The sequence below is a fragment of the Diabrotica undecimpunctata genome, chromosome 9 (genome assembly GCF_040954645.1).
Source record: "Diabrotica undecimpunctata isolate CICGRU chromosome 9, icDiaUnde3, whole genome shotgun sequence".
Taxonomy (NCBI): Eukaryota; Metazoa; Arthropoda; class Insecta; order Coleoptera; family Chrysomelidae; genus Diabrotica; species Diabrotica undecimpunctata.
This window is the reverse complement of record NC_092811.1, coordinates 68,657,211-68,729,299: the sequence shown is the minus strand read 5'-3', so window position 1 is coordinate 68,729,299 and position 72,089 is coordinate 68,657,211. Positions and strand designations below refer to the sequence as shown.

Sequence of the window (72,089 nt, the reverse complement as noted above, 5' to 3'; positions counted from 1 at the left end):
AATTATTATCAAATGAAACAGTTGATAATATGAAAAGTATAATGAAAAGATAATATTTTGTGTTAATTAAACAAAACATATGCAAAACACTGTTCAAAAACTACATAAACAGAAGAAACCAGCATTTAAAATATTTGAATTCGATTTCTGGAAAACACTATTATTTGACTTATACTCTTACCACTTATCACCTTAGACATGTTTCCATATTGTCCAATTTTACCATTAAAATGAACACTGGTTTCAAAACTTACGCTAATATTCTACACAATTTTTTGTGACAGTCTAAAATGTTCAAAGAAAACTGTTTCTGAATATTGTGGCACAATTTCATCTAAAATTAAAACTTTTTCGTTTTTAATCAATTTCATACATGTGCCAACTAACTTACCTAAATAATTTTGGTTTTTTATTCTAGGTTCTTTCAAAAGCGGTAGTTCTAACTCGTCATCACTACTTTCAAAGTCAGATAAGTCACTATCTCTTTCATCAGACATGTTTATAGTGTTATTAAAAATTATAACAACAATCAACAAATAATAAGTATGTATACAAGTTACAGCTGAAAAACTTAATCTCACTTATACAGATTGAACGAATTTAAAACGGAACATACGAAATCAATGTATTTCGGCTCAACTCCGCTCTAGGTGGTTGGCCAACAAAAGGTTGTCAAATAATTATATTATAAAAATCCAATACTTCAGCGGGCTGCTGGATTCTGAATTCATTCAAGAACAAGTCAAAACTCCACCCAAATAGGTTGCCTAGAATCACTGTGAAAACTAGACTAAACAAGCAGTTATTACGCTGTCAAACCACCTATGGCTTCCTTATAGTCCAAGAGATAGAGCCGAAATTTAGAACTGATCAGTAATATGACATTTCTCTATTGGAATATATTCATTGTAACTGGGTTAAGACTTTGCCTTACAGGCGGACGCCCCTCGTGGTACAGGGGGTGGCTATACAGGGATGAAGTTGTAATTTTTTTCGGAAAAATTAACGATCGATAATATGGCTGAAAATTTGCCCAGAGTAAGATCTTGGTATAACTAGACGAAATCCCAAAGGGCGGACGCGAGAGTGGATACATAAGGGGTGGCGGACAGGGGTGAAGTTGCAATTTTTTGGGGAAAAATTAACGATAAGTAATATGTCCGCCATTTTCATGGCTCATTATTTAGCCCCTAAAAACTCTAAATCCAAAAGAGCGGACAGCTGGGTTGGTACAGAGAGCCATCAAACGTCGATAACAATTTTCAAACTGATTTTATTATGATATTTTTATGCCGATTGATTTGAAAATTTGTATGCTCACTTCTGTTACTATTCTGAAAAGCGTCAAGTAGAGTTTTCCTCAAAATTTTCCAAAAAAATTTCCGTAAATGAAAATTTTCGTAATTTTTGAAGTAAAATCTAATTTGTAGAATCCTTTTGATTTTCTGTAAGTTATACCATGATTTTTTTTCAAAAATTTTCAAACGATTTTTCCGATAAGAAAAAAAATTTAGAAAAACTTTAAAAGTTTCGTCATTTTTCTCACTCTCATTGATGTTATCACATTCATCATCTTCGTCACTTTCACTTTCAATAATATCACATTCATTATCTGCTTCATTTTCAATCACTACTTCTCGAACTGATTCTGGCATCTGAGGTCCACTAAACCATTTGAATTTATATGTTTCATCTTCAAGCTCCCAACCATGTTCTTCAACAATCAATTCTGTTGGTACTTTTTTATGAGCATTTGTCCAAATCTTTGAAATATAATGAGCTCGCAGTAGATGTTGGTGTAATTCATCTTGACATGGTGGTAAGCTTGAAGCATCGAAATTTTTTAGTTTTTTTTTTTAAAGGCAATCACATCATGCAACTTATACTGCCGGTTAAATAGTGAAAATCTGACATCGTTTACTTTTCTTTTTGGAATTGTTCTCGTCAATCCTGTTCCATGTAAGTGACATATGAAAGTTTCTAAGGTTTCAAAAACTTCATTACAATCGAAGTCAGTTTCACCAAGTTGGATAAAAGCATCTTGATACTTATTACATTTAGCGCATACGTCTAGAATTACTGATCTAAATGGAACGCGCATTGTTCAATCACAAATTAACCCCTTAATTTGTAATCTCACATTATTCTTAACTTCTTAATCTATTATAGTTTCACCGTGTATAAGTGACATTGTAAAACCACTTCGTATAATATTTTAATAATTAGTTCATTTACCTACAACTAAATAAATTGCTGAATAATATATTTTCTAATTGAACTTCCTGCGAAGTGTCGCAATTAAGGCGTAGATTAAATTGTAGTGTAAGCAAAGTTTATTGGTATGGTATGATAGGAAGCATTAACCGCGATGCTTAGGTATGAAATATTTGTGAGATTATAAATTGGGGATTTGAGTTCATTTGAGGACAGTCAATCATAAGTAGTTACCTAACGAACATCATATTGTGTAATTACCAGTAGCTGTCAATAAATCAACACTTTTACTCCACGACTTCAATTTTATTAAACCTATTATCGTCGAACGACAAGAAGCGGACAAAGGGGCATTTACAAACAGATTCGAACCTCAAATCCAAGTTCGAAACTTTCCACGCATCATTATTATTTTAATATTTTAAAATAATAATGATGCAAAATTAATGTCCAATCAGAATTTTTTAAATTATAATTAACTAATGAAAAAAAAAAAATTCAATCAATCTGAAAGTTAAAAAAAAATATTGAAAATATCTACAAAGTAAATTTCAAAACTTAAAAAATTGATAATTCCACTATTAAATTGATTTTTATTAATAATTATTTGTAAAATGTTAAAGGAATTCTACAAATTGAATTTTACCTATTGATAAATAGAAATAATATATTTTGTATTTGATTATTAATGTAATAATAAATCAAATTTTTTTATATCAACCATTATTTATGCAATATAAATTTAAAAACCTTTTTATTGTAACAAAAAATAAGTAAAATTACTATTTGTTATACCGAAAATATTCAATAGTTAACATTATAAAATTACTTTAATTGATTATTATATTGAAAATATTTTTTTTTGTTTTTCATTCTAATATCAAACATTTATTCAATTAAAAATTAATTAGTAAAATATTTATATTTAAGAAAAAAATGTGATTTGTAAAGTAAATATGACTAGTTTGAAAACAAAAACATTATCATAATATCATTTTAAAACTACAAAATATTCTATAAAAGATTCAGACGATGACGTAGAGTTTTATCAAATGTTTTAGAAACATTGTTTTATTACTGATCAGTTTAAAATTTCGGCTCTATCTCTCCGACTATTAGGCAAGCTCCTCTTTCCTTTATCTAAGCCTAAGCAGTGAGATGGATATTTTGAGCGGTGTTGCCAATCTCATTCCTCTAAATGTTTACCAAATAAGGTGTTAACCATAAAATATTTACAGGAAAGAAAGAAAATAACTACAAACCATTAAGTTTATTTTTGTTATTAGTCTGTTGTAGTAGATTGGTAAATACAATGAAAAATATAGACAAATATCCGATTTATTTAAAGATACGAAGAAGATATAACTCTCAAAAAGATCCGCAAATCGGATTATTACACGGCGATTGGCAACATTGACTTTGGGCGGCGCTATAGAATATGTCGTGCGTCCTAAAAGGAGACAGATAGTTGAACGATATTTTATACAATGTCTATCACCGGGTATGTATTTATTTTTGTCCAAGTTTTATATTGGTCCACTATTTCAAATGCAGTTCAAACAGACATATAATAAATTGTATGTTCCGTTTTAAATTCGTTCAATCTGTATAAAACGATCACCTGAACTAAAACGTAAATTTTTGGCGGTACCCCTTAATAAAACTACTTTTATGAAAATGAAGTTATTTCTTTGCAATAATCATCTCAGTTTAGAACTAAGACAAAGAATGGTTAAGTGCTATGTTTGGTCCGTACTTTTTTATAGTGCAGAAGTGTGGACGCTAAAAGTATCGATCATGAACAAAATTGAAGCATTAAAAATGTGGATTCGTAGACGAATGCTGAAGATACCTTGGACAGCAAGGAAAACTAATGAAGAAGTACTAAGAAGCATCAACAAAGATAGAGAACTGCTAGAAACTGTTAAACATAGAAAAATGTCTTATCTGGGACAGATAGTAAGGGGAAGTCGATATAAAATATTACAACCGATCCTTAAAGGCAAAATAGAGGGCCATAGAGGCTCGGATATCAAATGCGGGTTAATTATTCCATATTGCAGAAGATCGAGAAGCCTTCGCAATGGTGATCGCCAACGTCGGATAATTCTGATATGGCACGCGAAGAAGAGAAGAAAACCGCTTAATGCACAAGACAGTCCAAACAGTAATAGATTTTGTCCTCGTACTGAACGACGGTTTCATAACCGTACATTGAACAATCCCAAGTTGAGTTGGAACGCCAAGGGGACGGTAAAATGAACCGTCCATTTTCAGTTGGAAAGCATTTTATCTATTGTGCAGAAGCGTTAACGTACATTGTACGGTTTCTGGGCGAGTTGCAACAGACCATATATAATATTTAGAATCTAGTAAATATTTTATATCTTTTTTTTATTTTCCTGTAGACGAAGATGCTTCATCGTCAAATGTATTGGCACTACTAAATACTTTACGTAAAAATGACCAAAATCGTTCTTTTATAAGTCGTTTTAGAAGTTGTAGTTCCTCCAGCAGCAGTTCTAGTTGTAGTTCCTGTAGCAGATCCTCTTCAGAAGGTACAGTTTTTTTCTAACGTGAATGGAAATTCCATAAAAACTATTAACTCCTTTGATTCGAACGTATTGTCTAATGTTGTCTCTTTTTTACGATATTTACTATATAAATGTTTTCAATTTTTTTTACGACTTCCACTCAAATACGGCCGATTGGTTTGTATGGGATGAGTCTAGTGGAAATAGGTGTGAATGATTTAGGTACCTGCGTTTTTAAAATATTTGCAAGCAAAGTCAGTGAAAGAAAATGACATAGATGTTATTTTCTACAAGGACAACTGCGCCGGACAACAAAAGAACAAATTTATGTTGCTTGTTTACTTATACTGTTTACAAAAATTTCCTAATATCAGATCCATAACGCATAAGTACTTAATTAAGGGTCACACTCAAAACGAGGGTGACTTTGCACATAGAAAGGCAGGTGAAGACAATTAAAAAGTGGTCCCATGCACACCAGATTCATTCATTGCGGCAATCAAATCGGCAAGAAAAAATGGACAGCTATATCATGTACATGAAATGTCATTTGAAGATTTTTTTGACTGGAAGGACGTTTGCACACAAATGGGACTGAATGTAACTAAAAATGATAACAACGAGTCAGTAAAATTTTTAGATATCAAAATTTTGAAACTTGAAAAATCTTCCCCACAGGTTTTATACTACAAACATTATTATAACGAGATAAAGATTTTAAAAAGGCCATAAAAATGAAAAGGAAAAAAATTCAGAAATCGTGGTCAAAAAAGCTTATGACCACAAGTCAGGAATTTCTGTAAGAAAAAAAAAACCGATTTGCTTGACTTAGACCTTAAATTAAACAAAAATGTTACACCGAAATACTATGCACCATTTTTAACTCATTATAAATATTTATATATATATATATATATATATATATATATATATATATATATATATATATTTTGGTTAAAAATGTTCGATCTTCTTGTTCAGTTGTATCATTAGCATAAGCATCGAAATGATTTTTTTTGTAAAAGTGTAAAAGTGTAAGTGTAAAAATGTATCTTTTTTTAATAAAAATGTTTACATGAATGATCTTCCATAGCCTTTCATTTAAAAATTAATGCATACTTCAAGAATCATTGCAGTAAGATAGACATAACATCAAATATTGACTGTTTTTCTTAAAAAAAGGACTTATCAACAATAACGTCATTTTTCAAAATAATACCAAAACAGATCCAATGTTTTTTAGAAAGAACGACATAAAGTTATTTATTTTTTTTTAGACAAAATAATGCGAAATAAATTACGGAAAACATTAGGTCTTGTTGAATTAAGATATCCGTATATATACTAACTAATAATATATATATTGTTATGATGTATTGTTTGTTTGAATGATGAGCAATGAGTATTTTTAATAATATAATATATAGGGTTTTTATCGCGGTTCTCAAAGAATTAGTTTGTAAGTACTTTTTTAAATTATCTTTATTATAACTACTATGAAACACACATATATATCTAACCTAGCCAATGTAAATTTAAAATAAACTATCTTTAAATTGATATTCTTATAAAACTAATTAAATTCTATAGACAATGTAAAATTTAAACAAACTATCTTCAAAATTGAAATTGTTATGACACTAACTAAATTATATTAACAAAATTTTGTACCTTTCTTTCACTGAATGCCTAAATGAACTGTTTTCCACTATATAGATTCTAATCACCACTGAATGTCTTCGTACTTCGGTTATCCTTGTTTTTGTGAAATTACTTTTTCCAATTATCAGCTTCTACCAATTTAAGATATATTTTTCTTCACCAGCATTTATAAACCACCAAGCAAACCAGCAAAACAGCATTTATATTTATTCTTCTTTTCAATATACCAATATCCAATTATTATAAGTTGATTTATACTAATCTCCAATCATAATATAATTTTAATTCCTTCCAATATCCATCCAATATTCTTCTAATATACTTTTATAATCTTCAATAATTATTTGTGTATAATTATAAATGTGCATTAAAATATATGCATAATTTTTAATCTTCATTTAACTCACTATATTAAACAATTGGACTATTTGTAACTGATTAACTGACTCCAACTAACTTTCATATTTCTTACTAAACTTTCTGACTGCTTGACTTAAACTTTCTGACTGACTGACTGACTAAAACTGTCATCTTGAATCCAAATCACGGGTATTTATATCTTTTTGGATGTTCCAGAACCATCTGGTAAGAGATCATGTTCGATTTAGTTCTATTTCTTCTATATGGATGTTCTCGAAAAAAGTATCTGTTCGATCCACCGACAGAATCATTATTCCAGAATGTTCCAACATAAACAAAGGTCAAATTCTGCATTCTGGAGAATTCGTTAATGTTCTATTGATAATTTTGTTGATATTTAGGCTTTTCAGATCAGAATAAACACTTAAATCAGTAAATATATATAAATTAAACATTTTAAACTAACATTATTATTATAACCCCACTTAAATTCGTAAAAATGATTAATTTCTGTCTGTCACTTACTGTATAGTTGGTTGCCTATGCACATGGCTCACTTAAATATATTTACAACATTAAAATACAACTTTTTACAATTATTATATGCTAATTTCTTAAAAATGCCCTCACATAAATAATTTTTATAAATTCTCTAGTATATAACTTCTTAAAATAACCAAATACTTGTTATATCTAATATTATGTAGTATATAACTTATAAATTATTTTCTATAAACCCCAATCGTATCAATATATATATATATATATATATATATATATATATATATATATATATATATATATATATATATATATATATATATATATATTGATATGATATAGGAGAAAGAAAAATAGTGCTTAAAAATAATTTACAAGTTATATATTAGATATTAAAAGTAGTTGGTTATTTTAATAAGTTATATACTAGAAAATTTTATAAAAATATATTTATGTGAGGGCATTTTTAAGAAATTAGCATATAATAATTGTAAAAAGTTGTAGTTTAATGTTGTAAATATATTTAAGTGAGCCATGTGCATAGGCAACCAACTATACATACTCTCCAAGTGTCATTTTAAGAATTTTTACGAATATAAGTGGGGTTATAGTTGTTTAAAATGTGTAGTTTATTAAATTAGAATGTTAAGTTACTAATTTAATTATATATTCTGATCTGAAAAGCCTAAATGTAAACAAAATTATCAATAGAACATTAACGAATTCTCCAGAATGCAGAATTTGACCATTGTTTACGGTCGAACATTCTCGAAATAATGGTTATGTCTGTGGAACGAACATATATTTTTTTTCGAGAACATCCATATAGAAGTAATAGAACAAATGGAACATGATCTCTTACCAGATGATTCTAGAACATCCAAAAAGATATAAATACCCGTGATTTGGATTCAAGATGGCCAGTTTATTATGAAAGTTAGTAGAAGATAGACTCATTAAGTTAGTGAAGTCAATTGTTAAGAATTTTCAAGATAGTGCAGTCAGAAAAGTTTTTAGTAAGAAGTCAGGCAGTTTTAGTAAGTCAGTCAGTCAGAAAGTTTTTAGTCAGGCAGTTTAGTAAGAAATATGAAAGTTAGTTGGAGTCAGTGAATCAGTTACAAATAGTCCAATTGTTTAATATAATTAAAAAAGTATGTTAGAAGAATATTGGTTGGATATTGGAAGAAATTAAAATTATATTATGATTGGAGATTAGTATAAATCAACTTATAATAATTGGATATTGGTATATTAAAAAGAAGAATAAATATAAATGCTGTTTGCTGGTTTGCTTGGTGGTTTATAAATGCTGGTGAAGAAAAATATATCTTAAATTGGTAGAAGCTGATAATTGGAAAAAGTAATTTCACAAAAAACAAGGATAACCAAAGTACGAAGACATTCAGTAGTGATTAGAATCTATATAGTGGAAAACAGTTCATTTAGGCATTCAGTGAAAGAAAGGTACAAAATTTTGTTAATATAATTTAGTTAGTGTCATAACAGTTTCAATTTTGAAGATAGTTTGTTTAAATTTTACATTGTCTATAGAATTTAATTAGTTTTATAAGAATATCAATTTAAAGATAGTTTATTTTAAATTTACATTGACTAGGTTAGATATATATATATATATATATATATATATATATATATATATATATATATATATATATATATATATATATATATATATATATATATATATATGTGTGTTTCATAATAGTTATAAAGATAATTTAAAAAAGTACTTACAAACTAATTCTTTGAGAACCGCGATAAAAACCCTATATTATTAAAAATACTCATTGCTCATCATTCAAACAAACAATACATCATAACAATTTGGCACCCAACGCGGTGGCTCTCTATTTAAAAGAATTAGTTTGGAAGATAAGTGCTTTCATATAATTAAATTAATTATCAGTAGAAAGAAAAAAGTATAGATTTTAATTTTAATTATATTTGAACAAGTAAAGTCTCAAAATGTCTCAAGGAAAGAAAGGTACAAGAAGCAAAAAGAATGAAGAAGATGTGGAAGTAGAAACACAACCTATACAAGAGGAGAGTTTAGTTCAAGTTCCACAAGATACTGCAGAAATGAATCCAGAAAGAGAGGAAAATGTCAATATGGCAGCTTTGATGTCATTAATGATGCAGATGAACAAGACAATGGAAGAGAATTCAAAAGAAATCAAAGAAGACATGAAAAAAATGGAACAGAAAATGGAAGAGAATACGAAAAAAATGGAAGAGAATTTAAAAGAAATCAAAGAAGACATAAAAAAATTGGAAGAGAATTCAAAAGAAGTCAAAGAAGACATGAAAAAAATGGAACAGAAATTGGAAGAGAATTATAGAAAATTAGAAAAGAAAATAGAAGATAATAATAATAAAATTGTAAAACAAATGGATAAAAAACTTGAAGCTGCAGAGAAAAAAGTAGCAAATGAAATAAAAAGTATACGGAATGACTACAAGAAAAGGATAGACAATGAGAGGACAGAAGTAAAGAGGATTATTCAAGATAATAAGATAGATATAGAACAGAAAATAGAGTTGCAGAAATGTAACTTAGAAGTAAAAATTAATGAAGACAGGAGAAACACAGAAGAAAAATTAGACGATATACAACAAAATATCCAAATAAATTGTAATCAAATAAGAAATGTGGAACAGAGAATAGATGATATTTCACAAATGAGAGACATAGGGAGACCTTACTTGAATTTAACAAATGAGACTGGGATTAAATTCTCTGGTAATATAAAAAATTTGCATCCTAGAGTATACATAAATAGTTTAAAACATAAATTAAGATTTGTGAATAATATTAATGATATTAAAGATTATATTAGAGTGACATTAAATGACAATGCAGCAACTTGATTTGCTAGTATTGAAAATGATTTAGATAATTTTCAAACATTTGAAAATACATTTTTAAATTATTATTGGGGTGAATTAGAGCAAGCCAAGTTTAGAGAAATTCTATATTTTGGAAAGTATAATCAAAATTTAAAATCAAATATGGTAGATTATGCATTGAAACTGATAACAGTTGCAAAATATTTAGAACCACCACTTAGAGAGGATGAAACAGTCTTAAATGTATCTAGACATTTTGATGCTGATGTTGTGCAAACCGTAACTGTACAAAATATTCAAACAATAGATAGTTTTATTAATTTTATTCAAAGAATACAAAGAGGCAATATGACAAGTAATAATAACAACAGAAAAAACAATAATAACTTTCAATATAATAAAAATGATAATCAACAATATAGACAATCATATAATAATTATAGATATGGTAATAATTTACAAAATTTTAATAATAATAACAGTAATTATAATAGACAACATTTTAATAACAGTACTAATAATAATAGACAATATTTTAATAATCGAAGAAATACAGAACGACCTAACTATAACAGACAGGTGAATTGTGTACAAAGGAATAGGAGCTGCGAAGACAGGGAACGAAATAGTACAAGGCAAGAAAATGTGAGTAGAAGTCATAGTAGGGAAAGACATAGGACATCAGATCCAAGTGGTCAGATACAATCTGACAATTCTAATAATCAAAATTTTGTTCAGTAAACTTTCTGAATTACAAGTTAGGCCATTGCTATTATGAAAAACCTTCTGAATTTATTTCTTTAGATGAAGATAAAATTATTGAATCTATTAATTTAATTTATATAAATGCTTTGGCCAAAAATAAAATGATTAAAATTATGATAGATACTGGTTCAGAAAGTACTTTAGTCTCGGAGAATTTTATTTTTAATACATTAAAACTATCAGATATAATAAAGATTCCAAAAATTAAAATTATTGGTGCAAATAATAAGAAGTTGGGTGAAATTGATAAACTAGCCAATTTTAAAATTAATATTCTTAATAAAGAAATTAATATGCAAGGATTTATTGTCAAGGATTTATGTGTTGATATATTAATGGGAAATGATGAATTGGAAAAGAAGAAAGTAAAGATAGATTTTGAAGAAAAAATGGTAACTTTGGAAGGGCAAATAATTAAATTTATGCAGAAAGATGAGGTGGAAGAAGGAATAAGAGTTGATAGGATATTATTAAAAGGAAATAATGATATTTATGAAGAAGAAATGTATTTTGATGATAGGGAAATGTTCCAAAAGAATGTAAAGAATAATTATTGTAGTGAATATTTAAGGAATGGAAATTTTAAGCAGATGGATGCCTACGAGGTGGAGTGCGTAAAATTGGAAGCAAGGAATAATGAGTACATAATGAAGAATAATGTTATTTGTAAAGAAGAAGATATGATGAAAGTTTTAAATTGCCCTGAAGAATATAAATCAATAGTCATTTCCATATTGCAGCAACACAAGGGACTTGTCAATAAAGAAAATAGAATTGCACAAAATTATGTCCATAGTATAAAAGTTAAAGAAGAAAAAGATTTTAAAACAAAATCATACCCAATACCATATAAATACAAAGAAGAAGTAAACAAAACAATTAATAATATGTTAGAAGATGGAATCATTGAGAAGGCAGACACACGTTTTATAAATCCTATAGTAGTAGTACCTAAAAGATCAGGTGAAATCAGGTTATGTTTGGATGCAAGGAATATTAACAAGATTACTGAAAAGCAATTTGAAGCACCAATGAGTATAGATGGAATACTAGGAAGAATTACAGGAATGTCATTTTTCACTAAAATCGATTTACAGCATAGTTTTTGGTTAATACCTCTAGAAAGAAAAAGTAGACAGTATACAGGATTTCAGATAGATGGAGTAGTATATCAATTCAAAGTAGTACCATTTGGACTTCAATCATCTTGCAGTGCTCTATGTAGATGTCTTCATGATATTTTGGATCAATATGAACATTTTGTAATTCACTACATTGATGATATATTAATTTTTTCTAAAACTGCTGAAGATCATGAGAAACACCTAAAAATTATAATAAATAGATTAGACAAAGTTGGACTAAAAATAAATCAAGAAAAATGTACAATTTTTCAAAAAGTAGTGATATATCTAGGTTATAAACTTAACACTAACAGCTTACTGATATATCCATTTTATTCAATAGACTTGATTTGTTAAATAGATGGTAGATTTCATTATTTCGAATCAATTTGACATCATATTTATTGTCTGATACATATGGAAATTATTTTGAACCCTAAAAATCATAATTTGGGGTTAGATACAAAATTGATTCTATAAATAAATGTCTTTCTAATATAATAAAGTATAAAACTTACCAATTCATATGGATGAAAGCCTGTTGAATTGAAGGAATTCCTAGATTTTGTCTATAAATAAACTTAAAACAATATGGACACTTAGATTATCTTTATTCATTGTAATTGTAAAATATAAACACAGAAACTTCTATTTGACATGACAGTTTGACCATAGAATAGCCGAACTGTGCTCCGTTGTTCTCTGCTTTGACATAGACAGCGAACAGGGATGTATTTAACACATTTTAAATAAAAAAAATTGATTTATTAAATTTAATAAGGTATGAGAAAATTAATATTTAAAAAAATAATAAGTAAATTATTTATTTTAAATATTATTTTGGGGTATTGATATGATATAGGAGAAAGAAAAATAGTGATTAAAAATAATTTACAAGTTATATATTAGATATTAAAAGTAGTTGGTTATTTTAATAAGTTATATACTAGAAAATTTTATAAAAATATATTTATGTGAGGGCATTTTTAAGAAATTAGCATATAATAATTGTAAAAAGTTGTAGTTTAATGTTGTAAATATATTTAAGTGAGCCATGTGCATAGGCAACCAACTATACATACTCTCCAAGTGTCATTTTAAGAATTTTTACGAATATAAGTGGGGTTATAGTTGTTTAAAATGTGTAGTTTATTAAATTAGAATGCTAAGTTACTAATTTAATTATATATTCTGATCTGAAAAGCCTAAATGTAAACAAAATTATCAATAGAACATTAACGAATTCTCCAGAATGCAGAATTTGACCATTGTTTACGGTCGAACATTCTCGAAATAATGGTTGTCTGTGGAACGAACATATATTTTTTTTCGAGAACATCCATATAGAAGTAATAGAACAAATGGAACATGATCTCTTACCAGATGATTCTAGAACATCCAAAAAGATATAAATACCCGTGATTTGGATTCAAGATGGCCAGTTTATTATGAAAGTTAGTAGAAGATAGACTCATTAAGTTAGTGAAGTCAATTGTTCAGAATTTTCAAGATAGTGCAGTCAGAAAAGTTTTTAGTAAGAAGTCAGGCAGTTTTAGTAAGTCAGTCAGTCAGAAAGTTTTTAGTCAGGCAGTTTAGTAAGAAATATGAAAGTTAGTTGGAGTCATTGAATCAGTTACAAATAGTCCAATTGTTTAATATAATTAAAAAAGTATGTTAGAAGAATATTGGTTGGATATTGGAAGAAATTAAAATTATATTATGATTGGAGATTAGTATAAATCAACTTATAATAATTGGATATTGGTATATTAAAAAGAAGAATAAATATAAATGCTGTTTGCTGGTTTGCTTGGTGGTTTATAAATGCTGGTGAAGAAAAATATATCTTAAATTGGTAGAAGCTGATAATTGGAAAAAGTAATTTCACAAAAAACAAGGATAACCGAAGTACGAAGACATTCAGTGGTGATTAGAATCTATATAGTGGAAAACAGTTCATTTAGGCATTCAGTGAAAGAAAGGTACAAAATTTTGTTAATATAATTTAGTTAGTGTCATAACAGTTTCAATTTTGAAGATAGTTTGTTTAAATTTTACATTGTCTATAGAATTTAATTAGTTTTATAAGAATATCAATTTAAAGATAGTTTATTTTAAATTTACATTGACTAGGTTAGATATATATATATATATATATATATATATGGTTTCAGTTGTTTTCCGGGTTTGACTCCGCGTTAAATATTTTTGGTTTTTAGAAAAACCATTGTTTTGACGACGTTTCGGCAAGGTCACACTTGCCATTGTCAAGTCAGATTCTGCTTCGTCTTGATGTTACAGGCGAACTGATTTCTCGGTCGCTGCACGCTGAGTTTAAATATCTTGTTGCGCTTCTTGTCATTGGTCCTGTGCGCAGAGTGGGCGTGGTCTTCTTCGCTATTTTAATTTTTACGTTTTTCTGCAGAATTGTTTTCCACGTATTTGGGAGTCTTTGGGCATCATCTCTGGTGTTTAAATTTTTCGGATGTTTTTCGATCTCTATGGCTTCTCTGATTACACGTTTGGCCTTATTTTCGATGTTGGCTAGCATTGTTGTTCCATTTAAGTCTATTTTATGTCCTGTGTTTATGACATGTTGTGCTAGGGATGAAGTTTTTTCTTTTCTTTCGATGGCGTTTCGATGTTCTTCGCGTCTAACCTGTATCCTTCGATTTGTTTGTCCGATGTACGATTTATCGCAGTCTTCACACGGGATCCTGTATACGCCTTGATTTTCTAATGCAACTTTTGTTTTTGCTGATGGTAATATGGTTGCTATTTTTCTGTCGGTGTTAAAAATAGTTTCTATTTTGTTTTTTCTTAGAACTCTGCTGATTTTGTCTGTCGTACCCTTTATATAGGGCAGGATAGTTTTACCGACTGGTTTTTCTTCTTTTTCTGGATCTTTGCTGTTGTTTCGGGATTTATGTGCTTTTTCAATCATGAACATGGAGAAACCATTTTTTCTTAGACTTGTTTTGACTTTGTGCATTTCTTCATTCTTATGGTCCTCATCTGCCAGTTTCTCAGATCTTGTTATTAAGGTTTTTATTACCGAATTTAATTGTGCAGGATGATGGTGTGAGTCTGCGTGTAAGTACCTGTCAGTATGGGTTGGTTTTCGGTATACTGTATGTCCTATGCTTCCATCTTCTTTCTTAATAACTAACACATCTAGGAATGGAAGTTGTTGGTTATTCTCCCGTTCCATGGTAAACTGTATTTTTGGATGGATATTGTTAATGTGTTGTAGAAATTTATTAAGTTTCTCTTCTCCGTGCGTCCAGATAATAAATGTGTCGTCAACATACCTAAGCCACAGTTTGGGTTTATGCTCTGCTGTTTCTATTGCTTTTGATTCCATATCTTGCATAAAAAGGTTGGCTATTACGGGGGACAGTGGTGAACCCATCGGTGCTCCTTCGACTTGTTTGTACCTCTGGTCCTTGTAGATGAAGTAGGTGTTGTTTAAGCAATGCCTCGTTAAGTTTAGTGTATCCTGTGGTATTGGATATTTTCTATGTATAATTTCTAATGTTTCTTCTACTGGGACATTGGTGAATAATGAGATTACATCAAAGCTCACTAATAAGTGTTCAGGTTCCAGAATAACGTCCTTGATACGGTCGATAAAGTGGCTTGCGTTCTTGACGTAAGAATCCGCTTCCTCCGCATATGGTTGTAGCTGGTCAGCCAGAAATTTTGCCAGTGATTGTAACGGTGATCCAATAGAGCTGACTATTGGTCGTAATGGTAGCTCTGCCTTATGTACTTTAGGTAAACCGTACAGTTTTGGACATCTTGACGACTTTTCTCGTGGAATAAGCTGGAACTGTTGTTCTTTCTTGATGTTTGACGCTTGTATTTTGGCTTTCGTTGTTTTCTCCAGATACGTTGTTGGGTCTGTTGCGATTTTTTGATATGCACTATCGTTTAGAATGTTTTTTATTTTTGTGTCGTAGTCTTCAATGTTCATTATGACAGTAGCGTTACCCTTGTCAGCTGGAAGAACGATAATGTCTTTGTTTTGTTGTATATTCTTCAAGGCTTTCTTTTCTTCGTAAGTTAGATTCTTTTTCGGAGGCTTGGCTGTTCTTAATATTTGTGATACGTCTTGTCTAATAATCTCGGCTGTTTCTGATGGTAATTTAGTGATAGTCGTTTCCACTTCGCTAATGATGTTTTCGATGGGAATACGTGTCGGTGTAATAGCAAAATTAAACCCTTTGGAAAGGACACTATTTGTAGCTTCATCCAAAGTAAGATTTGAGAAATTGTAGACTAAATTACTGGATTCTGTTGTTGGTAGTTCCTTATTCTTTGGTCGTTGTTGTAGTATCAATTTCTCAAACTTTTTGATTTGTTTTTTCTTGGTGAGATCAGCATCTGTCTCCGATCGAAAGTTTGTGAGTTTGTCGAAGATGTCGTCAAAACAATGGTTTTTCTAAAAACCAAAAATATTTAACGCGGAGTCAAACCCGGAAAACAACTGAAACCACATATAGCTCCCGCGGAAATTTCAAATTCAATATAATTAACCTCTACGGGGAGGAAATTCTACGAGACCTTAGACGATATGAAAAACTACGGTCAAAGCGAGGTAAGTTACTTTGTAACCTAACCTTTTTAGAACGCTGCCGCGATGAAGCCATAATACCCACTTGTATGAAGTTAAGTTTCCACAAAAACAACCATAAAACTAAGAATATTTTAAAAAGGGCAAGTCTAGCACTTACTAGAGAAGCAATTCAAGATTCCAGACGAGACATCGATAAAGTAAATTCAGAGTTGCTAAAGCTATATCTCACACTAAGTAACAAAGTACATCCGATTATGTGGAACATCTTCGACAAACTCACAAACTTTCGATCGGAGACAGATGCTGATCTCACCAAGAAAAAACAAATCAAAAAGTTTGAGAAATTGATACTACAACAACGACCAAAGAATAAGGAACTACCAACAACAGAATCCAGTAATTTAGTCTACAATTTCTCAAATCTTACTTTGGATGAAGCTACAAATAGTGTCCTTTCCAAAGGGTTTAATTTTGCTATTACACCGACACGTATTCCCATCGAAAACATCATTAGCGAAGTGGAAACGACTATCACTAAATTACCATCAGAAACAGCCGAGATTATTAGACAAGACGTATCACAAATATTAAGAACAGCCAAGCCTCCGAAAAAGAATCTAACTTACGAAGAAAAGAAAGCCTTGAAGAATATACAACAAAACAAAGACATTATCGTTCTTCCAGCTGACAAGGGTAACGCTACTGTCATAATGAACATTGAAGACTACGACACAAAAATAAAAAACATTCTAAACGATAGTGCATATCAAAAAATCGCAACAGATCCAACAACGTATCTGGAGAAAACAACGAAAGCCAAAATACAAGCGTCAAACATCAAGAAAGAACAACAGTTCCAGCTTATTCCACGAGAAAAGTCGTCAAGATGTCCAAAACTGTACGGTTTACCTAAAGTACATAAGGCAGAGCTACCATTACGACCAATAGTCAGCTCTATTGGATCACCGTTACAATCACTGGCAAAATTTCTGGCTGACCAGCTACAACCATATGCGGAGGAAGCGGATTCTTACGTCAAGAACGCAAGCCACTTTATCGACCGTATCAAGGACGTTATTCTGGAACCTGAACACTTATTAGTGAGCTTTGATGTAATCTCATTATTCACCAATGTCCCAGTAGAAGAAACATTAGAAATTATACATAGAAAATATCCAATACCACAGGATACACTAAACTTAACGAGGCATTGCTTAAACAACACCTACTTCATCTACAAGGACCAGAGGTACAAACAAGTCGAAGGAGCACCGATGGGTTCACCACTGTCCCCCGTAATAGCCAACCTTTTTATGCAAGATATGGAATCAAAAGCAATAGAAACAGCAGAGCATAAACCCAAACTGTGGCTTAGGTATGTTGACGACACATTTATTATCTGGACGCACGGAGAAGAGAAACTTAATAAATTTCTACAACACATTAACAATATCCATCCAAAAATACAGTTTACCATGGAACGGGAGAATAACCAACAACTTCCATTCCTAGATGTGTTAGTTATTAAGAAAGAAGATGGAAGCATAGGACATACAGTATACCGAAAACCAACCCATACTGACAGGTACTTACACGCAGACTCACACCATCATCCTGCACAATTAAATTCGGTAATAAAAACCTTAATAACAAGATCTGAGAAACTGGCAGATGAGGACCATAAGAATGAAGAAATGCACAAAGTCAAAACAAGTCTAAGAAAAAATGGTTTCTCCATGTTCATGATTGAAAAAGCACATAAATCCCGAAACAACAGCAAAGATCCAGAAAAAGAAGAAAAACCAGTCGGTAAAACTATCCTGCCCTATATAAAGGGTACGACAGACAAAATCAGCAGAGTTCTAAGAAAAAACAAAATAGAAACTATTTTTAACACCGACAGAAAAATAGCAACCATATTACCATCAGCAAAAACAAAAGTTGCATTAGAAAATCAAGGCGTATACAGGATCCCGTGTGAAGACTGCGATAAATCGTACATCGGACAAACAAATCGAAGGATACAGGTTAGACGCGAAGAACATCGAAACGCCATCGAAAGAAAAGAAAAAACTTCATCCCTAGCACAACATGTCATAAACACAGGACATAAAATAGACTTAAATGGAACAACAATGCTAGCCAACATCGAAAATAAGGCCAAACGTGTAATCAGAGAAGCCATAGAGATCGAAAAACATCCGAAAAATTTAAACACCAGAGATGATGCCCAAAGACTCCCAAATACGTGGAAAACAATTCTGCAGAAAAACGTAAAAATTAAAATAGCGAAGAAGACCACGCCCACTCTGCGCACAGGACCAATGACAAGAAGCGCAACAAGATATTTAAACTCAGCGTGCAGCGACCGAGAAATCAGTTCGCCTGTAACATCAAGACGAAGCAGAATCTGACTTGACAATGGCAAGTGTGACCTTGCCGAAACGTCGTCAAAACAATGGTTTTTCTAAAAACCAAAAATATTTAACGCGGAGTCAAACCCGGAAAACAACTGAAACCACATATAGCTCCCGCGGAAATTTCAAATTCAATATATATATATATATATATATATATATATATATATATATATATATATATATATATATATATATATGTGTGTTTCATAATAGTTATAATAAAGATAATTTAAAAAAGTACTTACAAACTAATTCTTTGAGAACCGCGATAAAAACCCTATATTATTAAAAATACTCATTGCTCATCATTCAAACAAACAATCTTCTTCTTCTTCTTCAGCCTTCGTTCATCCATTGTTGGACATAGGCCTCCTCCAATTGTTTCCACGCTTCCCTATCTTTTGCAATTCTTATCCATTGCTTTCCAGCTACAGCTGTTATATCGTCTATCCATCTCTTTTTGGGTCTTCCCACGCTTCTTTTTGTTTCTCGAGGTCTCCAGAATGTCACTTTATGAGACCATCTGTTGGTGTCTTGTCTTGCTACATGTGCTACCCATTGCCATCTCAATGTCGCTATTTTTTCCATGATGTCGGTTACTTTAGTTCTTCGACGTATTTCGGTGTTAGGAATTTTGTCTCTGAGGCTTATATTTAACATGGCCCTCTCCATGGCCCGTTGAGTTATTCTTAATTGTTCTGCCATTTTTCTTGTTATTGCCATAGTTTCCAATCCATAAGTTGCAACTGGTAGTATACAAGTGTCATAGGTTTTTCGTTTTAAGTGTATTGGGATTTTTCTGTCTTTTAAAATGAAGCTCAACTTCCCAAAAGCAGCCCATGATAATTGTGTCCTTCTTTTAATTTCTAGGGTTTGATTTTCCTTTTCGTTTTTAATTGCATGTCCTAGATATATATATATATTGTTCTACCTTTTCTACATTGATGTTATCTATCGTGATGTTTTCTAGGCTGTTGCTTAATATCTTTGTTTTGTCGAGATTCATTTTTAATCCTATTTGATTCGATTTGTGATTTAAATCTTGTAGCATTGATTTTAGTTCATCAATATCTGTGCTTATTAGTACTATGTCGTCTGCGAAACGCAAATGGTTAAGATATACTCCATCTATTTTTAATCCCTTTTCGACCCAATTTAGTTTTTTGAAGACATTTTCTAATGCCAAAGTAAATAACTTGGGTTTGATGGTGTCACCCTGTCTCACGCCTTTGCCAAGGTCTATTTTCATAGTTTCCAGATCATCATCTATTTTTACGTGAAAAGTAGCATCATCGTATATATTCTTAAGGAGGGCAGCATATCTTGAATCTACTCTGGCGTCGTCCAATGCTGTTAAGAAAGCCCATTTCTCGATACTGTCGAATGCTTTGTGATAATCGACAAATGCCAGATGTAGTGGTATGTTGTACTCTATTGTTTTTTCAATAACTGTCCGGATTGTTTGCAAGTGATCGATAGTGCTAAAACCCTTACGAAAGCCTGCTTGCTCCACCGGTTGGTATGCATCTAGCTTAGCTGTCAATCTATTTGTTATTATTCGGGTTAGTAGTTTGTAAAGGTGTGACAACAAGCTTATTGGTCGGTAGTTTTCTATATTTGCGGCGTCTCCTTTTTTATGGAGTAGAATGACTTCCGCATTTTTCCATGCTTTTGGTATTTGTCCTTCCAATAGGCATTTATTCAGTAATGCTCTCATTGCCTCTTCTAATGCAAACAAACAATACATCATAACAATATATATATATATATATATATATATATATATATATATATATATATATATATATATATATATATATATAGCTAATATATTATAATAAGCCGCATAAGCACTGTGAAACTAGGAATGACGGGATAAAATCTTTGTTAACGTTGTCTCAAAAGTTTGTTTTTTTTAATTATGACGTTCTTGTCGCAAATGTGCGATATGACATACTTCAATATATCTTGTCACTACATCATCGTTTGATTACATACATAATTTCTCATGGTTTTCATAAGATTATAAATGGATATGTTCAAGATCCGGAGTTACTAAGTTGAATAAATTTTAATGGTAATACTAGATGAACTCGTAACACTCAGATTTTCAACATTCTGTTTCATGCTACAAACTATGGTCGAAATTAACCATTACAAGAATTAAAGAGTTATTTGAAATATCTACAACCTTTATGAAACCAGTTGAGGTTTTGAGTATGATTTTCTAATAAGCTTCCAATAACTTTCCAATTTAATTTTATTTAATTCTAATTTTGGTTTGGTTGTTTTAACGCAACTTGTGTTTTGTAAAGATTGAGGTTATAAATGGTATATCAGTAAATAAATAAATAAATCTATGTATACAATTTATTATTAATTCATTTATATATATCTATATATATATATATATATATATATATATATATATATATATATATATATATATATATATATTAATATATCTATATATATATATATATATATATATATATATATATATATATATATATATATATATATATATATATATATATATATATATATATATACGTATATTATTAATTATTAATTATTCACAATAGTTTTATACATATCACTTTCTTTAATTTTTAAATAAACTAATTTACGTTATAAATTATTTAAATGCCCTACCCAATTCCATAGAATAACATATTCCATAAGACAAATATTGACATTTTTGGGTGATTTTGATAATACAGCTATAAAATATGTATAAGAAGAGAATGGGAAGAATTGGACCACTATCTTTTGATTTGAGATAATGGTTATTGACTCAATAAACAGCTGAGGCAATCCCTCAATCACCAGCTGAATATTTATTTAATGAGGCATAAATTAGAATTAGAAATCCAATAGAAAGTACATTTGGAATATGGAAACAGCAGTTTCCTGTATTCGTCCTTGCGATTAGGGTAAAGCTAGAATGCATAAAAGAAACTATAATTGCATCAGTGTTGTACAATATTACAATGCTTTTTAATGACCGTTTACCCATTCTACATGAAAAAGAGGAACCAACAATGGCACTAGTAAATGTAGAAAATGAAACTGTTTGATAGAGGAGTAAGATACAACAAGATTTCAATTTATGCATGAATATTTTTCAAATTTATTAAATTAAATGTATATTTTACATTACATGTAACAGTATTAGTATAAACACATACTAATACTGTTATAGTGGAAATAATCCTTCAAGGCAAAGTATTAGGAAAGCTAGCAATTGGGAGAAGAATATCATGTTTAAAAATCCTGAGGAAATGGTTTTCCACAACAACAACTAATCTATTTAATGCATCAGTTAATAAAATAATTATAGCCAGAATGATCGCTAATATTCAAAACGAATAGGCGCCAAAAGAAGAAGAAGAATACTGTTATATAAATGTTATTTAATAATTATAGAACTACTAATTTATATTATGTATATTTAAATGACCTACCCACTACTCTAAAAGACATTATGTGTGGTCAGCTCAAACATTATGTTTGGTCAGTGTAATTATATGGTGTTAGAATGTGGACATTAAATGCACACAAATTGAGCATCTTGAGACATTCAACATGTGCAATTTACTATTTTATTTGGGAAATAAGCCACAATATAAGTTTGAAATTAAATTCCATTTACGTTTTACTGTCGTTGTCATTGTATTGAGAATAACAGTGAATAAGAATTTTTTGTATTTTGATACTGATTTTCGAAGTGAAAGTCTAACCGTCAAACAAATTTAATTTCAAACTTAAATCCAGATTTGGCCATACGGCTCACACTCCCTCTAAGGAGAAAATTCACTCATCCCAAATACCCACGGTATCAAAAGGATTGAGTTCTGGTGGTACTCTTTCCGTGTTATCATGCCCTAGGTGACTTGGTATGATGGAGTATCTCCCAAAAATTTTGGGAGATGCTTCATTACATGGCCTTATAAAGATGTTCATTTAGACCCAGCTGTTTTATGTTCGCTAGGAGGTCTTTGGGAATAACACCAGTAGTAGATAGAATAATAGGTACTGTCTGGGTACTTTTCATTCTCCATTGTGTTCTGATTTGTATTTCTAGATCTCTATACTTGGCGATATTTTCGTTGTATTTAACACGCAAATTATTGGTGTTTGTTATCGCCACATCAATAAGTGTTGTTTGCCTAGTAAGTTTATTAACTAGTATGACATCCGGTCTATTATGTGCCACTGTAAGCTCAGTGCGGTCCCAGTATAGCTTGTAGTTGTCAGTTTCAAGTATTCTAAAAGGGAACTATTTATAGTAAGGAAGATGATCGGTTTGGAGAAGTCACAGTTTGTCAGCTAGTTCTTGATGGATAATTCTTTACTACCGAGTCATGGAGTTATTTATAATCAGTACCAACAAACACCCGGCAGTCCCCATAAGATGTTGGATGTTTTCTTGGGCTTGGCGTTCATATCGGCATTTGTCATTTTGTACTTGAGGATCTTTAACAATATATTTCAGGTAATTTTTAGTTGGTATAACCTGATCCTGAATGGCAAGTAGGAAACCCTCAGTCTCGGGAAACATCTTTCCTAATATCAACCAATAGTTCGACGTTGTACTGTCGACATATTATTGGCTGATTTCATTGATATGTCGTCCATGCAGAGGTTTACTTATACAGGTGCGAATTTTTTCTTCCTTAGTAGTTTAAGCGGCGTTGTATTGTCTACTGTGCAAATTGCTCGATCTAAAGTAGATGTCTCAGCCTGCACCTGAAAATAAGTTCTTAAATTAGCAATTTGTTTATCCAGCTGCTCACCTATTTCCATAAGTCCTCCTCCACCTTGATATCGCGATAATGTTGTTCTCTCTACTGCACTGCGTGGATGGTCGCTGAAGACTCTATATCCGTTTTTGACCACTTTGTAATACTAAATAAGTAGCTCAGCGTGGAACAACCGTATTTAATGCCTTAAACCGGATTTAATGCCATAAACAAATTTTTACTATTAAGATATGACCGATTTAGTTGTCTTACCTTTCGTACGAACTCGGAAGTTAGTTGGATTGTCATTTGTTTATGGTAAATTTACCGCACTTGCTTTACTCCGAGATATTTGTACATATCATTTTCACCCATTGCCTTGATGTTTTAGCGATCTTGCATGTCGAAACCTCCGGGCTGAACCTTTCCTCTAACTATAATTAGTATACGGCACTTGTCTAGTCCAAAATGCATACTGTTATCATTTGAGAAAGTTTCTACAGTTTTTATCATCTGATCTAGGTGTTTTGGAGTGGAAGCTATTAATTTCAAATCATCCATGTACAACAAATAATTAAGTTTCGCCACAACAGTACTGTTATTTTTGATGCTAAATCCTGATTCAGTAGAGTTCAGTAGCAGATATAGTGGGTTCATCGCTAGACAGAACCAAAGTGGGCTCAACGAGTCCCCCTGGAAAAGGCCCCGGTTAATTGGGATATCTTTAGTTTCGATATTGGTTTCGGTATTTTAAGGTGAATTCTAGTCTTCCAGTCTGTCATTATATGCTTCAAAAAGGTCACTAGATTATTATCGATCACTTTATATATTTTCAATATATCTATAAGCCATTCATGCGACATTGTGTCAAAAGCCTTCTTGTAATCAATTAAGGCAGTAAAAAGGTTACTTTTCTTTGTGTACGCCTGGTTAGAAATGTGCGTCCTTTCTGTTGAGGCTCTATGATATTGTTTAGAGCACAGTGTTGGTAGATACGCCGGGCTACACAGGATGTGACCAAGTTGGAAGATAAGTAATTGGCCGGTACATGGCTGGATCTTGTGTGTTATTTTGATCCTTCGGTATTAGGTAAGTGGTTCCCTGTGTAAGAAATGGTGTAAGGACAGAGGGGCGAGCTTCTATTATGCCCAAAAACCAAAGAAATATCCTTATAAAACGAATGCCAATTACATTTACACAATTAAGTACTTATACAAAAATTGTGAAACAATAAATAAATAAAACGGTCCTAAAATAACACAATCCTATAAATAAAATAAAGTGCTATCAAATTTATTTTTAAAGATGTTAACACTAGCTGTTGATACGCTGTATTAATCTCCAAATTGTTCCCATTGATATTAAATATTTTATTTGGCAAGAAGTTTACCCTAGACCTTGCAGTATTTTGTTCCCTCTTTAATTTGTAACGATGGCCTCTTTAATCTTTTTGTCTTGATTTAAAGTGAATATGGTGTTTAGGTTCCCAAAATTATGTTTTAAAATACGGAAGGACAAAATTAGGTCATCTCGAAGACGTCGCTGCTTAAATGTCGTGAGATGAGACTTGGATAGTCTATCCTCATAATTCGATTTTACTCGGCCGTGTGCCAGTCTTGTGGCTTTACGCTGAACATTTTCAAGCAGGATTTTATCGCGACAGATCTGGATTTCACACTACCCCGGCAAACTCAAGAATAGGTGTAACGTATATTGAGTAAAGCTTACTAGCAGAGGTTAGAGATATTCGTGTAAAACATTTACGGATCAAAAACAGTTTCGAGTTTGCACGTTTACACACCAACACTATGTGATCAGATCAATGTTAGTCACTATAAATTATCACTCCGAGATCCTTGTAGGAGGTTACTGAGTTTAAACCATGTTAATGATATTTTCAAGGGATGATAATTCATCAAGTTTGTCATTAAACATATTGTCCTGAGTAAGTATTGTATCCGGAGGTCGGTATATGCAAACTATATTAAATGTGAAAGAGTTATTAGTAATAACTTAGTGGATAATTTCTATACCGGGTACGTCTATTGTTTTATTACTGATGAAAAAAGTATTAGTAATTTTATTTACTAAATAATGCATACTCCTCTTCCTCCAAGATCTCCTCTATCTCTACGAAATATAGTAAAATTATCAATGTTTACAATATCATCGGAGATAGAAGAATTAAGCCACGTTTCTGTTAGGAGAATAGGTAATATGAGGTTTTAAAAGTTGAACAGTACTTATAAATTCATTAAATTTTGACATAAGAGAGTTTAGATTCATATATATATATATATATATATATATATATATATATATATATATATATATATATATATATATATATATATATAAAGACAGTCCGTAAATTTTGGTGCAAGAAAATTATGAACGAAATTTCATTATCTTTGTTACGAAAAATTTTGTTTATTCGAGTGTGGTTTTCAGAACTCATTATCACTTTTATCATGCAAGGATAACGTCCATTTTAATTTATTTAATTTTTGATTTGAATTGTGGCTTATTTTCCGAAGAAAATAATAAAATACATTAGATACCACAAGGAAATAGTTTCAGAACAATATTTAACTTGTGGTTACACACATGCTTCACATCTCATAGATATAATGTGTAAATATAGATGTTAATGCAGATGTCTAATTCTAAGAGACAAATATTTACCACAATAAAGTACAGAAAAATAGCAGATCTCGAGCATTAAAAAAGGAACAAAAATATTGACTTGTTGTTTTCTTCTACTTTTTAAATATGGCTGCCAATAATGCTTTAGTTAGGGTAAAGGGGGGTAAGATGACGAATTCCCGATAGGTTTCCAACATACAACACTGTCTTCAGTTAGGACCGAACAGATATTCCAAGGTTTCTTGGAACTACAAATACGTTAACGGCCAGAGTTTAGTATGATACAAGTGTTGGTACCGATATTCTGTTAGTGCTAACAATATTATTGTTTTCGAAAATAAGGTGTTAAAGGTTTTTAGTAAGTATTGGATATCTGTTGTATTTTTTGTTCGAAACTAATATCTTTTACGAATAAATTACTTACAGAAAATATTCATTATGAATAATAAATTTGACTTTACGATTTTTAGAAAAAAAGATGACACTTGTGGGTAAGATGACGAGTTATTCGTCATCTTACCCTAATTAACTAAAATTAACAGTAAGTCATACCTATTTTCAATTTCAGATTTAAATATGGTCAAAATATACAAAAGAAAGACAGACAGATAATCTTGGTCGAAAGAAAGTATGAAAAGAGCAATGGCTGAAATAACTGCTCAACAGTTAAGTGTCAATGCAGCCTCAAAAGCACATAATATTCCAGAACCTACTCTGAGAAGATATGAGGCGCTCCGAGGAAAAAGGGCGAATACGCCAGTTACAGTTTTTTTTTTAATGCAATGGATAGCCTGATCATTATTCGAAAAATGTACCACCATAACATGGTTTATTCGTCCTTTCTATTCAGAACTATAATAGGTTGACTTAACGGAAGCAAACTGTATGAATCTTAAAAAGTATGGTAAATGTTCCGTGGAACAACGGCGAATACGCCACCGCTACGTCGGTACACAGCTAGCCCTCCCACTTCTGTCTTGCCAAATTTCTGAATAAAATTTCCGTGATTTCCGTCTTATTTTTACCGTTTTAAGCTACAGTGTCGTTTTGCTTGTCAAAACAAGTAGTTTTTATTTTGATTAGTTTGAATAGTTTGAGTTACTTTACTAATAAAGTTAAAATTTTACTGCTACAATGTCAGAAAGCGAGTTTACAGAAGACCAAAACAAAGGCTACACTAGAAAAAGGTCGAAAACTGAAGACACGTGGCAAAATAATGTGAATAAAGTTAAAAGAAACTCAGGTGAAGAATACAGCACCATTAAAAACAGAAAACTTGTGCCTAAGCGGACTGTGGGAAGTCCCTGTTCCTGTGGATGTTTTGAGAAAGTAGGTTTGGAGAAAATTAGTATAATTTTTAAAAACTTTTGGGAATTATCTGAGTATAACCTACAAAACACTTACTTATCTAAAAGAGTGAAATCTGTTTCTGTCAACCGTTGTCGCATTAAAAATCGACCTAGTCGAAAGTTACGTAGTATTGAGTACAGTGTACTTTTTGAAAGCAATGAATTTAAAGTCTGCAGAAAAGCATTCTATGCGATTCATGGTGTCACTGAAAAGAGGGTTCGAACTGTTTTGAATAAAGTATCCACAAGTGGCACTGTAGAATTGGACAGAAGAGGAAATAAAAATCCAGTTAACAAAGTAAGTGTAGAAATGAAAGAAACTGTAATGTTACATGTAAATAGTTTACCCAAATGTTCAAGCCATTACAGCAGAGCAAAAAGCCCTTACCGAAAGTACCTTTCCACAGACTTAAACATAAACAAGTTGTATGACCTGTACTGTGAGTGGATGACAGAAAATCACCCTTTAATTGAACCTGTCAGCTCACGGTTCTATCGTGACACATTTAATAAAAAATTCAATATTGGTTTCAACCCTCCTAAGTCGGATACTTGTAATTTTTGTGACAAAATAGATATGGAACTTTCAAATTGTGATGATTTACAACGAAACCAATTACAAGTTGCCAAGGAACTTCATTTAAGACGAACCAAAGCAGTTCAAAAAATACTTAAAAGTTATAAAAGTAATAATGAAGACTCAGTTTCAGTAATTTGTATAGATCTGCAGCAAACTCTCCCTACCCGTAAACTGACGACATCTGTACAGTATTACAAAAGGAAGCTTTGGACCTACAATTTTGCAGTCCATGATGTTAAATCTGGAAAATGTGTTATGTACATGTAGAATGAAAGTACTGGAGGTCGTGGTTCATGTGAAATAGCAAGCTGCTTGTCCCATTACTTTGATTCTATGGATCATCAAGTCAAAAAAGTTGTGCTATTTAGTGACAATTGTGGCGGCCAGAACAAAAATATGAACATTGTTTTAGCTTGTTTGAAAAAAATTCATGAATTAAAATTTGATTTCATAGAACATTACTTTATGATTCCTGGACATTCATATTTACCTTGTGACAGGGATTTTGGTCACATTGAGTTAAGGCTTCGAAATATTGATGTTTATTCTGAAGACCACTATATTGACTTAATTCGTTCATCAAGGAAGGTCAGACCATTCAAAGTAGTAAAAATGACATCATCAATGTTTTTTGATTTCACTGCTCTTCAGAAGTTAATTACAAAAAGAAAATCAACTGCTAGTTTTAAAGATGGTAAAGTATTTCTTTACTCCAAGTTGTTCAAACAAGGGTTTTCCATACAACCAACGTACCAAAATGTTTTGTCCGAACAAGTTGTTTTGCAGAAAGGAAAAGTAGGAGAATATCAACGCCATTTGTTTGATTTATCTGCCGCAGTTTTGTCTCCTAAATACCAACAGCCTATAAAACTTTCAGAGGAAAAAATAAAAGACATCAAGTCACTTCTTCCATACATACCGCTTCATCATAGGAGTTTCTTTGATGAGCTGATCTCTCTCCAAGAATCACAAACCAATTTGGCAACGCTAACTGGAGAAAGTCAGGATGATGTTATGGATTTTTGCTTGAATTAATAATTTATTGTTTGGTGTTTTTTTAGTTTTTGATTTATCTTAAACAGAACAATTTTTAATTAAAAAATGTTTTTCATATCATATTCTTTGAATAAAACTTTTTTCAATATCCTGAATTATAATTTTGGTTTAGATGGGGTGATCTTATTTGCTTAACAAGCAAAACTTTTTATAAAAAAAATAGTTTTTACCTAACCGCATTACAAAATTTTGATGACGTGTATATTCGCCCTTATTGAATTAAAAACACTTTTTCAACTTTAATCGCGTTTTTCTCAAAATGCCCATTTAGCGTATTCGCCGTTTGTCCACGGAGCGCCTCATATGTTAAAAAATATCCTAATGAGGTAACTTGTGTATCCTAGTTATTTTCATTTTTAAAAGTCAACTTTTATATTTCAGAATTTTCCTGAAAATGCTGGCCGCTTTAAACCAACATTTAATGAAGAACAACTAAATCAAAAAAATATGTGATAAACGGGCATTTGGATTAACCACGGATCAGTTTAGAAAAATTGCCTTCGACTTTGCCGTTCACTGTGGTGTTGCTGATAGATTTAACACTACAAAGAAAATGGTTGGTAAAGACTTGCACAATCCTTTATGAAGAAATTTAATCTATCACTCCGTAAACCAGAAGCAACTTCCGATACTAGATTAATGGCTTTTAATAAAGTAAATGTGGAAATTTTCTTTAAGGTATACAAAGAATTGCATCAAAAATATTCATATTCTGCTAATCAAATTTACAATATTGATGAAACCGGTTTTTCTTCAGTAGCTACCAAGGATCCTAAAATATTAACCCCAAGAGGCAACCGTCGAGTTGTGAAAATTTCTTCGGCAGAAAGAGGAGTTAACGTGACTGCTGTTTGTGGCATGAATGCCGTTGGATATTTTATATCACCGTTTCTAATATTTCCAAGAGTAAAAATGCAACCAGCTCTTAAAAATGGAGCGCCGGAAGGGACCATGGCAGTAGCTTATCCTTCTGGATGGATGACTTCTGAAAATTTTGTTAAATATTTGGAACATTTCATTCAACACGCTTGTCCAAGAGAAAACAAACCTGTGTTAGTATTAATGGATAATCACACCAGTCACGTTTCTTTGGAAGTCATTAAGCTATGCCGGAAAAATCACATTACTCTACTTGGTTTCCCACCGCATACCAGTCATCGTATGCAACCATTGGATGTGTCAATATATGGACCTCTGAAAACAGCATACTCACGAGCTTGCGAAGATTTTTTGATTAGTAATCCGGGTCGTCTTATAACATTGTATGACATTGCAACCCTATTTGGGAAAGCGTACTTAAAAGCAGCAACTGTTTCAAATGCTCTTAGTGGTTTTAGAACCACTGGCATACATCCTGTTGATAGCCAGGTGTTTGATATACTTGATTTTGAGGCATCTTTGAATGTCACCGAGATCTGTTTTAAAAGAAACAATACCTCAAGAATCTGTTCAAATATCTGACGAAATTTCAGATATTTCTATTCCAAATATGCCAGGTCCATCTACATCAGGAATAGCTGGCCAGACACCCCCTCATGTATCAAATCATATATTGAATAATGGTCTACCTTTTTTTTTCGTCTTTATAGAGGGGGGGTCCCTGTTCCTGTGGATGTTTTGAGAAAGTAGGTTTGGAGAAAATTAGTATAATTTTTAAAAACTTTTGGGAATTATCTGAGTATAACCTACAAAACACTTACTTATCTAAAAGAGTGAAATCTGTTTCTGTCAACCGTTGTCGCATTAAAAATCGACCTAGTCGAAAGTTACGTAGTATTGAGTACAGTGTACTTTTTGAAAGCAATGAATTTAAAGTCTGCAGAAAAGCATTCTATGCGATTCATGGTGTCACTGAAAAGAGGGTTCGAACTGTTTTGAATAAAGTATCCACAAGTGGCACTGTAGAATTGGACAGAAGAGGAAATAAAAATCCAGTTAACAAAGTAAGTGTAGAAATGAAAGAAACTGTAATGTTACATGTAAATAGTTTACCCAAATGTTCAAGCCATTACAGCAGAGCAAAAAGCCCTTACCGAAAGTACCTTTCCACAGACTTAAACATAAACAAGTTGTATGACCTGTACTGTGAGTGGATGACAGAAAATCACCCTTTAATTGAACCTGTCAGCTCACGGTTCTATCGTGACACATTTAATAAAAAATTCAATATTGGTTTCAACCCTCCTAAGTCGGATACTTGTAATTTTTGTGACAAAATAGATATGGAACTTTCAAATTGTGATGATTTACAACGAAACCAATTACAAGTTGCCAAGGAACTTCATTTAAGACGAACCAAAGCAGTTCAAAAAATACTTAAAAGTTATAAAAGTAATAATGAAGACTCAGTTTCAGTAATTTGTATAGATCTGCAGCAAACTCTCCCTACCCGTAAACTGACGACATCTGTACAGTATTACAAAAGGAAGCTTTGGACCTACAATTTTGCAGTCCATGATGTTAAATCTGGAAAATGTGTTATGTACATGTAGAATGAAAGTACTGGAGGTCGTGGTTCATGTGAAATAGCAAGCTGCTTGTCCCATTACTTTGATTCTATGGATCATCAAGTCAAAAAAGTTGTGCTATTTAGTGACAATTGTGGCGGCCAGAACAAAAATATGAACATTGTTTTAGCTTGTTTGAAAAAAATTCATGAATTAAAATTTGATTTCATAGAACATTACTTTATGATTCCTGGACATTCATATTTACCTTGTGACAGGGATTTTGGTCACATTGAGTTAAGGCTTCGAAATATTGATGTTTATTCTGAAGACCACTATATTGACTTAATTCGTTCATCAAGGAAGGTCAGACCATTCAAAGTAGTAAAAATGACATCATCAATGTTTTTTGATTTCACTGCTCTTCAGAAGTTAATTACAAAAAGAAAATCAACTGCTAGTTTTAAAGATGGTAAAGTATTTCTTTACTCCAAGTTGTTCAAACAAGGGTTTTCCATACAACCAACGTACCAAAATGTTTTGTCCGAACAAGTTGTTTTGCAGAAAGGAAAAGTAGGAGAATATCAACGCCATTTGTTTGATTTATCTGCCGCAGTTTTGTCTCCTAAATACCAACAGCCTATAAAACTTTCAGAGGAAAAAATAAAAGACATCAAGTCACTTCTTCCATACATACCGCTTCATCATAGGAGTTTCTTTGATGAGCTGATCTCTCTCCAAGAATCACAAACCAATTTGGCAACGCTAACTGGAGAAAGTCAGGATGATGTTATGGATTTTTGCTTGAATTAATAATTTATTGTTTGGTGTTTTTTTAGTTTTTGATTTATCTTAAACAGAACAATTTTTAATTAAAAAATGTTTTTCATATCATATTCTTTGAATAAAACTTTTTTCAATATCCTGAATTATAATTTTGGTTTAGATGGGGTGATCTTATTTGCTTAACAAGCAAAACTTTTTATAAAAAAAATAGTTTTTACCTAACCGCATTACAAAATTTTGATGACGTGTATATTCGCCCTTATTGAATTAAAAACACTTTTTCAACTTTAATCGCGTTTTTCTCAAAATGCCCATTTAGCGTATTCGCCGTTTGTCCACGGAGCGCCTCATATGTTAAAAAATATCCTAATGAGGTAACTTGTGTATCCTAGTTATTTTCATTTTTAAAAGTCAACTTTTATATTTCAGAATTTTCCTGAAAATGCTGGCCGCTTTAAACCAACATTTAATGAAGAACAACTAAATCAAAAAAATATGTGATAAACGGGCATTTGGATTAACCACGGATCAGTTTAGAAAAATTGCCTTCGACTTTGCCGTTCACTGTGGTGTTGCTGATAGATTTAACACTACAAAGAAAATGGTTGGTAAAGACTTGCACAATCCTTTATGAAGAAATTTAATCTATCACTCCGTAAACCAGAAGCAACTTCCGATACTAGATTAATGGCTTTTAATAAAGTAAATGTGGAAATTTTCTTTAAGGTATACAAAGAATTGCATCAAAAATATTCATATTCTGCTAATCAAATTTACAATATTGATGAAACCGGTTTTTCTTCAGTAGCTACCAAGGATCCTAAAATATTAACCCCAAGAGGCAACCGTCGAGTTGTGAAAATTTCTTCGGCAGAAAGAGGAGTTAACGTGACTGCTGTTTGTGGCATGAATGCCGTTGGATATTTTATATCACCGTTTCTAATATTTCCAAGAGTAAAAATGCAACCAGCTCTTAAAAATGGAGCGCCGGAAGGGACCATGGCAGTAGCTTATCCTTCTGGATGGATGACTTCTGAAAATTTTGTTAAATATTTGGAACATTTCATTCAACACGCTTGTCCAAGAGAAAACAAACCTGTGTTAGTATTAATGGATAATCACACCAGTCACGTTTCTTTGGAAGTCATTAAGCTATGCCGGAAAAATCACATTACTCTACTTGGTTTCCCACCGCATACCAGTCATCGTATGCAACCATTGGATGTGTCAATATATGGACCTCTGAAAACAGCATACTCACGAGCTTGCGAAGATTTTTTGATTAGTAATCCGGGTCGTCTTATAACATTGTATGACATTGCAACCCTATTTGGGAAAGCGTACTTAAAAGCAGCAACTGTTTCAAATGCTCTTAGTGGTTTTAGAACCACTGGCATACATCCTGTTGATAGCCAGGTGTTTGATATACTTGATTTTGAGGCATCTTTGAATGTCACCGAGATCTGTTTTAAAAGAAACAATACCTCAAGAATCTGTTCAAATATCTGACGAAATTTCAGATATTTCTATTCCAAATATGCCAGGTCCATCTACATCAGGAATAGCTGGCCAGACACCCCCTCATGTATCAAATCATATATTGAATAATGGTCTACCTTTTTTTTTCGTCTTTATAGAGGGGGGGTCTGAAATCTTCAAAAGACATCTCAGTCCAGGGCACCGCCTGACAACTTTAGTGCAGGATTCGTTCTTCGTACTCCCGGCGATAGTTCCCGAGGTACTTTAAAATGCCCTCTCGTCGCCGAGTCTACGCCGAGTCTACGCCGAACGCCTACCTGCCAAACCAGACCCTCCTCTGTCATCCAGCGATCCGGAAGCGTAATGGCCGCTGTAAGGCCGGCATCACTTCCGAATCACTGCCTTTATTCATTCATTCTCCATTCATACACATCCACACTCTATTCATCAGCAAGGAGGTTCCCTTGTCTCGTTCCAGGTAGCGCGTAGAAGACACTCATCGCTCCTAGTTCGACATTATTTCCAGATGGGCATTTCCTCCTTCCCCACAGTCTGACTCACGCATTCCAACTCACACAGTGTGACCCACTTTTCTAGCTTCACCTTTCAGCATCATTCACTAAAAGAAGAAAGAATAAAAGAATAAAAGAAACAATACCTCAAGAATCTGTTCAAATATCTGACGAAATTTCAGATATTTCTATTCCAAATATGCCAGGTCCATCTACATCAGGAATAGCTGGCCAGACACCCCCTCATGTATCAAATCATATATTGAATAATGGTCTACCTTTTTTTTTCGTCTTTATAGAGGGGGGGTCTGAAATCTTCAAAAGACATCTCAGTCCAGGGCGCCGCCTGACTAACTTTAGTGCAGGATTCGTTCTTCGTACTCCCGGCGATAGTTCCCGAGGTACTTTAAAATGCCCTCTCGTCGCCGAGTCTACGCCGAGTCTACGCCGAACGCCTACCTGCCAAACCAGACCCTCCTCTGTCATCCAGCGATCCGGAAGCGTAATGGCCGCTGTAAGGCCGGCATCACTTCCGAATCACTGCCTTTATTCATTCATTCTCCATTCATACACATCCACACTCTATTCATCAGCAAGGAGGTTCCCTTGTCTCGTTCCAGGTAGCGCGTAGAAGACACTCATCGCTCCTAGTTCGACATTATTTCCAGATGGGCATTTCCTCCTTCCCCACAGTCTGACTCACGCATTCCAACTCACACAGTGTGACCCACTTTTCTAGCTTCACCTTTCAGCATCATTCACTCTTACCTTTAGCGTTGGTTTAGCAGTCTTTCTTCCTCTTCCTTTTTCTTGATCACTGCACGGATATAGCTGTGTATGTTAGTCCAAACTAATTTATTTTCAATCATTTTTTCAATCATTTCTCTCACTGTAACAAAATTCACACCTGTCTCTCTCTCCATTCTGTTCCTTTCCACTATCCATCTGCTGCAATCTAACATCGTATGTGTCACAGTGTCCGAGTATCCACAGTATAGGCATTCATCTGTATCAGCCTTTCCGATCCTATAGAGGTAGGCCCTAAAAGACCCGTGTCCTGTGAGCACCTGCGTCAGGAAATAATCCAGTCGCCTGTGGCCACAGTCCACCAAATCTCTTATGTTCGGGATCAGCATTTTCGTCCACTGTGCCACATCTTCCTTGTTGTTCCACTCTTCTTGCCATCTTTCAACTGACCTATCCCTTTCCTGTGTTTTCTCGGCCACAGTAAGGTTTGGACCTCTTCTCTCATAAAGCTCTTTTCTTTCCACCGCCAAAACATGCAACGGAACACATCCAGTGATGGTCCATAAGGCTGCCGCAGATACAGTCCTGTAGGCGCATGCCACTCGCAACAGACTTGTTCTGTCTACTCGTGTCATAAGACTCCTACAGGCAGTTATCTCTACCGCCTCGCTCCAGACTGGTGCCGCGGAGAGGACGATCGATTGTACAACACCGTGTACAAGACCCTCCTCCTTTCGGATTTGGGTCCTCCAATGTTCGGCATCACCCTCCCCAACGCAGCCGTACTATTCGCAGCCTTCCGGACCACCTCCCGCACGTGCTCTCCCCATTTTCCATTCTGGTGCAATGTCACTCCTAGACACTTTACTTGTTTCTTAGGTGTTAGACATGCTCCCGCACATTTTAATTCAATATTTTGCCCATTCCTTGTCCCCTTCAGAATGATGGCTTCGGTTTTCTCTGTCGCAAGTTTCAGTCCGTACTGCGTCATCCATTTCTTTACGACGCCGCCTGCGTTTCTAACCCGGTATTTGAGATCTGGCTCATCCCGGGCCACTACCAGTACAGCGAGGTCATCCGCGAATGCGAAGGGGGTTGTACCCTCTCCGTATTCACAGTGCATAACCCCGTCATATGCCAGATTCCATAGCGTCGGACCCAAGACAGATCCCTGGGGTACCCCGGCCGTCACGTCCACGATCGTGCCCTTTTCCACCATAATCCTTCTCTCGGACAGATACTCCGGCACCACATTCATCAGGTAACCAGGACATTCTCTCTCCTCCATTGCCTTCATTACCTCGTTCCACTGCAACGTATTGAATGCATTCTTAATATCAAACAACAGCAGAGCCGCCCAGCGATGTTCATCCCCTCTGTTGCGCAATGCTTCGAGTACACTCATGATTGCATCAATCGTGCTTTTCCCTTTACAAAAACCAAATTGCCTCCTTGATAAACCACCTGACCTCTCAATCATGTCGTCTATGCGTACTCGCAGCATCCTTTCATATAGCTTACTGATGCAATAATAATGGTCTACCTAAATTACCTGTTGCTGAAGTGAGAGCAAAACGACCCAGAAAGAAATTACCATCTCTCATTATTTCTAGTACACCAATAGTAAAGATTTTAGAAGAAAAGGAAGCTGCAAAATTAGCAAAAGAGGGGAAAAGGGATATAAAAGAACAGAAGAAAATTGAAAAACAAAATAGAAGCAAAGACTTTAATTTTCAGCAAAAAAATAGGAAATTCACTCTCAATAAAGGCAAAGGAAAAATGACGAAGAGAAAAATAAAATTTGACGACTCGTCTAACTCGTCAGTAGATATGGAATATGCTGACACTGATACCGATTCAGAGGAATAAAGAGATTGCATAATCTGCAATGAAAGAGGAAAAGATGAGCTATGGTATTGCTGCAGCAGGTGTAGGGAATGGGCTCACGCTGAATGCACTGGAATGGATTGTCAAGAAGCAAAGGTAAAACAATGGACTTGTGATTGGTGCTTTTAAAAATGTAGGACCTATTAAAAGTGTTGCATTAGTTACAGAATAAATGCATTTTACTTTAATTTGTTTACTTTCCTGCCTATATATATATATATATATATATATATATATATATATATATATATATATATATATATATAACTGCCTTTTTTTTCTTAGAATAGGCATACCTCGTCATCTTACCCTTCACAATTAGTCATCTTACCCTCCACGAAGGGTACTATGACGAATATGACATAGGTAGATACATTTTAAAATTTTAATTTGAAATATTAACCCTTACGTAATCTAATTTTAATATGTAAAGTACTATTATCAGCCAATTACCTTGTAGTTGCATGCATTCGGTACAAGGAAAAATATCAGTTCTAGGAATTTTTTAAGCTTACTATCGTCATCTTGCCCTCCTTTCCCCTATATATAACGCTAATACAAAGAATACAAGACCATTTTAAAGAAGAACATGTTTGAAGCAATTGTCACAAGAACTCATAAAAAACGTTCAGAGAACTCGCAGTTATTCTCAATATATCGCGAAAATTTTACGAAAGCGTATTCGACTGCAGCAAAATATATCTGAACAAGTAGTGCTCCAACCTAATGTATCTGGACCATCCCGTGGAAGATGTGGAAAGTGTCCAAGGAAAAATGATAATAAAAAATCAGTTAAATGTAGTGAATGCAATACTTTTATTTGTACAGCTCATATAAATAAGATTTTGTGCATTGACTGCTTTTTTTTTAATCTTTTCACCTACATTATCTTTTAGACTAGCATATAATTTATCGATAGAACGTTTCATATTCAAATCATGAATGTGTTGCTTGTGTGAGTCCATTTCAAAAGGTAAAAGAATTATTATTATTTCAGCATTTATTTAACTTTGTATCGTGACCTGAAGGTGCTTTGCATATTGTAGAAAGCGAAACCGGTCGTCTGGATAGTTAAATTAAATTGATTGTGAGTAAGTCTAATTTATTATTTCTTTTACCGTTTCACATTCAGATAATATAATTTATATTACGTTTAACACAAATGGGTCATATTGACATCACGGGACTAATTATGTGTTTTTTCGTGACGCGACTAGTTAAGGGTTAACATGTAAGTATAACCCGGTTATATTTATTTGAGAAAAATGCGATAAGCAGCACTATGACCGGTGAAGAACAGGATAGTATCGACCTACATGAAACATAATATGGTTTATTTTATAAGAAATTGGTTGGAAATATTTCCTAGATAGAAGCAAGCAAATCTGCGGAATGGATAAAAGCAATAAAAACAGACAATGTATGAATTGGTGGAGTAATGAAATAAAAGAAGAGGTGAAATCCAAGAAGTTAGCTTGGAAGAAATATCTAGGGAACCAGAATGCAGAAAGTAATCAAAAATATAAGCAACAGAGGGTAAAAGTAAGAGACATTGTGATTGAAGTAAAAAAGAAGAACTGGGAGGATTTTGGGAATAAGCTGGAGAAAGACTAACACACTAACCAAAAACTATTTTACAAAACTCTGAGAAGACTGAGAACAGAGAACATACAACAAACACCAAAACAAATTAAAAATAAAGATGGTCACATCCTCTGCGAGAGCGAAAGTATTATGAACAGGTGGAGAGAATATTTCGAAGACCTCCTGACTCAAGAAGACTCTGATAATGAAATAGACAACACTGAAGAAAACCCACATGAGAACCCAAATCAAAATGATATAACAATAGAGGAAATAAGAGAAATAATACTTAGGCTCAAAAGAGGAAAGATATCTGGCTATGATAAGGTAACTGCGGAAATGCTATGGGAGAAAATGGAAATAAAATGCTTAGAAACGCTTGCAAGAAAACATGGAATGAGAGCAAGATCCCAAAAGACTGGGAAGTGGGCGTTATTCTACCCATTTTCAGATTGTTCTACCCATTTTTCGTCTGTCAAAAGTTGACAGACGAGACTGCATCAACTACAGAGGTATAACCCTCCTGAGTATCCCTTCCAAAGTTTACGAACGAGTACTGGAGAAAAAACTACTACAAGAAGTAGACCATAAGCTGGAGCTGTCACAGAGCAGTTTCAGGAAGGGAAGAAGCATCCATGACCATATTTTTATACTCAAGCAGCTAATACAAAATGCACGAAATACAAGCACGGAACTATACCAAGCCTTCATAGACCTCGAAAAAGCATTTGATAGAACCCCGCGAACCGAAATAGACAAAAGCCTCAGAAACAGAGAAGTAGACAGCAAACTCAGAAAACCTATTATGAGCCTATACAAGAACACAAGAAACAGAGTAAGAACAGTTAATATAGAATCAGACTAGTTTAGAGTCAATGATGGCTTACGACAAGGAGGTGTACTAGGACCCATCCTCTTTAATATTGTACTAGATGATGTAATGAAGGAAACAAGAGAAGAAACATCGAGAATATTTATTGGACATAGAAACCTGGAATGATACTGATAGCGGAGTGCGCATTTGCAGATGACCTCGTCGTATTTGGAAGAAACGAGGACGCACTTAAGAGAAACCTCCAAATATGGAGAGATAAACTTGAAAAACGTAATCTGAGAATCAATGAAAGTAAAACCAGGGCCATGGTATCTGGAAAACAGACCAACATACAAACATTAAAATCAATAACGATACTTTAGAACAAGTCGAAACCTTCAAATACTTGGGAATGCAACTAGAGAGTAGGGGTACACAAGAAGCAGAGATAAACAATCGAATAGCAAACGCTTCCCGGATATACCACGCAATTAAGAGCACATTTCTATCAAAAAAAGAAGTATCCCAAAAAGCCAAGCTACAACACAGTTTTTGTACCTATCTTAACATTTGGATGTGAAAGCTGGACGCTCACCACCAGACTAAAAAAAAACTGTAAAGTATTGCAATGAAGTATCTAAGAAGAGTACTAGGAGTGACCAGAATGGACAGGATACAGAACGAAGAAATAGGAGAATGCCTTAGAGTCCAATCAATAGAGAAGAAAATCAAAGAAGCCTAACTGAGATGGTACGGCCACATGGTAAGGATGGATAAAGAAAGACCAGTAAAGTAAGTTTAGGAAGCGAGAAGAATCTTAAAAAGACCGAGGGCAGACCCATGAAGACCTGGGACGATGAAATTGCCTCCATCCTAGACAAGAGAGTAGTCACCAAGGAGAAATGGAGGAAGTTTGTATACGAAACCTAAAAAGAGACTTTCACCAATCACCTTAGGGTTCGAAGGGTTATTGATTACATATATATCGATGGCCTAACTGTAATAACCCGTATCTGAAATAAGTGAATTTTACAGGAGAGATAAAATATGATTTTAAACAAAAAAAATAAATGAACACAAGACTTTTTTCTTGACCTTTAAATGAATAGTTTCATTTTTTAGTAAATAAAAGACGAAAAAGTACATTTTGCAGTATTTTGAGTTTTTTTTTGTGTAGATACGGGGTATTGTCAAAAATGTTGTAACATAAATTTTAGATACGGGTTTTTAGTATTAATTTAACAGGTAGTAAAAACGAAACGAAAGTTACATGGTACGAAAGTCTGGACCTGGCAGAATCGCAACCAACACCTGCGGCTTACTCTGCAGTTTCCCCAGAAGTTGTCGTATTGTTTCTTTGTTATTTGCATTGTAAAAATTATTATTATTCTTGGTCTTGTTCAGTTTAGATGCATTAAAATTGTAGCTTAGAAATAAAAATATTTTTTAAAAACAAATTTCATTTTTTTAAATTTAAATTTGGCGCAGTCAGTAGGATTTGTGCGAGTCGCGAAACTGTGAATTTCGTATCTATCGGAAAGCAGACTTTTTCGGGATTTTGGTGTTTCAACGCCTTAAGTGCAAATCCAAAGAACATTCCGTTTAGTGGAAAGCAGCCCCCATTGGAAAGCAGCCCTTCAGTGACAGCAGTCCTTTATTTGGGTGGACGAATTTGGAGAAGTGGTTGGCAAAGACTATCGAGGTGAGTGCCAAGTTCCTTCTTGCCTTCCTTATTTATTTTTCATAAATTCGGAAGATAGCTTCTTGCTATATCATAGCAAGACATTGTTTATTAGACGATATTTTCATTTTATGATTGACGCTGATTCCTTGGTAGAATCTCTTAAGAATCTAAAGATTAACTTTAAAGGTAGGAAGAATAAAGATAATAAAAATATTAAAATGGCAACTAACCAAACTGTTCAAGCTAATCAAGCGACGGCAACGCCGACGCCGACGTTCGAACGTCGTCCCATTAATTGGGAACTATTTAAGTCAAAAATTTCAAATATTAGACCTTATGATGGAGATACTAATACTTTAAATAAATTTATTTATCTTTGCGATAACTTAATTATTACATATAGAGCATATAATGACCAAGAATTAAATGATCACATTTTTGAATGTATTCAAGGAAAACTTATAGGAAAAGCTGAGCTTATGGTAAGAAATAGGGTAGAATTAAATAATTGGGCACTTTTAAAAGCCGCGCTTATACAATGTTTTTCTGATAAACGTAATTTACAATCCTTAACACAAGAACTTACTAGAACTAGGCCACAAAGAAATGAAAATTTAATAGAATTTGGAAATAGATTACAATTGTTAGTAAGTAATATAGTACAAAGAATTAGCAATGATACTAATCTTGATGTAAATCAAAAGGCTGTTTTCATACAATTTTGCGAAAATACAGCACTAAACACTTTTATTACGGGTTGTACCGGCACATTAAAAAATAATATGCATTTAAAAGTACCAGCTTCTTTAGAACACGCCATAGCTTATGTAAATGAATTTGAGAATTTCGAGAAATTTTATTCAAGTAATAATGACAATAAGTCGCACCAAAATAAAGGCAATTTCAGAAATCAGAATTTCCCTAATCCAAACAGGCAATTTTATAATCCCATGAATAATCAATATTTTCAAACAAATTCTTCTATTCCCCAAAATCCAAACTTTAATACAAATAATAATTATCCCCAAAATTTCCAATGGCCTTGCCAACCTATTAAAGTACAGCCTCAACAGCTACCCCCTAAAAGACTCCCAACTAACTCAGAAGTCTTTGGACCTTCCCGAAATACGAATGTTTTCAGACCAAATCGAACTCCCCAACATCGCGCCCCAAAGCCGGAACCGATGAATATTTCCACAAATTCTAGATTCCCTTCAACGTTCAACAGAAGAACAAATAATTTTAATAGAAACTATTTTCAAAATAATGGACAAAAGCCGAATATTATAGTTGAAGAATTATATAATAATGATTACGATAGACAAGAATGCGAACAGACGCATAGCGACGTCGACGCAGATATCCATTCCGGTAAGCAAGTAGATTTAGATTATTTTCCTCAGAATTTTCAGGAAACCACCTCAGAAAACCAAATAACTTAATCGAATTAAATTTAACCTCTAATAACCCTTTACCTTACATCACTATTTCTAATCCCCCATTAAAATTATTAATTGATACTGGTAGTACGAAATCAATCTTAAAACCCAGTATTGCTGAACAATTTTATTCAGATTGCATATATTCTTCAAACGTTTCAATTTCTACGTCTCTTGGCACGAAAGATATCAAATACCAAGCAGCCATACCGGCGTTCCAAGAATTTAATCGAAACAACCTACTGCACTACATATTATATGACTTTCATGAGTTTTATGATGGCTTGGTCGGGGTTAATGACCTATTATCCATGAAGTTTAACATTGATTTTAATAATAAATGTCTCGTTAGCAGAGACACAATAATCCCTATTAAATTTAGAAAACCATCAGACATAAAGTTTGAAATATCTGTTGGCCCTTATGAGAAGATTAGAAAAGAAGTCCCTGTGACCGTACCGAACGGTGAAATATTAATTGATAAGATAATTTTAGGTGATATGTATGTACCAGAAATGCTAACTGTAGCAAATGATGGTTTAGCTTTAGTAGAATTTGTCAATGAAACTAATAAAAATTTATCTATAACTTTATTAAAACCCATAAACGCTTATCCATACGATTCTAACGTTTATCAATGTTATAAATTTGAATTTTCTAATAGACAAAATAATTATAAAATAGATAAAATGCAAATCCAAAATCTTATTAGAACGGATCATATGAACACGGAAGAAAAATCGGAAATTATTAAATTATGTTCGCAATATAAAGATATATTTTTGAAACCCGGTGACCCAATTACATTTACGTCAAAAGTAAAACATGTTATTAAAACAACCGACGAGGAACCTGTACATGTAAAGTCGTACAGATACCCTTATGTTCACAAGGAAGAAATTAAAAAGCAAATTGACAAAATGTTAGACGACGGAATTATTAGAGCCAGTAATAGTCCCTGGGGCTCCCCACTTTGGATAGTAAAGAAGAAACTCGATTCTTCCAATCAACAAAAATTTCGCTGTGTTATAGATTATAGGAAACTTAATGATAAAACCATTAGTGATCGATATCCGATACCCAATATTACAGAAATATTGGACAAATTAGGACGAGCACAATATTTTACTACTCTTGACTTAGCTAGCGGTTTTCATCAAATCGAGATGAGCCCCTGCTCCATAGAAAAAACAGCATTTAGTGTTAATAATGGACACTACGAATTTTTAAGAATGCCTTTTGGCTTAAAAAAGGCACCATCCATCTTCCAAAGGGTAATGGATGAAATATTAAAGGATTTACACAACAAAATCTGTATGGTATATATGGACGATATAATTATTTTTAGCACAAGCCTCCAAGAGCACATTCAAAACTTAAAATTAGTGTTTGCAAAATTAAAAGATGCACAATTAAAAATACAAATTGATAAATGTGAATTCCTTAGAAAGGAAGTAGAATTTTTAGGGCATATAGTGACCCCAAACGGAGTTAAGCCCAATCCAAAAAAGATTAGAGCGATTAAAAATTTCCCTACCCCTCGTACGCAGAAAGAAATAAAGTCATTCTTAAGGCGCGTACAGACCTACAAACGCATGCGGTGAGCAGCCACGAATACACATACGTGTGCAAATGTGGACGGCGCTTTCGTAACCTCTCGCCGCATGCGTTGCTTCTCGCGAATGACTTGAGCACATATGCTGCGAGCCAGAGTGGTGTCGGTTTTTTCGCACACATCAAAGAAACATACGTGTGCGTTCGCGCTCAGTTTAGACGGATAGCGTGGGGATTTGTTTCATTTTCAAGACAAGTTCGGATTTATTGAGTTTTATTTAAATTATGAGTGGTCAAATGAACAATGTTTGCAATTAATAAAACGCGGCACTAACCATAAGCAGCTCATCAGACATTTTTTCACGAATGGATGGAGCGCCTTGAGCACGCATACATATGCTGTGATTTCTAATTTCAACGAATGCTCTGAGCGCGAATGGTTTGAGTACGCACGCATATGCGTGGCTTCTCACCGCATGCGTGTGCTAGTCTGTACGCGCCTTTAGGTTTGTTAGGATACTATAGAAAATTCATTAAAAACTTTGCAGCTATAACTAAACCTATGACCATGTGTTTAAAAAAGGATCAGAAAGTTATCCACAACAAAGAATTCTTAGACTGTTTTAATATTTGTAAAAATCTTTTGACTTCAGAACCTATTTTAGCTTATCCCGACTTTAACAAAAATTTTCAATTAATAACTGATGCTTCTAATTATGCAGTTGGCAGCGTTCTCATGCAAGATAACCATCCTATATGTTACGCCTCACGTACGTTAAATTCAGCCGAAATTAATTATTCAACCATAGAGAAAGAGTTATTAGCGATTGTATACGGTTGCAAATATTTTCGACCCTACCTCTTCGGTCGCAGATTCCAAATTTTAACTGATCATAAACCCCTTCAGTGGTTATTTTCACTTAAAGAGCCAAACTCTCGCTTAGTACGGTGGAGACTTAAGCTCGAAGAATTTGATTATGATATCCAATATTTAAAAGGGAAAAATAATAAAGTAGCCCACGCGCTTTCTAGAATTAAAATAGATTCCGATTTAAATGCACTCGAAACGGAATCGATGGACGTTAATTTAGGTGACATAAATGAAATAATAGATAATGAACTACGCAACTTTGACGACTTACCGCAACTTTCAGAAGGAGACCTTGACTCCTTACTAAATGATGGATCAACTAGTAAAATAAATATTATTTCGGACATACAAGTTCGACCCCCTCTCGAAAATCCAGAAAGAGATGACTCAGACTTAGAAACCTGTCATACCTCTTTAGAAAATCCCATTCTAGGTATACCCATAACCGAAAAAGCCCTAAATACATATAAAAATCAAATTATATTAACAGGTGGAGAAATAAATAAAATAAAATGCAAAAATGAAAAAATATTTGTTAATAATAGATTTTATGTTACTTTACCCCAAAGAAATATTGAAGAAAGTATTTTTAAATTTGTAAAAGAATATATAGATCCCAAAAAGATTTATGCGTTGTACTTTAAAGAAAATATTCTACCAGAAACATTTGTAGTAATAGTTCAGAATTATTTTAAAAATTCCGCTTTTAAATTTGTACATTCCACAAAATTTTTAACTGACATAATAGATACTCAGGAACAGAAAGAAAAATTAGAGTATTATCACATACACAAAAAAGGACATCGCGGCATAAATGAAGTAAAAATGTCCCTAGGATCACGTTACTATTGGCCAAAAATGGCAGAAGATATCGAACGATTTATAAATAATTGTGAAACTTGTCTTAAAAACAAATACGATAGAAATCCTCCAATTATAAAATTTAGTCTAACTCCCACTGCATCAAAACCCTTTGAACATATTCATGTAGATGTCTTTAAAATTTCTAACAAATCATATTTAACGATTATAGATTCATTTTCGAGATATGCCCAAGCATATCCTTTTATCATCATCATTTTGGCTTTACAACCCTGTGTGGGTCCTAGCCTCCCCAAGAATTTTTCTCCAGTCGTCAATATCCATCGCCTTCCTCCGCCAAGCACGTATTTCCATATTTCTCATGTCTTCATCGATGTTATCTAGGAATCTTGTTCTGGGTCTTCCTCTTCTTCTTTGACCAATAGGTCTATCAAGGAGCGTTTTTCTAGCTGGGTCGATTTGCTCCATCCGCATTACATGGCCTACCCACCTCAGACGTCCTATCTTTATGTGTTTTACGATATCTGGTTCCTGGTATATCCTATAGAGTTCGAAGTTGTATCGTCTTCTCCAGACACCATTTTCATTTACCGCTCCATAGATGCGCCTTAGTATTTTTCGTTCGAAACATCCTAACATGTTCTCATTGCTTTTTGTTAAAGTCCAGGTTTCTGAACCATATGTTAGGACTGGGCGTATTATTGTTTTGTAGAGTTTTACTTTTGTATTTCTTGATATAACTGTAGATTTAAAAAGGAGATTAAGCCCAAAATAGCATCTATTAGCCTATATCATTGACACTAGGTAAAGCATATCCTTTACCTAGTGTCAATGGCACCTCCGTAGTGGAAAATTTACTTCTCTTCGTAAGCCACCACGGTTTACCTTATAAAATTACTGCCGACTGTGGAACAGAATTCAAAAATAATGACCTTAAAGATTTTTGTAAACTTCACCATATAGAACTACATTTCACAACTTCTAAAAATAGTAATTCCAACTCCCCCGTAGAAAGGTTTCATTCTACACTAATAGAATGCTTTCGCTGTCTTAGAGAAGAAAATAAAGAATTAACCCCTAACCAATTAATAAAACATGCTATTCTAAGCTATAATAATTCAATTCATTCCATCACTAAGTTTACCCCATTTGAAATAATAAAAGGACACATTAATAGTCCAGATCCTTTCGACTTGGACGATAACCTTATTTTATCATACTATGTACAAAACCATAAAAAAGCAAGTAAACAGTTATACGAAATAATAAAAAGTAGAAACGAAGAAACAAAAGAAAAAATAATTAATAAATTAAATGAAAATCGAAATGACCCTCCAGATTTCTCTAACCAGGACGTTGCATACGTCAAAACAAAATTGCGCGATAACAAGGCACCAAAATTTAAAAAGAATTAGTCCATGTCCATTAGATGAAGTAGTCCAAGATTGAGGTCTTATCTTACAAACTAATAAAGGAAATTACCATAAAAATATAATCAGAAAACCCAGAGTAAAACAAAAAATATCTTTTCAGGAAAATGGAAATCCGGACAACGTGTTTGCTCCTGATATTCTTGGCACTTCAACGGAGATGTGAAGGAGAAGATGTAAAAATTACTCCTATAACGAATCCTTTGTTACCCATACTATTAGGACCCTGTAAAATTATTTTCACTAAGCATACCTTTATACACTATCTAGATTTAAGAGAAGTAACTAAACAGATAACTAGTTTAACTAACCATTTTTATAGCCTTAAGAATAGTCTAATAGTAAGTAATGCTTCTAACCCTATATCTTTTCATAACTTAGCTGAACAAATGACAAAAAGAACCGAATTCTTAATAAAAATTCTCGAAAGAAAATTTGAAAATTTACATCTACATATTCGCTCTAAAAGAGGTTTAATAGATGGAATAGGCAAAATTAATAAATGGGCTTTTGGAACTTTAGATTCTGACGATGGAGAACGATACGATAAAGCAATTAATATTTTACAATTAAATCAGAAAAATGTAATTAATGAACTTAACCTTCAGTCAACTTTGTACAAAAAGCTTGTTAATCATTATAATCAATCTTTATCAACCTTGTGGCAAAATCAACAAAAATTACAAGACAATATAGAAAAATTTAAATATTCATTAGAAACCAAAATAATCACTTTGGATAATTACATAACTTATCAAAGTATTCTTTACCAGATTAATCTTGATTGCCATAATTTAATAACATTTATTGACAATATTGAAAATTCGATCGTTTTCTCTAAATTAAATACTCTTCATAATTCAATAATATCTACCCAAGAAATCTCAGAAATGATGTCATATTTATCACATATATACAAAGAAGAACAAATCGCAAAATTTAACAATGTGCTAACATACTATCTGTTTCTCAGTACCCAAGTAACCTTTTACGAATCCAAGCTTATATTCGCTATCCATGTTCCTATATTCAAATCAGAAAATTACGATTTTTTCCATGTTTACCCCGTAATACAAAATCATCAAACATATATTCCTTTATATCCCTACTTGGCAAAAGGAGAAAAATCACTATCGATAAAAGAAGAATGTCCCATCCTCGAAACCAGATACTACTGCCAACAGGACTACACCCAAATAGATACCTGCACCTATAAATTAATTGATGGACGTAACCCACAGAAATACTACGCCACTGAAGTAAATCTACAAGAACCCATTATCGAGCACGTCATGGAGAACCAGATCTTAATAATCCCATCCAGTACTGTCAAATTAATCTCAAAATGTGAGTCCAATTCGTTTTTGGAAATAAAAGAACCTTCGTTAATAGAAATCCCACCAAAATGTGAAATAGAAGTTGGAACCTTAAAATTTTCAAACAATCCACGAATCCAATCTGGAAAAATCATAATATTACCAAAACTAGAAAATTTCTCGACTGAAAAGGTAAATTATCAAGTAACCAATTTGAGCAAAATCGATATGGAAGGACTATACGAAATTAACAGAATTACCAGAAATCTTTCACCAGTAGAAGAAATTGGCTTTCCAACTACACCCATTATCAGCACCGGTTCAGTCATCTTATCTATATTAATACTAATCGTTATAATTTACATCATCACCAGATACCGGAAGTATTGCAAAAATAAGAGAGTTCCTGACGAAATTCCATTGGAAGAAAGATGTCCCCAAAATTTGGAATCCAAAAATACCTCCGTTATTTTTTCCTCTTAAGGACGGAGGAGTTACATGCTACGAAAGTCCGGACCTGGCAGAATCGCAACCAACACCTGCGACTTACTCTGCAGTTTCCCCAGAAGTTGTCGTATTGTTTCTTTGTTATTTGCATTGTAAAAATTATTATTATTCTTGGTCTTGTTCAGTTTAGATGCATTAAAATTGTAGCTTAGAAATAAAAATATTTTTTAAAAACAAATTTCATTTTTTGAAATTTAAATTTCGAAAATTAGTACAAAACAAGTTTATTAGAAGTTACAAACATATGTAAAGTAAAACAGTAAAAAAATATGTAACTAAAACTTTAAAGGAAAATTAGTTTTAACAAATATAACTTTCTAAAAACAAATAACTAAACTATTTTTAGATATAATTAGAAACTTTTAAGATATCTACCTAAATCTTGTTATCTTTGGGTAAATTGTTGTAAAACATGTGACAGTCGGTAGGTAAAAGTACCTTAAGGTCTTGCAAATGAGTAAATTTATCACTCTTTATACTTAGTCTTTGATTGTGTAAGTTAGGGTACGACGACATTTCTAGACCTTTGGGATTGACAGCCCGTACAGGTAATGGCTTAAAATCATCTTTGACATTAGTTTTGATCAAAATTTATTTTTTCTCTGGATCGTACATTAATACCCTGAGATCTGTGACGGTCGGATCGTTCTTCATCTTTCCAGGTCGAATACTTTTATACGCAAGTTCGCAGGATGCATAGTTTTTAAAAAATGTATGAGTAAGCATCTGCGAGTTAAATGGAGCTGGTTTTATCCGCGCTTCTTCAGTACATGTTATATAATCGTGTGGAAGAAAAATTTTACGATTTTTAAGTTTTATCTCTATTAGATGATGCACACTATCACACTCCATCTGGGTGTGACCTTTCTCAAGATATTTCTGAATAATAATTTGGCCTTTTTTTATAGAAAGATTTAGAAGCGCGTTGGAAAGTCTAGAGTTTCTGTTCTGGTAACAGCACCCATCAGACCAGAGAATAACAGGTAATTTTCGGTCATTACAGTTTTCTTCAATATGGTGTATAATGATGGAAGCAAAAGTAGATGCACACAGATTTCCTTCTGTTTCATCCCACCAATAATTAGAGGCTTCATGATTTTTTAAGTTATATATAGTGAAGTTGTGAACTGTTAGTTTCTTGTTATAATATATGGCACTTGCGTTTAAGACGGGGCAGCTTTTTACAGCTTGAAGGTCCATTGTAAAAGTGTAATTTTTGTGGTTTATAGCATCTTCTTTATCTTTGTCTTTCTCTTCCCTTGCTAGATTTTTTCTCTCTATGTGTGATGCGTAAGCAAACTGGTCGATATTCTTAACTTCAAATGCGCTATAGGTATCACACCAGTCTTTTTTTGGCTGGTACAAACTTAGGTTTAATTCGCAAAATATTTTGTCAAAAATAGCATACGATAATTTTTCCAAACTGTTATTATCACAGTGCTTTAAATACTCTCTATATAATTGAGCTTTGGTCTGAAAAATTGTCTCTTAATATTTTTTCTTTGTGTCCTTGCGACAATAATGAGAGGCCATCTTAGGTAGCAAGTTAAACCAATCAACCAGACAATTTATTTTTCCTTTATTAAAATTATTTGATCTTCTTTGATCCGCACTTGTGTTTGAGATTTCTTCTCTTATACAAATAAGCCCATGCTCTGTCTTTTTGAACCAATCATGAACCATGTTTTCTTTTAAATCGAACGTATTCAAGAACATTTTCTTCCAGACTCTCTTTTTTCATTAGTTTTGTTCCTTAAATAATAGTAATAGGTTCCACTTCTTCTTGATGGTTCTTCACCCTTCGATGACCTTTTTGTTTTTGTGTATTCCATGTTACCTGTTATGTATGCCTTCTTTTCTTGCCAGTCCATTTTGCTCATCGAGCAAAAAGACAAAAGAGGGAATGTAAAGGTAGTGGGGGCAACAATATTGTTAGACAACAAGGAAAGAGAAAATCTTTCCTTGTTTAATAAATCAAAATTTGTTGGGTTATGTTATTGTTGATATTATTGTTTGCCCGAACTGTCACGTGAAAGATTATTTGTATTTTCTATTGAAGTCTTTTTAACAATAATTGTTTCACATTTTAGACTATTATTGTTATTATTTAATTAAAACTTTATTATGTTCTAGTGTTAAAAAAAGTATTTTAAGTGTAATATGTATTAATATTATGTGTGATATAACAAATAAATAGATAAATTAGAACCCCTACACCACTGTATGATTATTGTGAAGTGTCATGAAATTTAAATTTGGCGCATTCGCATTTCCGGATTTGTCCGCCATCAGAGGCCACTTTTTTGGTCTCCTTTTCATAACGATTAGATTCCCTCTTTTGTCTTTTTGCTCGATGATTTTGCCCCAAAAAGTTCGGAACATAAGATTCCTCTCTTCCTCCGAGAAGGACCCACAGAAATGCTTTGTAGACTTCGTACATACTAAAAATACACATCTGTCTCTTATCTTTCTCTCTGGTCGCTTTATTCCGTAGGATACTTTACGATCCTTATTTCTTTGGAAACCAGCGTATTCCACTCCATGCATTCTTCTAGATTTTGTTACCTGCCTGTTCCAGTTTTCCACATCTGCCTTCCTCTTTCTGCGTCATACTCTAATTTCTTCATTTAGTTTATCTTCATCTGAGCTCCTCGCACTGTCTGTTTTTTCTTCATTATTAGCAGTTTTATCTGAAAAATCGGGATCTTGTTCAAGGATATAGTGGTCGTCGTTTTGATTGGAATCCTCAGAGGTGATGCTTGAATCGGGGTTAAGGTGCAAATTGCCTATTTCCAATAAAGGAGTTTGCTTTAAATAAAAATCTGAATTCGTATTTTCAGATACTTTATCTATTTCTACAAGGTGTTCATGTGTGGTATTTGCTGTTGAATTTTGCTCTGTTCTAAATATGCAGGACTTGAATTAGTGTTTTCTGTTCTTTCATCAGATTCTACAAGGTGCTGATGTGCGACTTCACCGAGGACTTCATCTTGAAATATTTGCTGTTGAACGTTGCTCAGCAAAATGGAGTTATTTTTAGTATCATGCCAATCAGTAGTATCTCGAAAATCTCCTTCTATCGGTATTAGGGTCCCATCTGTGGCACTTACTTTATAGACTTCACTGAACTCAGTGAATACAGCAGTTTCAGAAACTTGCTTGATACTGCTACGAAGCTGTTGATTATTTTCTTTTCAATTTAAAACCATAGACAAAATTCTGTGTGATCGAGTTGCCTGCATCTGAAAAAAAAACATCATTAAGATAACTTAATCTTATACAGATTGTAAAAGGTATGAGCGCAAATACTTTAATGGATAATAGGGCAAGTCAAAACAAGAAAAAAAGTTGATAAAACATAGGGGTAATAAATCTCTTATTTGTACTAATATCTATTTCACCCTGTATACCTAACTTAGGTTTTTATTTTTAAATTTTTCTCAGTGTAGACTAGATTCATATTAAAGACAGTTTCTTTAAATTAAATTTTGGTTAAATAAACTAAAATATCAATCCCGCCACTTTAACAGGACAAAAACAGCTTTCGTTTTCTCATTTCCATTTTTTAATAAACTAATATCAAAGACTTTAAATTTTGATGTCACGTAATGCACAATGTTATAATAATAGCCCGTATCTACTAAAAATTAGTATGCAAATTTGTTGACAACAAGAAGTCAATATCCCGTATCGTAAGGTCTCACATTATTCGACCCTTTTATCAAGTTATAATATCCTAGGTTAATTAAAATTTATAAAAATACCAGCAGAAATATATTTTTAATAAAAATAGCGGTACAACTTACCTTTGAAATATAATTAATTTACTAAACAGCTAAATAAAATCACACACGTGTAGGTTGTAGAAAAATGCAATGTACAACTGGCAGATACGGGATATTTTTATACGCATGTTTCCTTATTTATTGTATGATACAGGGTTTTGACACACCATGCTAGGCAACCCAACAAACCTGATGCAATGAAACTCTCAAAATCTTAAAATTGTCAGATACGGGGTATTGCAGTTAGGCCATCGATATATATATATATATATATATATATATATATATATATATATATATATATATACATACAAACAACACAGTTTATTAGGGCTGCAGTCAGTAGGTTTGGCCGGGATGTTATAGAAACACTCTTGACTTTTGGTCGAGCTTTCGGAATTCTTTTATTCCTTCTTCAAGACACTGTAATTAGAAGAATGTGTAAATATTTACAACATATCTTAAATTGTCATTACAACTTACTAGTCGTTGAGATTATTTGTGTAAAGCTATGACACTCAACATTAAAAACACACATATAAAATATAACATGTAAAATAATGGACAAAAAACATTTTGTCTCTTTACAGGAAAGATTTAATTTTGTAAAAGGTAAGAAACTTTGTTGGAATTGTTTGGGTAATAAACATTTTTCTCAAGATTGCAACTCTTCACGCTCATGTAGTATATGTAAGAAAAGACATCACTTCCTCTTGCATAGTACCTCTGAAAATGTCTCTTCCTCTAGGAACACCAATAGACAATGTTTCTCTATTGATCGCAACGCTCAAGCTCCCAAACATTCTCAAGGCTCTTCCAGTCGTGTTGCTCACACATCTACTCCGCCTTCTTATAATGCTCATACCCAAAATGAAGCTTCTACCAGTTCGTTCATACCACCTTTAGAAGTACAAAACACTGCAGATTCTCATACAGCCACTTCTCTCTCTGCTTTATCAGTTAAAACTGATGTATTGTTGGCCACCGCTTTAGTGACAGTGTATTCTAAAGATGGCAGACCTATGCATGCAAGAGCGCTCCTAGATAATGGGAGTCAACATTCATTCATTTCTCGTGATTTGGTTGAGAAGTTAAACCTCATCCCTTATTTTAAACGGTTACAGATATCAACCATATCCGAAAACACCTCACTGTCAAACCAAATGATTAACATAGAATTTTTTCCCTATATTGTGAAGGATAGAAGTTTCAAAACTTCTTTTGCTGTTCTTGATAGTATAACCTGTAGACTTCCTAAAGCTACCCTAGATAGAAGCAAAATAAATGTTCCAGCTAATCTCACTCTTGCAGATCCCTCGTACTCTGTTCCCGGTAAAATTGATTTGCTTCTAGCTGGTGACATCTATAGCGAATTATTGACTGATGGATTCATTCGTTTAGGAAAGAATCTTCCCATTCTTCAGAATACCCACTTTGGTTATGTTATTTTTGGTACTATTCCCCCTCATGTCTTTCATCGGAGTTCAAACTTGGCTATTTCTCAGTCAAATGTTTCTCTCTTTGTTCAGTCCGAATCCGAAGTGAATAATTTAGATAAATTGATTCAACAATTTTTCGAGATTTTGGCTGAACAAATATTTAATAAAACCATGCGTATTTTACCTTCGGGTCGTTTTCAAGTAAACCTTCCACTTGTCTGTGAAAATGCGCATAAAAAATTAGGTGAATCTTTTAAAGTAGCTTTAAAGAGATTTATTAATTTAGAAAATAGGCTCCTAAAAAATGAAAATACATACGCTCAATATAAGTCTTTCATTAGTGAATATCTTTTTCTCGAACATGCTAGAATAGTCCCACTCTCTCTCTCTCTCTCTCTCTCTCTTACTAATGAAAATTTAGAAAATAAATATTTTCTCCCGCATCACTGTGTATTGAAGGAAGAATCCTTAACAACAAAACTTAGGGTTGTTTTCGATGGTTCGATGAAAAGCTCTAGTAGTTACTTGTTAAATGATATCCTACTCAAAGGTCCCACTCTTCAACCAGAACTTTTTAATATTTTGCTACGCTTTCGATTATATTCCTTTGTTTTCACAACTGATATACAAAAGATGTACAGACAGGTTAAAATCAATCCTGATCAAACCTTTCTGTTAAACATACTGTTACGAACATACTTTTGGCATGGCCCAGGTAACGGTTGCATTGCATCTCTAATACTCTTCGAGAACATTCGCGATGTATCGAGTGCGAGAGAGAATAACCGGTCACGTAGGCGAATTAGAGGTGGGACAACGCCAGAATATTCTAGAACATAGTAACTTTGTTATATATATGTAACGTTTTTGGGAGTGAGTTTAGTTGATAAGAGAGTACCGAACTGTAAACTATAAATAAATATATTTATATAAATTCGAACCGCTCGTTTTATTTAATCTCGCTACAATACTTTGGCGTGACTCCCCCGAAAAAGATATTGAGTGCCTGGAACTGCAAACAGTTACATATGGAACTAAAAGCGCCAGTTTTCAGAGTACTCGCTGTTTAATGGAACTGGCAAATACTCATCAAACTGAATATCCCCTGGCCAGTGACGCTCTTCAAAATAGTTGTTATATTGATGATATTCTCTACGGTAGTAATGATGAGCAAACTCTCCTCAAAGCTCACAAGGAATTAACTAGTTTGCTTGGAACAGCATGTATTTCTCTACATAAAGGGTTCTAACTCGGACTCGTTTCTAAAAAATATTTCTTCTCTCTCTTCGAACTCTTCTTATGTCATAGCTCCAGATAATTGCTCTAATAAGGTTTTAGGTTTATGCTGGAATCCTGTTCTTGACACGTTTTCAATATCTCTTCCAGATTTCACCCTAAAGAACTCATACACTAAGAGAGAAGTACTGTCAATGATTGCCCAAATATTTGATCCTCGAGGTCTTATTAATCCCGTTACAGTTGTCGCTAAGCTTATAATGCAAAAAATCTGGATTTCCAAAATCAGTTGGAACGATACCATTGACGCAGATACGTTACATGAATGGCTACGATTTATTAGCAGTCTCTCTCATTTTAAGGACTTAAGTATACCTAGATGTCTCTTTTTAAGTCAAGAAATCACTGGTGTTGAGATTCACTCATTCTCGGATGCAAGTTTAAAGGCTTATGGAGCTTGTATCTACTTACGTGCGATCTATAAATCAGAACAGGTGTCTTGTTCCCTTCTAGCATCTAAGAGTTGCGTTGCTCCGCTAAAACCCTTGATCCTTCCAAGATTGGAACTCATGGGTGCGCTATTGTGTAGCAAACTCACAGCAAAGATTGCTAATATTGTTAAAGAAAAGTTATATCAATTAGACTCTATAAATATGTGGTCGGATTCAGAAATTGTGCTCGCTTGGCTTCGTTCACATCCTTCTCGTTGGACCCAATTTGTAGCAAATAGGGTTGCACAAATTTTAGATAATTCCCCTAATGCTCACTGGAGGCACGTACGATCCAAAGAGAATCCTGCCGACATACTCTCCCGAGGAATGCTACCCTCTGAAATAATAAACTCTTCCTTATGGTTTCATGGTCATCCATTTTTAAATCAACTTCGGTTGGATTTATTGAAATACAATCCAAAGGCTTATACTTCCAAGTTGCCTGAAGAAAGGAAAATCATTCTCCATGCTCGAAATGATCAAATAGATTTCTTCACCTCACTTTCTGATAGGCTCTCCAATTTTTAAAAGTTTGTAAGAACTTTAGCCTATATGTTTAGATTTGCTAATAATGCTAAACCGCTTTCTCGCAAGGTAACTGATACCCTTGAAGTCAGCGAACTTCAAAACGCTGAACTTAAGATTATTAAGATGCTTCAGTATTCCAACTTCTCGAGTGAGTTTTCTGAGCTTAAGAAAGGTAAAACTCTATCTAATAAGTGTCTGTTACCACTAAATTCCTTTTTGGATGAAAATGAAATGCTCCGGGTGGGAGGTCGCCTTAGAAACTCAGACGTTACCTTTGATCAAAGGTACCCTCTTCTCCTCCCCTCAAAAAATCGTGTAGTTCGTCTCATCCTCCACAGAGAACATGTCAGACTCTGTCACTCGGGCCCACAAAATACTTTGTCACAAATTCGTCTCAAATATTGGCCTTTAAATGGACTACGAGAAGTCAAAAAGGTCACTCACCAAAGTATGGTTTGTTTCAGGTTTCGTGCCAAGCCCGCTACCCAGATTATGGCAGATTTACCAAAAGAACGTTTAAACTCCTCTCGAGTGTTCGCTCATGTCGGATTAGATTTTGGTGGACCCTTTCAGATAACGGCTTCCAACCTTCGCAAGGCTCCTTTACTAAAATCGTATATTGCTCTTTTCATTTGCTTGTCGACTCGAGCTGTTCATATTGAAGTCGTTTCCGGTCTCTCTACTGAGACGTTTCTTCTCGCTCTAAAACGCTTTATTAGCCGTAGAGGCCTCCCTCAGACAATATTCAGTGACAACCCCACGAACTTTCTTGGTGCTCGCAACCAGCTGTTTGAACTCTATAAGTTTTTCAAGGAAAAGGAAAGCTCTCGTTCTATTAAAGAATTTTTTTGCCTCATCTCATATTCGCTGGAAAACTATAGTTCCTCGAGCCCCTCACCATGGTGGTATTTGGGAAGTGCTATAAAGAGCGCAAAGCATCATATGCGTAGGCTCCTGGGCAATGTTAAGCTTACGTTCGAAGAATTCACCACAGTTCTCTTTCAAATTGAAGCTGTGCTCAACTGCCGACCTCTTTGCTCCCTTTCAAGTGACCCCTCCGATTTTACGTATCTTACTCCTGGACACTTCTTGATTGGACAATCTCTTACGTCATTCCCTGAAAAAGATGTGATCCACATTCCAGAAAACAAATTGAATTTATGGCAACATTTGTCCAAACTCCATCAAGTGTTTTGGAAAAAATGATCTATCGACTATGTGAATAGACTTCAAAATCGCCCTAAATAGTTTCTCCCTCATAAAAACCTAGAACCCAACGATCTCGTCTTGCTGATTGAAGACAACACTCCTCCTCTTCATTGGGTACTAGCAAGAGTGATTGAGGTATTTTCCGGAAAAGATGGGAGAGTAAGAATTGCCTCGGTCAAAACTAAAGATGGAGTCTTCAGCGCTTTATTACTAAATTGTGTCCTCTACCCAATGACGATTTAATTTTAAGTTAGTATAAGATGATAATTGTAGTGTATTTTCTCTTCCTCATGCCCTCTTGGCATAATATGATCTGTTTATTTGTGTTAAAGCCAGCGCTTCAACGGGGGCGAGTATGTTGTAAAAACAACATTTTATATTCATTTTAGTTTATTTTTCATTCTCACAAATATTAAATTGTATCTTATGCGACAGACTGTACTTTTTGCCTTCAGGGTATTTGTGCCATAAATTTCTTAGAAGGGCCTCCTAGGTAAAACTGACGCCGGCCGGTCGACAAGATAAGATTTGGTTCAAGCCAAAAACTATTGCAGATGTGATTAGTGTCTCAAGTTGTGCGGTACTCGCCTACCTGTACCTACGCGTCCTAAGCCCTCTCTTCGCCTCCAAAATGCAGTGACATGTGCATTTGTTTTCGCTATGTTCGCGCGCCCCAAAAACGCCGGTATAAAAATGAACAATATATAACAAAGCGAACTCTTTATTTAGTAATAGTGCCTTTGTAAATATTTTATCGTTATTAAATGTGTAGTATCGATTAATTACGCTTATTTTTCTCTAAGTACAAACCCCTATAAAACCAAACACATAAGGAATCATCGCCGTGAAGTCTGCTTGCCTATATCGAAGGAAACTCTTTTACAGTCCATGGTCCTAAAATATTTGGTACTGTACACGCACATAGAAAGGAATTTAATAAGCTTTCTCCCGAACAATTGTTGGAGATCAGTCAAAAGTTCCAACATTGTTTTTGGTCCTTATCTCGACGGATTTTATGTTTGGTGTTCGCGTTGTTTGTACTTTACTCTTAGTTTTGCATATTTATATAAATGTGGTTAAAACCCTCTCGAAAAGACTAATGTGTCGCGAAAACTCTAAAACAAAGGGACAGAAGTGAAGTTTATCTGGTTTTTGTGCCTGTTGCTGTAAACTACTGGACAAATTGGGTGCGATTTTTCCATATAACTTCGCTTATGCACAGAGTGAACCGCTTTTCAAAAAGACTATCTCTTTAAAAAAAAAATTATTTGTAGACATTTGTATACATTTACCGGGTGTGCGAAAAATTTAATTGCAAAATAAACTCTCAGTGTAATTTAAGACTTTTATCGTGTTTTAATAAACTATAAACTCTCTCGCCGTGTGCTCTATATGTTATTATATATTATTGACTCTATTCTCGTCGTGTGCTATACATGTACAAACATTATTACTCTATTTTCGCCGTGTGATACAGATATTAGTATATTAACATTATATAACATTAATTTCTCTAAAGAATTCGGTGTTTGCACGGCCTTAGGCATTTGTTTTTGGAGTAGTACCTTTTGTTAAAGTCAAAATGGAAGATCTCAAGAAGAAGAGAAAACCACTGAAGGCCAAGATTACCAGAATAGCAGAAGTACAAACCACTATAAAACCAAACACATAAGGAACCATCGCCGTGAAGTCTGCTTGCCTATATCGAAGGAAACTCTTTTACAGTCCATGGTCCTAAAATATTTGGTACTGTACACGCACGGGGAAAGGAATTTAATAAGCTTTCTCCCGAACAATTGTTGGAGATCAGTCAATAGTTCCAACACTCAGATTGATAGAAAAATAATCTAAGACTACTTCGATCACTTAAAAGAAATAGTTGAGAATATATCGCCTCAGAACATTTATAACTACGACGAAACATGCATGTCTGACGATCCAGGCAGGAAGAAAGTAATCTGTCGTAGGATTCAAAGTACCCAGAGCGTATCATGAATTCGATTAAGTCCAACATTAGCGTTATGTTTTGTAGTAATGCCAATGGTACCTCTGTGTCACCTTATATTATTTATAAGGCTGAACATTTGTGGACTATATGGTTGGAAGGTGGCCCCGAAGGAGCGCATTACAACAGGACAAAACAAGGTTGGAACGACGGAGCAACATTTAAAGATTGGTTTACTACACATCTTCTTTTAATCTTAATGAAACAAGGAGGTAAAAAAGTAGTTATCGGTGATAATCTTGGCTCACATGTAAGCTTAAACATGGCCAGGCTTTGCGAAGAGAACAATATCCAATTCGTATGCTTGCCTCCAAACTCCTCACACCTAAAACAACCACTGGATGTAGCCTATTTTAGGCCTCTCAAAAGTAAGTGGCGACAGATTCTTACCGAATAGAAACAGTCTGAGATAGTGGCAAAACTGTTGCCACATTACCAAAAGATATTTTTCCAAGATTGTTGAAAAAATCTTTGGATGACTTAGAGCTTCATCAAAAGGAAAACTTAAAGTCTGGTTTTAAAAAGGCCGGCATACATCCCTTAAACAAAGACGAAGTATTGAAGCGCTTGCCTTCCAACAATGTGATAGTTAATTTGGAATTGGTAGGACAAACATTTATCCGCCATTTGGAACAGAAAACGCAAGAAGTTGTTAAACCCCGATTAATAAAACGAAAAAAAAAATAGACGTTCCTGTTGGTAAAAGCATAACAGCTAACGATATTATTCAGTATCAAGAACACCAAATGAATCAAAAAGATCAAAAGAAGAAAGAAAAGAAAATGGAAAACGAGAAGAAAAAAGGAGAAAAAGAAAGGGAAAACTAGAAAAAAGCGACAGACGGTTTTAGAAAAGAAACAAGAAGTTAAGAGATAAAAGAGAAAAATGAATCAAAAAGACATGGAACTTTCGACTTCGGAAGAAGATAGTGACAATTACAGCGTCGTTTCATCCGGTCATAGTGATATGGTTCTTTCAACGGATGAAGAAGAGGACATTAACACAATCAGTGGTCTCTAGGAAAATCACCCAAATGTCTATCCAGTTGCATCTACTTCTTTCAGTTGTAACGTTTCAATCAACCAATTGAACGTGACACCAAGCTCCGCTTGGCACTTGTCCCCCTTACTATATTATTCCAAAGCTACCTCACTAAATTATAAATATTTTTAGTAGCTGTTCCACTCTATATAAGGCGATACAAATATTCGCTCTTTTCAATCTTATCACTACAATCATTCTGCCAATAAAACTTTAGTCACACAAATTGGTTAGTGTCTTAGCCGTATACACGGGTAAGTATCTTTTTCTAGTTTTAGGCCTCTGTTTTTACTTGTTTTTTTTTGCATAGCAGATTCTTTCTTAAAATAAAGCTGAAAACATTTTAACTTTTATTTTTTTTACTGTATATATGTACCTGTATTACCTTATTTTCTTTAATATCTTAATAATAAAATCTTTTCCTACAAATTTATTTTTATTAATATCACACTGTGATCAGAGATTTTGCTGAGATCTTTTTTCTCTAAATACTCAGCTTTATTTCTGATCGGGCTTTTCTTTTGGGAGAAAACTGATCTTTGTATAAATTTTCTAGCCACTATCGTAGGGAGCAAGAAATTGCCAACCATACTACCGTGGGGAGCAAAAACTAGCCAACCACACTACCGTGGGGAACAATCAGCAACCACCTATAATCTAGACCAACAATCCCCCTGAGCCCAACCAACAACCACCGACAGCGGCTAACTTCCACAAAGATCGGAACCCTTCCTGGAGAACTGAACAGCTCCTTCAGATATGAGCTAAAGCTGAGTACTTTTTTATACTTTGATTATTTTATACCGGCAACTGGCAAAATCTTTGAGTCTCAGTTTAAAAATTTATTTTTGTTTTACGTTCATAATAATATGAATTCTGTTTATTATTATTTAAAAGATTAAGAGGTAAATGGTCCAATTTAACTATATTTTAAGTGTATGCACCAATGGCCACCTTAGTAGAGAACAAATTCATTACAATACAAGATTGTCTAGTGTAAGGTCCATTATTGAAAGAACATTTGGACTTCTAAAAGGAAAGTTCCGAAGATTAAAATATTTAGATGTTGCCACTCCTGAAATGGCCAGTGAAATAATATTGGCTGCATGTGTACTACACAATTATATTGTGCTGCAAGAGAACCCCCAAGATAATTACCTTTTAGGAGAAGTTGAAGAAGAACAAGAAGAAAACAATTTCGTTGAACACAATGAGCCAATACTTCAAGGGGCAGAAATGAAACGTAGAGAACTGGTGAACCTGTGAAACAGATAATAAAACAAGAGTCCTTTTATAAACTATTTATTATATGTATTTTTATATTTAAAAGATTAAAATATCATTCTATACTTCCTTGTTGTTTTAATATTTCATTCCTCTCCTTTTGGATTCTGTTATTCTCTGTAAATTCTTCCACCAATTTTTCTAATGCAACAACTCTTCTGCTTTCTAATCCTAAATATTCTTTTCTAAATCTATAAAGGCCTCTCTCTTCCTGAAACTTTCTCAATTTACTTGCTTGTTTGGGAGTAGCAAATGCCTTTAACTATTACAATAGAAAAGGCACACATTGGGTCATCTTATAAGGTAAATATTTTAGGAATATATATAGTAAAATGCACCATATAATAAACTTGTATTATCCACTTGTTAGCAAATTCTATTCTTGCATGGTGTACTGTAAAAAACTTTCAGTTGTCAAAATTCAAATTTTCCAAACAATATATAGTTAAATTCAGAAATTTATTAATTATTTATGGAATTACATGTAACAAAGGAGTTTTTATAGATATTTGTATAGGCATGCCAAGAAGAATGAATGATGCCCACATATTTAGGTTAAGTCCATTTAATTGGGGATTCTGCCTATCCACTTTTACATCAGTTGATGAAACCATATTAAGATAATGGCCATCTTAGTAGAGAACAAATTCATTACAATACAAGATTGTGTAGTATAAGGTCCATTATTGAAAGAACATTTGGACTTCTAAAAGGAAAATTTGGAAGAATAAAATATTTAGATGTTGCCACTCCTGAAATGGCCAGTGAAATAATATTGGCTGCATGTGTACTTTCCTTCAATCTCTGCTACAGGATGGTTAAATGCTATGTATGTTCCATATTGTTATATGCCATGGAAACATGGACGTTAAGAATACCTTCCATTAATAAGTTGGAGGCCTTCAAAATGTGGACATTGCGAAGAATGTTCCGCATACCATAGACAGATAGGGTGAGAAACGAGAAAGTCTTAAGAAAGGCAAATACTGAGAAAGAACTACTCAATTTGATCAAGGTACGAAAAATTGGATACCTCGGCCATATTCTGAGAGGAAAAAAATATGCAATTCCTGAAATAATCGTCTAGGGAAAGATTGAAGGCAAGAGAGGAGTAGGTCGCAAACAAATGTCGTGGCTACGGAACATAAAGAACTGGACAGGCATAAATAACACTGGCGATCTTTTGCATGCCACAAAAGACAGACGTCTGGCCTTAAGATAATTCTCCAACGCACTATTGGTGCACGGCACTAAGAAGAAGAAGCATGTGTACTACACAATTTTATTGTGAGGGAGGAGAACCCCCATTACCTTTTAGGAGAAGTGAAGATCAAGAAGAAAACAATTTAGTTGAAGACAATGAGTCAATACTTTAAGGAGCAGAAATGAAACGTAGAGAACTGGTGAAACTGTGCAACAGATAATAAAACAAGAGTATTTTTATAAAATTTATTATATGTATTTTTATATTTAAAACATGAAAATATCATTCTATAATTCCTTGTTTTTTTAATATTTCATATCTCTCCTTTTGGATTCTGTTGTTCTCTGCAAGCTCTTCCACCAATTTTTCCAATGCACCAACTCTTCTATTTTCTAGAGCTACACATTCTTTCCTAAATCTATAGAGGACTCTCCCTTCCTGGAGCTTTCTCAATTTAATAGCTTGTTTGGGAGTGTTTGATACAGGTGTTGTACTTGTGCTAGGGCAATCAAAATGGGGTGCGTTACCTTTTTTTTATATGTGTTTCAGTTATAGAGCTAGGACTATCTAATAGGTGGGGAGCAACTATTAATGGCTCTATATGTAGTATATCTGAACTGCAAGAAGTACTAGAAAAAGTGTTTGAAGTACTAGGAAAAGAGCTTGAAGTACTAGAAAAAGTGCTTGAAGTACTAGGAAAAGTGCTTGAAGTACTAGGAAAATCTAAACGATTAAGTGACGAGTAGATTTTCCCGTGATTTATAGTTTTATCATCTGCAAATATTTCTTCAAACATATTAAAATATTCCCAGATGATGCGACATCTACCAGTGCTGGACTTTTTATTATTATCCTTGATCGTCTTATAGTGGTATTTTAAATTTCGCATTTTTCTGTCAAGGTCTTCCTCACATACCGTGTAATTCATCTTATGGAAAACTTTTTTGATTTTACCCAATGTAATTTTTTTTTCATTTTTGGATTACGAAATTCAGAAATATGTTTACCGTATTCCGTAGTCAACAATTTTGTGTTTTATGAATTCCACGAAAACGCTTTGATTGTTTCAGTAACAGGAACATTTTGTTTCTCTTGAAGCGGCTTAATTTCTACTACATTAGCACATTCTTGATTGTAATTTACAAAGAACTCCGTATCTACAATAAAAATATTTTTAAGGTTATAATATAACACACCATATTAGAATTATTATTAGCTGTTAATTAATTGAACTCACCATCCAATCTTTTATGAATGTCTTCGGAAACTGTTATTTTATAAACAAAACCATTATAAATATATTCTATAATTTGTAAAATTTCCATTCCCGCCATATTTTTCCTAATAGTCAACAAGTTTAGAAAGTTCAGCGTAAATATTTCATGCTTGCAAAAATGGCGATCCATAACCCACAATTAAATGAAGACGTTTGCAATAATACTGACCTAATAGTAAATCCACATAATCCCAGCCAACCCAGACAAATATATAGAAATGTAACCATTAGCTCCCAGACTATTAACATTATTGTTCGTTGAACTCCAAGGAATAGCAAGCTCAGCAATTGCAAACCAAGGGACAATAAACTTGATTTTTTAATTTTATATTTTAATTATTCCATTATCATTCTCTGATCAATGCGTTTCATTTTGTAATTAAGAATTTTTATTGTTTAATTTTTGAAGTAAAAACTTAGTTGTACTATTTTAAAAAATAAAATCTTTTTTAAAAGATATTTTGAAAGTGCGTAAATTTATCTGGCGCTGCGAACAGGATACAGCTCGTACAAGAAACATAAGCAGTTTCCTTGGTCAACGAAGTTGTTAGACGAGAAATCCGAACCGGAAAAGAAAAGATTATGTGCAGGACATCCCAACAGATCATCCTACTGTAAGTACATTTTCCTTTTCATTAATATTTTTGATTTATGAGCACTCTCATTGATATTTCACAAGACTCTGTTAATAATTTAAATACTTTGCTTGAAAATCTCACATTGAATACTGAAATTGATTCTAACACCCGTATTAACGCCGATCCCGATTTTACTCAACAAATCCCTACTATTATTATCACAGAAGTTGAAATGCCGTTTCTAAATGCCGATATTACTAGCCTATGTGCTACATTGCCGGAATTTTCCACCGGAGATAATTTATCTACCTTTTTAAAATCGGTCGATAACTTGATTACATTCCTGGTAGGCCAACAGCTTACAGCTTCGCAAGAATTTATCTTAAACTCTAACATTATTGCTCGTATCAAAGGCGAACCGCGGGATTTTCTTAATTATTCAAACAAAACAGCTTGGGCTGAAGTAAGGCCAGCGCTTTTAGCTAACTACGGAGACAGACGCTCCGAAGATATCTTAGTTACTCAACTTTCAACGACTGTCCAGAAAAATCACGAATCTTATGATCAATACCACCAGAGAATTACAAGAAATTTAAACGATTTATTACAGCATACAACTCTAAATGATAACGTTGAAACTGTTAATTTTAAGACTCCCTATTTTAAAGATATAGCCTTAAAAACATTTTGCACAGGTATTAATGAACCATATGCCGAATATTTGTCGCATTTTACAATAACTTCGCTTGAACAAGCGCTCCAAAAATGTATAGTTTATGACAATCACAAATCTCAACAGAAATATATGAATTATTTAAAGACGCAACAAAATAACAAACCATTTTTACCAAAACAAAAACCTGCTAATACACACCAGACATTTTTTAACAATAACCCAAATCCCACAAGAAATGTTTTTCAACCAAACTCTAACTTTTATCCGAGACAACCAAACTTCAACTCTTATCAGAGACAACTAAACTGCAACTCTTATCAGAGACAACCAAACTTCAACTCTAATCCGAGACAAAACTTTTCTCAAGCGAATTCTAACTTAACATCAAGAAACAATGCCCATCAGAATACAAATTTTGCTACTAGGCCAAACGCCAATGCAACTCCTAACTCTAATTTTAATTCTTTTAGAAATAATCCACAAAATAATAACAATTTCAATAGACAAATCCGAAATCCCCAACCTGAAAGATATCATGCTACCCCAATGACTCAGGTACAGACTATCGCCACAAGAAATGAACCCATGGATTTGGATGCGTCCACTATTAGACGTACGCATCATTTTAACATTAATGCAAACTCAGATGAAAATTTCGAATACACCCCTGAAAATTTCGAATACGCCCCTGAATATTTCGAAGTTAATGACAATGACTATCCCCAAGAATTAATTGAAGAAACTTCTCAGGATTTTCTCGAGGATCCAACAGACGAAGATCCTCCACCAATATCGATCTAAGTAATCTCCAAGCTAACCCCCGACTACCATTCTTCTTCTTACCTGATTCAAATATTAAAGTATTAATCGACACTGGTGGCACCCACACAGTTGTCTCACCAAAAGTTTGAAAATATTTTGATCCCTCACATATTTACGAAAAACCCTTTACACTGACATCCATGAAAACAACCCAAAATTATTTACTAAACATAAAAACACCTCTACTACAAGTCTATAATATTTACGAACCCATAAATGCTCGAATCGCTGATTGGAGCGAAGATTTCGATATTATTTTAGGAAACTCTGAGCTTGAACGTTTTAAAGCCGTAATTAATTATAAAACTAAAATACTAAACTTAACCACTCACAATGTCGAAATTATTTTCTATACTTTATACAATAAAATACCCGTTGACATACAACGAGGACAAGTCTTTATTCACGCCACAGAAATTGCAAATTTACAAATACCTAACTCAATCCACAATGTAAGTGACGGATTTTTAGAAAACAGTATACTCCAAAAACCTATGCAATTAGACACTTTACACGTCGAAACTCTAGACAATTATGAAATTTCACCTCCTCCGACCGAAGTTCACGAACCAGCAATAAGAACAGAACACCTAAACGAAGAAGAAAGAAGTAAAATCATAAAACTTTGTAAAAAATACAAAGATATTTTTTATGATGATTCAAAGAATTTAACTTTCACATCTGCTGTGAAACACGAAATAAAAACCAAGGACGAATCACCCATTTATGTTAGAGGCTACAGACATCCAAAATCTATGCAAGAAGAGATCACTCGACAAGTAAACAAACTTTTGGACAACAAGATAATCCGAAATTCAATTTCGCCATACTCAGCACCTGTATGGATTGTTCCCAAGAAACCTGACGCCTCAGGAAAACGGAAATTCCGTATGGTGATTGATTATAGAAAACTCAATGAGAATACTATTGGAGATAAGTATCCTTTACCAAAAATTGATGAAATCCTCGACAATCTCGGAAAAGCTACATACTTCACTGCCCTAGATCTCGCTCAAGGCTTCCATCAAATAGAAGTTCACCCAAACACTATTCACAAAACAGCATTTTCAGTACCCCACGGCCACATCGAATTTTTACGAATGCCTTTTGGACTAAAGAATAGTCCTGCCACTTTCGAAAGATTAATGGACAACATCTTAAGACCATTCTTACACAAATTTTGCTTTGTTTATATGGATGAGGTTATAGTCTTCTCAAAATCTTTACAAGATCACTTGGTCCACATCTCCACAATCTTTGACACATTTCGAAAAAACAATCTCAAGGTCCAACTAGATAAATCTGAATTTCTGACTAAAGAAGTTGCCTTCCTAGGTCACATAGTTACTCCCGAAGGTATAAAACCAAACCCCAGTAAGATCGAAGCTATCCAAAAATACCCTCTACCCAAGACTGTCAAAGAAATAGAATCCTTTTTAGGTCTCATTGGCTTCTACAGGCGTTTTTGTAAAAACTTTGCAAAGATCACCTCTCCATTCACAAGATGCACACGAAAAGATGCAATCATTGACCCCACTAATCCAGAATTTTTAGAATGGTTTGAAAAATGTAAACAGTTACTAACCAACGCCCCGATTCTCCAATATCCCGACTTTTCTAAACCATTTGTATTGACCACTGATGCATCTAATGTCGCTATTGGATCAGTGTTATCTCAGAATAATCAGCCAATCGCCTACTACTCTCGCACACTAAATACTGCAGAACAGAACTACTCCACAATCGAAAAAGAATTACTTGCCATGGTAGATTCTTGTCAACACTTCCGCCCATATCTTTATGGCCAACATTTTATCATTGAAACCGATCACAACCCACTCGTTTGGATTAATAAAATCAAAGACCCTTGCTCAAGATTATCTCGCCAAAGGATTAAACTTGAGGAATTTCAATTTGAAGTTCGATATAAAAAAGGAAAAGAAAATCAAGTAGCCGACGCTCTCAGCCGAGTTCAAATAAACGCCTTAAGCACTAGTTCAAACTCTGCTGAACCACCGGATATTAATGACCAATTTGACGTCGATGAATTCTTAAACGACTTTGACAAAAACCAAAACCTAACGGACGAAAACACGCAACACACCTCTGTCGAAAATCCCATAACAGGAATAGAAATATCAGAAGAACCAATCAACTTGTCATCCAACCAAATTATATTTGAACCTCACTCTGACGAATACAAAATGACTTATAAGAAAATTTTTAACAAACACCGTCATACAGTAACTATCACTGATGATTGGAAAAACGAATTACCAGAAACCTTCCAACATTTACTTAGGCCCAACCAAAAATTTGCTATAAAAATACCACACGAATTCCGACCATTCATATGTAACTATTTTAAAGAAAACATAAATTCCACAGTCAAAACAATATTTTGCAACAAACTATTACAAGACATCGAAGACGAAACACAACAGTTAGAATGTATCAGAAAATACCACACCGATAACCATAATGGAATAGTAGAAACTTACAAGCATCTGAGACATAAATTTTACTGGCCTTCTATGCAAACTACAATCTCAAACTTTATCAACTCGTGTGAAATATGCTTACAAAACAAGTACGAAAGACACCCTTACAAACCGCCACAATTAGGACCACTTTTGGGACAAAAACCGTTCCACATATTACACATAGACATATTTCATTGTAACAAAAATCTTTATCTGACCATTGTAGATTCATTCTCCAAGTACGCTCAATGTTATAAACTACCTGACAAAACCTCGATCTCTATTCTGAGTAAACTAAGACACTACTTCTCTCATCATAACTATCCCCAAAAAATTGTTTGCGACCCAGGCACAGAATTCAATTCTGCAGTCATTAAAGAATTCTTAAACCTTCATAAAATAGAAATAAATTTTACTACTGCCAACAACTCATCTTCTAATTCACCCGTAGAACGTTTCCACTCCACACTTATTGAAAAACTTCGCACCTTGCGTGCACAAAACCCTAACTATTCTCTAGACGACGTATTCACACATGCCGTTTTAATCTACAACCAATCTATTCACAGTGCTACCAACTATTCTCCTTTCTCAATCCTTTACGGTCCATACGCCGAAGAAATACATTTCGATTTCGACCTTCCAGTGTACGAAACATACAACCAAAACCACAAAGACGAATTACAACCATTCATCCAAGAACTTTATAATAAACAAAAAGAAAAAAGACAACACGCTTTAGACAAACATAATGAAAACGCCGAAGAAATACCCGAAGTCGATCTTTCACAACCTCTGTATGTATCTAAGAAAAAACACAAACCCAAATTACAAGCCCCTTACTCCACAATGCATCCCGACAAACAAGAAAAGACTAAAATAACCGGAAAGACAGATAAACAAAATAAAACTAGCACCCACCTTAAATTTGTAAAACGAACCAGGAAACATGTAGACAAAAATATTTCAAACAAAATCTCCTTTCAGGATAACCCTGTCCCTGGGACATCCACTCAAAATACTGGAAGTTCCCAATAATGGATACTTCGCCGAAGATATTGGCAAATCTCACGAAATTTCTCACTACCACAGACACTTTCTTCACATTGACTTAGAAAAACTAGAAGAAATCCTAAACATTAGCCCATTAGACTATTTTAAAGACAACCTAAAAAGCTGACCGCTTTCGACATTATACACTCAATACAAACATTTACAACAACAAGCACAAGATGACCTACACAAAATTACACGTAAAAGAACGCAAAAAAGAGGACTTTTCAACTTTCTAGGTACAGCTATAAAATACATTACAGGAAACCCAGATGACTCAGATCTAGACCTTCTAAAAACTCATATTACCGCTATAGAAATAAAACAAAACGAGATAATTAAAACGCTTAATAATCAGATCTCGTATGGGCAAGCCAGCGATACGAGGTTCGAAAAACTCTTGATAAATTTAAATAAAAATAATGCTTTGCTTACGTCCACTATTAACAAGCTGTCAGTTGACCTCGACGGATATGTCGCACTACACAACGAAATATTAAACCTTCAAAACATTTATGAATTTTTGATGAAATTAATCAGAACCATCTCCTTATCTCATCTAGATATCTCCAATATTGAATTGTTTACATTAAAGGAACTTGAAACTCTTAAAGCCGATCTCTTAAAAATTTATCCCAGAAATTCTTTATTCGTAAATGACGAACACCCATATGAATTAGTTGAACTTTACAAAACATTAGTTTGTGTCACACAGCGAACCATGCTCATAATAATCAAAATTCCTATCCTCTACGAACAATCCCACAACACATTTAAAATTTATCCTATTCCAAATGCAGACCATATTATGATTCTTCCACCAGCACATTATCATTCCAATAATAAATGGTTCGAGACCTGCACGAGATAAGCTGAGAACATGATATGCATAAAACCAGTAAGATCCCAATGTACTATACCAAATGTCAAGAATTGCACCAAAGGTATAGCCAAAGAAAATTTCTTCCAAGAAACCAACAATGCGATACTATTGGGAATAGTAGAACCAATAAATATTAGAGAACAAACTATTAAATCCAGCAGCATCCTTACCACAAATGAATCCATTACCATAGATGGCATCACATTCAACAGAAAGTCAAATCAAGAAATCCACGTACCAGATATCATACCCATGGAACTTATTGCAAACCACGAAATCATAATCGAAAAATTGAGAATCCCAGAAACGCATGGACAAATTCAACCTATCGAGATGACCGCTAATTTACCGCAACTTTCCACTGGAGTCAGCATCACTGCACTAATAATCATCTTATTTGTGTCATCGATCCTAACAATATTCCTACTGAAGAAAAGAAAACGTATTTCCAAAATCCTTTTCGGACCTAAGCTAGACACAGCCCAAATCCAAATTTTAGAAGAACTAGTAGCAGAAGTATCAAGAACTTCGAGGACGAAGTCAAATCTCACCGAGGGAGAAGAAATGTAACCACTAGCTCCCAGACTATTAACATTATTGTTCGTTGAACTCCAAGGAATAGCAAGCTCAGCAATTGCAAACCAAGGGACAATAAACTTGATTTTTCAATGTTATATTTTAATTATTCCATTATCATTCTCTGATCAATGCGTTTCATTTTGTAATTAAGAATTTTTATTGTTTAATTTTTGAAGTAAAAACTTAGTTGTACTATTTTAAAAAATAAAATCTTTTTTAAAAGATATTTTGAAAG

At 33.6% G+C, this 72,089-nt stretch overlaps 3 protein-coding genes across 3 annotated transcripts; all 3 read left to right on the top strand.

The window, feature by feature from the left end:
- The first annotated feature begins 29,985 nt into the window (after nt 1–29,985).
- LOC140451079 (uncharacterized) lies at nt 29,986–30,864 on the top strand. The gene has a single exon (XM_072544801.1). It carries the CDS (start codon nt 29,986–29,988, stop codon nt 30,862–30,864), a length of 879 nt encoding a protein of 292 aa, XP_072400902.1.
- A 2,402-nt stretch (nt 30,865–33,266) lies between these two features.
- LOC140451078 (uncharacterized) lies at nt 33,267–34,145 on the top strand. The gene has a single exon (XM_072544800.1). It carries the CDS (start codon nt 33,267–33,269, stop codon nt 34,143–34,145), a length of 879 nt encoding a protein of 292 aa, XP_072400901.1.
- Nucleotides 34,146–56,785: 22,640 nt separating this feature from the next.
- LOC140451075 (uncharacterized) lies at nt 56,786–57,967 on the top strand. Its single transcript, XM_072544794.1, has one exon. It carries the CDS (start codon nt 56,786–56,788, stop codon nt 57,965–57,967), a length of 1,182 nt encoding a protein of 393 aa, XP_072400895.1.
- The last annotated feature ends 14,122 nt before the right edge of the window (nt 57,968–72,089 follow it).

Bases quoted from the DNA above. Each gene is read 5' to 3' on its own strand.
- LOC140451079 (XM_072544801.1), top strand. From the start codon at position 29,986: ATGAAGAAATTTAATCTATCACTCCGTAAACCAGAAGCAACTTCCGAT.
- LOC140451078 (XM_072544800.1), top strand. From the start codon at position 33,267: ATGAAGAAATTTAATCTATCACTCCGTAAACCAGAAGCAACTTCCGAT.
- LOC140451075 (XM_072544794.1), top strand. From the start codon at position 56,786: ATGTTTAGATTTGCTAATAATGCTAAACCGCTTTCTCGCAAGGTAACT.